Here is a 63,133-nt window from a genome sequence, read left to right as displayed (position 1 = left end):
TTTGTCTACCATGGTGAAGGGGGGGTGAGGGGGGGAGGGGGGCCGTCTCCCTGATGACGGGGGTGTGAGGGGGAGGGGGGGCCGTATCCATGGTGACGGGGGGTGAGGGGAGGGGGACAGGGGGGGGGCACCCGGGGGGGGGTCTTTTTTTTTTTTTTTTTTCCCCACCCCACCAAATGGTGACGGGGGGGGGTGGAGGGGGGAGGGGGGGGCCGTCTCAATGGTGCCGCGGGGGGTGAGGGGGAGGGGGGCGGGTCCGTCCATGGTGCCGGGGGGGGGCGGGGAGGGCGGGGGAGGGGGCCCCGTCTAAATGGCTGGACGGGGGGGGGGGTGAGGGGGAGGGGGGACGTCTCCCTGGTGACGGGGGGGTGAGGGGGGCGGGGAGGCGGGAAGTCGCACAATGGTGAAGGGGGGAGAGGTGAGGGAGGGAGGGGGCCGTCTCCATGGTGACGGGGGGGGAGGGGAGGGGGAGGGGGGCCCGTCTCCATGGTGGTGACGGGGGGGTGAGGGGGGGGGGGCCGTCTCCATGGTGAACGGGGGGGTGAGGGGGGGTTGGGGCCGTCTCATGGTGACGTGGGGGGGTGAGGGGAGAGGGGCCGTCTTCCATGGTGACGGGGGGGTGAGGGGGAAGGGGGCCGTCTCCATGGCGACGGGGGGGTGAGGGGGAGGGGGCCGTCTCCATGGCGACCGAGGGGGGGGTGAGGGGGATGGGCCGTCCCTCCATGGTGAAACGGGGGGGGTGAGGGGGATGGGGGCCGTCTCCATGGTTGACGGGGGGGTGAGGGGGGGGGGGCCGTCTCCATGGTTTAGGTTGAAGGTGGGTGAGGGGGAGGGGCCGTCTCTCCATGGTGACGGTGGGGTGGGGGGGGAGGGGGCCGTCTCCATGTTGGACGGAGGGGGTGATCTGGTGGGAGGGGGCGGACGTCTCCATGGTGACGGGGGGGGGGAGGGGGAGGGGGCCGTCTCCATGGTTGACGGAAGGGGGGGGAGGGGGGGGGCCGTCTCCATGGTGACGGGGGTGTGAGGGGGGGGGGGCGTTCTCCATGGTGACGGGGTCCATTACCCGGGGGGGGGGGGGCTACGACTCACCGTGTCCCTGTAGCCGCCGCTGGGCGCGGGGCATTGTGGGGCAGGGGACGGGCCCGGCGCATGCGCCCCCTCTCCCCTGAGGCTAAGGCCGGCCAATGGCCTGCACACAAATCATCTCTGCGCCAGGTGTAGGAAGGAACTGCAGGTTGGCTGGGTTAAACTGGTACAGGACACAAAGTGCGTGGAGATAACTCAGTGGGACAGGCAGCGGTCTGTGGAGAGAAGGGATAGGGGCGGTTCAGGTCGAGACCCTTCTTCAGACACAGTGTCTCAGACAGACAGACAATACACAACAGGTACAGGAGTAGAGGCCATTCGGCCCTTCGAGCCTGCACCACCATTCAATATGATCATGGCTGATCATCCAACTCAGTATCCCGTACCTGCCTTCTCTCCATATCCCCTGATCCCTTTAGTCACAAGGGCCACATCTAACTCCCTCTTAAATATAGCCAACGAACTGTGGCCTCAACTACCCTCTGTGGCAGAGAATTCCAGAGATTCACCACTCTCTGTGTGAAAAATGTTTTTCTCATCTCAGTCCTAAAAGATTTCCCCCTTATCCTTAAACTGTGATCCCTTGTTCTGGACTTCCCCAACATCAGGAACAATCTTCAGATTCAGATTCAGATTCAGATTCAATTTTAATTGTCATTGTCAGTTGTACAGTACAGAGACAACGAAATGCTGCATCTTCCTGCATCTAGCCTGTCCAACCCCTTAGAATGTTGTAAATTTCTATACGATCCCCCCTCAATCTTCTAAATTCTAGCGAGTACAAGCCGAGTCTATCCAGTCTTTCTTCATATGAAAGTCCTGACATCCCAGGACTTTCCTGTTGCGTGCTATCCAGTCAGCAGAAAGACTGTTCGTGATTCCAATCGAGCCCGTACACACGTGTTAAGAGACAGGAGGATAAAGTTGAATAACGTTTAGTGCAAGGGTAAAGTATGATTGAAGTGTGTAAGAAGGAACTGCAGATGCTGGTTTAAGTTGAAGATCGACACAAAAATACAGGCAACATCTCTGGAGAGAAGGAATGGGTGATGTTTCGGGATGAGACCCGTCTTCAGACAGGATGATTTGGGTTGAGACACTCTTCAGACTGGGTCTGAAGAAAGGTCTCGACCCGAAACATCACCCATTCCTTCTCTCCAGAGATACTGCCTGGCCCGCTGAGTTACTCCGGCTTTTTACTTCTGATTGAAGATATTCCAAGGGTCTCCGATGAGGTGGATAGGAGGTCAGGACCATACTGTGGTTGGTTGGTCCAGCGATGACAGTAATGGCCCAGGCTATCTGATTTGACATGGATCACTACCTCCTGGCAAGGAGAACTATTTTTATTTCAGACTTTGAGCATCGGCAAGCTGTTGATGGACAGCTGGGGTTGAAGGATCACCATCACCAAACACCTTTGACCACCACCACCACTCAAAGCCACTGAGAGATGGACAGTGGGAAATGCCCAAACCACCACCTCACATCACAAAATAAACAAGTCTGTATTTCATGATATATGATTGCCGTTTAATTTCTGTGACACAAACTATGTCCTGTACACCAAGTGTGGCAAGTATTATTCCAATGTGACTGATTGACTGGAATGTTACACAGTGCTGAGCTTTTAATAGCAAAGGTGACATTTTAATGTTTCAGTTTACTCCAAACTGAATATGTTGATGTAGTTTGCATTCTAATTACATAGTGGTGTAAATGTGGAATCAGTTTGATCAATGCGATCAGGCTGAACCTTGTAAGAATTTCTGTATTGTGTTGAGCAGTCTCGATTTATGTTCAATTCGTTTCCGGCGATACTCAATGTCTTGCTCTTGCATTTCAAGGACTTGCTTTCCCAACGTGAGGATGAACTTCACATCACGTTTACTGCAGGAGAAAGCTGGTGGCGGGATGAAAGATGGAAGTCAGAATCTTTACAGGCAACAATTAAAGACCAAATTTGCAACGTTAAACCATTATTGTACTAACACATTTGTTGCATTTTTTCCAAACTAGGTTTAAGTTTATTCATAATCACGTTTACTGTTGTTGGTTAGGTTGGCTTTTTTTCACCTACCATCATAGTGAGGAATGTGGAGGAGTCACTGTGGTGGATGTGTTTTGTGCGTTCTGTTGCGTTTTATTGGTATGACTGTACGGCAAATGAAATTCCTCGTATGTTGCAAAACATACTTGGCTAATAAAGTATTATTGTGATTGTGGACCAAGCGAGAATATTTGTTTTGCATTCGATCCAATCCGATCAGATAATACTAAACATCAAACCAAACAATGACTAGTGCTGGAGTAACTCAGCGGGTCAGGCAGCATCTGTGGAGAACATGGATGGGTGACGTTTCACAGAGTGCTGGAGTAACTCAGCGGGTCAGGCAGCATCTGTGGAGAACATGGATGGGTGACGTTTCACAGAGTGCTGGAGTAACTCAGCGGGTCAGGCAGCATCTATGGAGCTAAGGAAATAGGCAACGTTTCGGGCCGAAACCCTTCTGGGTTTCGGCCCGAAACGTTGCCTATTTCCAGAAGGGTTTCATGCCGAAACGTTGCCTCTTTCCTTAGCTCCATAGATGCTGCTGCACCATAACTCAGTGGGCCAGGCAGCATCTGTGGAGAACATGGATAGGTGACATTTCACAGAGTGCTGGAGTAACTCAGCGGGTCAGGCAGCATCTGTGGAGAACATGGATAGGTGACATTTCACAGAGTGCTGGAGTAACTCAGCGGGTCAGGCCGCATCTGTGGACAACATGGATAGGTGACGTTTCACAGTGATATTTCAGGGTCAATGCCCTTCTTCAGACTCAAACGGCCCATTCTGAAGAGGATGCTAACCTGATAAGTCACCTGTCCACGTTCTCCACAAATGCTGCCTGACCTACTGAGTTACTCCAGCACTCTGTGTGTGTTTGTGTGAATCAGTGTGGGAGACTCACCCCGCTCAAGCGGAGGGGACACGGTCGGTCCGCCCCCTGCCTCTGTGGTGTTTGTCGACAGTGTGGAGTTTAGCGCTGGCTTGGCATGGGGACCATGCTCACCTGGAACATTTTCCGGCAGTTGGGAACCTGCAGGAACAGTAGAGGTGGCATTGGGACAGATACTGGAACAGGCAGGGGTTGGAGGGATAGAAACATAGACAATAGGTGCAGGAGGAGGCCATTCAGCCCTTCGAGCCACCACCGCCATCCAATATGATTATGGCTGATCATCCACAATCAGTACCCCGTTCCTGCTTCCTCCCCATATCCCTTGATTCCGTTAGCCCTAAGAGCTAAATCTAACTCTCTCTTGAAAACATCCAGTGAATTGGCCTCCACTGCCTTCTGTGGCAGAGAATTCCACAGATTCACAACTCTCTGGGTGAAAACGTTTTTCCTCGTCTCAGTCCTAAATGGCCGACCCCTTATTCTTAAACAGTGACCCCTGGTTCTGGACTTCCCCAACATCGGGAACATTTTTCCTGCATCTAGCCTGTCCAATACTTTAAGAATTGTGTATATTTCTAAAAGATCCCCTCTCATCCTTCTAAATTCCAGTGAAAACAAGCCCAGTCAATCCATTCTTTCATCATATGTCAGCTCCGCCATCCCGGGAATTAACCTGGTGAACCTACGCTGCACTCCCTCAATAGCAAGACTGATTGATTGAAAGGATACAGCATGGAAACAGGCCCTTCGGCCCACCGAATCGATATAGTATCGTTCTGTGATTTAATTAAGTTTGGTTTAGTTTAGAGATACAGCACAGAAACAGGCCCTTCGGCCCATCGATGTCACGCCGACCAGTGATCGCCCATTCTATGTTATCCCACTTTCCCATCCGCTCCCGACAGATGCCTCAAAACGATGACAATTCAGTAACGAGCACATTAATATGATGCCCCGTGTTTCACAGCCTGTTATAACCATATAATGGTATATAATATAATATCTTAATGAATGCACGAGTCCACTTCAGACTGTGAGGATCATTAATAACTAACCTGTGTGTTGAATGCGATCAATAAACACACATACCTTTATACCGTTTCCAGAAGTACTCCTGCAAAAAAAAAAACCTTTTCATTTATGATACATGAAGAAGCAGTCTCGCTGGGTTATTCAGGAGACCTGCATGTTGCTGGAAGCTCGGCTAATATGAAACTGTGCGTCGGAGTGTTTAATCCCTCCTGTGAATTCCTTGGTTGGCAGCCTCCTACCGACTGCCCCAGAGCCAGTTTAGTTGAGTTGAATGATACAGCATGGAAACAGAAGGTAGACAAAAATGCTGGAGAAACTCAGCGGGTGAGGCAGCATCTATGGAGCAAAGGAATAGGTGACCGAGATGAGAAAAACATTTTTCACACAGAGAGTGGTGAATCTCTGGAATTCTCTGCCACAGAAAGTAGTTGAGGCCACAGGTCGTTGGCTATATTTAAGAGGGAGTTAGATGTGGCCCTTGTGGCTAAAGGGATCAGGGGGTATGGAGAGAAGGCAGGTACAGGATACTGAGTTGGATGCTCAGCCATGATCATATTGAATGGTGATGCAGGCTCGAAGGTCCGAATGGCCTACTCCTGCACCTAATTTCTATGTTTCTATGTTTCTAGATGCTGCCTCACCCTCTGAGTTTTTTTTTGTCTACCTTCGATTTTTCCATCATCTGCAGTTCTTCTTAAACGCAGCATAGAAACAAGGCCTTTGGCCCCACCGAGTCCATGCCAACCAGAGATAGATAGATTGGAGGAACACCACCTCATATTTCACTTGGGCAGCTTACACCCCAGAGGTATGAACATTGACTTCTCTAACTTCAAGTAGCCCTTGCTTTGCCTCTCTCTCCATTCCCTCCCCCTTCCCAGTTCTCCCACCAGTCTGACTGTCTCCGACTACATTCTATCTCTGTCCCACCCACTCTCCTGACTGAAGAAGGGTCTCGACCCAAAATGTCACCCATGCCTTCTTTCCAGAGATGCTGCCAGTCCTACTGAGTTACTCCAGCATTTTGTGTCTACTATAGATAGATTCTTGTTTAGTTCAAGTGGCAGAGATTATGGGGAGAAGACAAGAGAATGGGGTTAGGAGGGAGAGATAGATCAGCCATGATTGAATGGTGGTGGATTTGATGGGCCGAATGGCCTCATTCTACTATTCCTTATGGCCAAAGGATCACCCATACATCATGACACCACCTACACTAACTACCTACTGTCCTACACACACTAAGGAAACAATTTACAGAAGCCAATTAACCTACAACCCTTTGGAATATGGGAGAAAACCAGAGCACCAGAGGACATAGGTCCAAGGTGAAAGGGAAAAGATTTAATAGGAATCTGAGGGGTGACATTTTCACACAAAGGGTGGTGGGTGTATGGAACGAGCTGCCAGAGGAGGTAGTTGAGGCTGGGACTATCCCAACATTTAAGAAACAGTTAGACAGGTACATGGATAGGACATGGACAGAACCTATCGAGTCGTAGAGTCATAGAGTCATACAGTGGATAAATTGGAGGAACAGCACCTCGTATTCCGTTTGGGGAGTCTGCATCCCGGGGGCATGAACATCGAATTCTCCCAATTTTGTTAGTCGTTGCTGTCTCCTCCCCTTCCTCAGCCCCCCTGCTGTCTCCTCCCATCCCCCAGCCTTCGGGCTCCTCCTCCTTTTCCCTTTCTTGTCCCCGCCCACCCCCGCCCAGTCTGAAGAAGGGTTTCGGCCCGAAACGTTGCCTATTTCCAGAAGGGTTTCGGCCCGAAACGTTGCCTATTTCCTTCGCTCCATAGATGCTGCTGCACCCGCTGAGTTTCTCCAGCTTTTTTGTTTAACATGGATAGGACAGGTTTGTAGGGATATGGACCAAACATGGGCAGGTGGGGACTAGTGTAGCTGGGACATGTGGGCAGGTGTGGGCAGGTGGGGCTGAGGGGCCTGTTTCCACACTGTATCACTCAATGACTAGTGTAGCTGGGACATGTTGACCAGTGTGGGCAAGTTGGGCCGAAGGGCCTGTTTCCACACTGTATGACTCTATGACTCTACGACTCGATAGGTTCTTGAATAGTGCGGGTGTCAGAGATTAGGGGGCGCAGGCAGGAGAATTGGATTAGGAGGGAGAGATAGATCAAGCCATGATGAATAGCAGCGTAGACTTGATGGGCCGAATGGCCTAATTCTACACACTATATTCCTTGTGACCATAGCAACATTTCTTGAGAGCCGTGTACATGAGAGAGATGGGCGAAGGGCCTGTGTTTCCACGCTCATATGCCTCTGCTGCTGATGCCTCACCGTTTTTTTGATCATCTTCGAAATGCTCCAGGGCCTCTTCCTTGGAGCAGATCTCCTCGAAGCATTCCCTCTCCAGGTTGCTGCCTAGCAACTCCTCCAGACCAGCGTTAGCTCTGCGTACCCGCGACAGGAAGCTGTTGGCCACCGGGCTTCTGCACAAACACTGAGGGAGAAAAGGTCAGAAGGCCTTAGGATAGGAGCAGAATTCGGCCATTCGGCCCATCGAGTCTACTCCGCCATTCAATCACGGCTGATCTATCTCTCCCTCCCAACCCCATTCTCCTGCCTTCTCCCCCTAACCCCTGACACCCGTACTAATCAAGAATCTATCTATCTCTGCCTTCATATATACCCATTGACTTGTGGCCTCCACAGCCGTCTGTGGCAAAGAATTCCACAGATTCACCACCCTAAAGAAATTCCACCTTATCTCCTTCCTAAAGGAACGTCCTTCAATTCTGAGGCTGTGACCTCTGGTCCTAGACTCTCCCAATAGTGGAAACATCCTCTCCATATCCACTCTATCCAGGCCTTTCATTATACTATATGGGGTGGCAGATTGCAACCTTCACCTGGTCAGCCCTGTTTCGGCGAATGCAATCAACTCAGTGTGCACAATCAAATAAGATCAAATAGAACAAGTTGTCCGACAACTTTAGGCTGTGCACGCCATACACAAGAAGAAGACTGTTCTAAGGTACACAAAATTGCTGGAGAAACTCAGCGGGTGCAGCAGCATCTATGGAGCGAAGGAAATAGGCAACGTTTCGGGACGAAACCCTTCTGGAAATAGGTAATGTTTTCGGGCTGAAACCCAGAAGGGTTTCGGCCCGAAAACGTTGCCTATTTCCTTCGCTCCATAGATGCTGCTGCACCCGCTGAGTTTCTCCAGCAATTTTGTGTACCTTCGATTTTCCAGCATCTGCAGTTCCTTTTGGAACAAGAAGACTGTTCTATATGTTTCAATGAGGTCAAAGGCTGGAGGGCCGAAACGCCACCTATTCCTTCGCTCCAAGATGCTGCCTCATCCACTGAGTTTCTCCAGCATTTTTGTCTACCTTAAATGGTGTTTACAGTTACTTACAGCAGTTCACCTGTCCGCACAGGTAAAGCAGGACGATGACGTCTCTGCTTTTCACCCGTGCATTCATGTTCATTCCTCAATCTTTTCCTCGGGCTGTGAAAGACGACGGAGGATTCGCGAGGAATAGTTTTGAAACGGATGCTGATCAATATTTTGTCAGTGAGGCCACTGGTTTTATTTACCGCAAATATCTAGTTAATCAATAGCTCGATCAGGCTGCTACCCAAATGCCAAAACACCACTTCCAGTAAAAGCAATTTCAACATTGTACACTTCTGGGTGTAGGTCAAAATCTTAAACAGAGTCAGAGTGATACAGTGTGGAAACAGGCCCTTCGGCCCAACTTGCCCACACTGGCCAACAATACCCCAGCTACACTAGTCCCACCTGCCAGCGTGTGGTCCAAATCCCTCCAAACCTGTTGGGTTTCGGCCCGAAACGTTACCTATTTCCTTAGCTCCATAGATGCTGCTGCACCTGCTGAGTTACTCCAGCACTCTGATAAACGTCACCTATCCATGTTCTCCACTGATGCTGCCTGACCTGCTGAGTTACTCCAGCACTCTGTGAAACGTCACCTATCCATGTTCTCCACATTGAAGTAGTAAAGTAGTGATGCGCTCGCAGTAAATACGGCATATGATTAAATTCACAATAATATTATCACGGCTGTAGATTATGTTCACTGTTAAAGTAGACAAAGCAGTGACAGTATTCACATTGAACATTTACTGACTTTAAAAACGGCAACTGAAATTTCATGTACGTTTATTTGTAAGATGCAAATAAAATGAATATTTTATGAGATACTGGCTGGTGTCTATATAATCACCCAGAGAGTTGTAAATCTGTGGAATTCTCTGCCGCAGAAGGCGGTGGAGGTCGATTCACTGGATGTTTTCAAGAGAGAGTTAGATTCAGCTCTTAGGGCTAACGGAATCAAGGCATATGGGGTGAAGGCAGGAACGGGGTACTGATTGTGGATGATCAGCCATGATTACATTGAATGGCTGTGCTGGCTCGAAGGGCCGAACAGCCTACCCCTGCAACTATTTGCTATGTCTTTATAATCTTTCATAAATATTTATTTTGCGATGATAGACACAAAATGCTGGAGTAACTCAACGGGACAGGCGGGAAGGAGAGGAGGAATGGAGGATGTTTCGGTCAAGACCCTTCTTCAGATGGACTCTTGTGAAGGTGTGGTGTAGGAGTGGTTCTGGGCTGACAAGCCCATCTCAGTTTCATTCGCTTTCACTTGCTGTTGGTCAGTGGATGTTTTCCAAACTGCCCAAAATGTCAGGTGTGATTTGGATGAAGATAAATCACTCGGCTGCAAGAGAGGAGATGAAGAAAGAAAACTGGGAAGGCTCGTCCTTTAAGAGGCTTTTAGACAGGCACATGGAAGTGGAGGCAGAGGCGATTGGATTAACTTGGCATCATGTACGGCACAAACATTGTGGGCTGAAGGGCCTGTTCCTGTGCTATGTATCTTTGGTTTCTTGGAAGGCAGTTTTCACACAAGCAACCACAAATGTATTGCTTGCTAGGGCAGTGGGTGTAGTGACATCCTGGAATAGGTTACTGAGGGGTAACTTTCACACCAAGGGTGGTGGGTGTATGGAACCAGCTGCCACAGCAGATAGTTGATGTCGGGACTATCCCAACGTTTAAGAAACAAGTAGACAGGTACATGGATAGGACAGGTTTGGAGGGATAGGGACCAAGCGCAGGCAGGTGGGACTGGTGTAGCTGGGGCATGTTGGCCGGTGTGGGCAAGTTGGGCTGAAGGGCCTGTTTCCGTGGTGTATCACTCTATGATTCTATGACCACGTTTCAACAGCAACCTTAATATTTCTTTAGGTGTTATTTTTCTTCATTGTACTCTGCATGCAGTTAGAAACATAGACAATAGGTGCAGGAGTAGGCCATTCGCCCTTCGAGCCTGCACCGCCATTCAATATGATCATGGCTGATCATCCAACTCCGTATCCTGTACCTGCCTTCTCTCCATACCCCCTGATCCCTTTAGCCACAAGGGCCACATCTAACTCCCTCTTAAATACAGCCAATGAACTGGCCTCAACTTCCTTCTGCGGCAGAGAATTCCAGAGATTCACCACTCTCTGTGTGAAAAATGTTTTTCCTCATCTCGGTCCTGAAAGATTTCCCCCTTATCCTTAAACTGTGACCCCTTGTTCTGGACTTCCCCAACATCGGGAACAATCTTCCTGCATCTAGCCTGTCCAACCCCTTAAGAATTTTGTACGTTTCTATAAGATCCCCCATCAAACTAAATTCTAGCGAGTACAAGCCGAGTCTATCTTTATTAAGGGGGAATTTATGTTTTTAATTAAAGACGTGTTGTTGTACAGAATATTTACAGGGTAATCCCCGGCAGGCAGACTACCTCTGTGGCGATGCAGAGATCAGAGAAAGAGGACTGCTTGTTAAAATCTGATTGTAGATTCCTCCACCAAATCTCCAGCATGCTCTGTAAATCCAAATAAAGGTTTTCGGGGACACTGAATGAGTACATCTGATGCTTAAGGTTCTCAGTGATTCTGGGACAAATAGCAGAGACAGAGAAAGCCCGAAGTTGAGTCATGCCCAGACAGTTCTCAAAACTCTGGTTAAAATCAAACCAGTATGAAGCAGGGAAGCCAAGGAGAAACCCAAACACTGTACACAGATTCCACTCGGGTGAGAAAATCTCACTGGTGGTAACAACACCTGGTGTGCTCATCTCTGCATGAATTACCTGTGATTTCAGGTGCTTCCAAATAATGTCCACTTGGGCCTCGACCTGCTGTGTCACCCAGGACTCTGCCAGTTGTGGGGTCTTCCTGTGCAATGAAACATCAATGACTGGGACACCATCTCCCTGCAGTGTTCGTTCCAAGTGTCTGATGGTTCTGTTCAAGTTTGTTATTAAGATGTTGTCTTGTATGCTGAGGACGTGTAGATGTTCGGAGAGAAGCCCAGTTTTCCACAGCTCCTGGACATAGTTCTGGATCTGTTCTGCATTTGATGCACAATAATCAAACAAGAAGGAAGGCTTCAGCCCGGAGTCGACAGCTAGGATTTCAGCAGCAAGCTGCAAGCAGCGAGACTTAGAAAAACCTTTCTTTCGGTTCATCCTTAAATACTTCTGCGTCATAAAGACCAGTAGCTCCTTCCTGACCGCCTCCATTCTGGTGACAATCACTCTAAAATACAAAATATAGATATAAACAGCCAAGGAAAAATCATCTGGTCAATTGACAGGAAAATTTAAGGAGATATTTGATTATGTTTTCTCCAAAATATCTAATGTGACGATCACAGTGGCTAACTAAATGAAAATGGTCTCAATGGTAGAACTAACTCAGCGGGTGAGGCAGCATCTATGGAGCGAAGGAATAGGCGACGTTGGGTCGAGACCCTTCTTCAGACTGAAGAAGGGACTCGACCAGAAACGTCTCCAATCCCTTGCTCTAGAAATGCTGCCTAACCCGCTGAGTTTCGCCAGCATTTTTGTCTACCTTCGATTTTCCAGCATCTGCAGTTCTTTCTTAAACATCAATGGTAGAACTAATGAAGTCAGAATTTTATGCAGTTCCTCTGTATTCATAACTTTTTCGGAAAAGCAAACTGTTGTTTTATTAGCATTCTTGCACTAGTTATACGAGAGTGTATGAAGGAACTGTAAGATGCTGGTTTCCAACACAAAATGTCACCTATTCCTTATTTAGTTTTAGATTAGTATGGAGACACAGCTCGGAAACGGGCCATCCAGCTCACCGAGTCCGCACCGACCAGCGATCCCCACACATTAACACAATCCTCCACACACCAGGGATATAGAAACATAGGAAATAAGTGCAGGAGGAGGCCATTCGGCCCTTCGAGTCAGCACCGCCATTCATTGTGATCATGGCTGATTGTCCCCAATCAATAAACTGTGCCTGCCTTCTCCCCATATCCCTTGAATCCACTAGCCCCTATCTAACTCTCTTAAATCCATCCAGTGACTTGGCCTCCACTGCTCTCTGTGGCAGGGAATTCCGCAAATTCACAACTCTCTGGGTGTAAAAGTATTTTCTCACCTCAGTCTTAAATGGTCTCCCCTTTATTCTAAGACTGTGTGTGGCCCCTGGTTCTGGACTCGCCCAACATTGGGAACATTTTTCCTGCATCTAGCTTATCCAGTCCTTTTATAATTTTATATGTTTCTATAAGATTGCCCCTCATCCTTCTAAACTCCAGTGAATACAATTATACAGAATCAGCCTATAACCCTGAACACCTCCAGAGACGCTGCCTGACCCACTGAGTTACTCCAGCATTGTGTGCCCATCTTCTATTAATTGAATTCCTTTTACTGTTATATACTCTATGTGTGTATTGTATTTGCAGGCCTGTTGTGCTGCTGCAAGTAAGAGGCTAATTGCTCCGTTATGTGTACATATGACAATTAAAGACTTTTGACTCTAGAACTGACGAACAAGCACCTCCACCACCCTCTCCTCTCCCCGGCAACAGACACAAAATGCTAGAACAACACAGCCGGACAGGCAGCATCTCTGGAGCGATGAATAGGTGACGTTACAGGGGCCTCCCCCCTGGGAGGGGGGACAGGGAGAGGGTGGGGGAGGGGGGGCAGGGAGAGGGTGGGAGTGAGGGGGGGGACAGGGAGAGGGTGGGAGTGAGGGGGGGGGGCAGGGAGGGAGAGGGTGGGAGTGAGGGGGGGGCACAGGGAGAGGGTGGGAGTGAGGGGGGGCAGGGGAGGGTGGGGAGTGAGGGGGGGCGTGAGGGGGGGGGAAGGGGAGGGTGGGAGTGAGGGGGGGGCCGGGAGGAGAGGGTTGGGAGTGAGGGGAGGGGGCAGGAGAGAGGGTGGGAGTCGAGGGGGGGGGCAGGGACGAGGGTGGGAGTGACGGGGGGGGCCAGGGAGAGGGTGGGGTGAGGGGGGTAGGGGGCAGGGAGAGGGTGGGCGTGAGGGGGGGCAGGGAGAGGGTGGGATGCGGACGGGTGGGGGAGGGAGCGGGTGGGAGTGAGGGGGGGCAGGGAGAGGGTGGGAGTGGGGGGGGGCAGGATGAAGGGTGGGAGTGAGGGGGGGCAAGGGGAGAGGGTGGGAGTGAGGGGGGGCAGGGCAGAGGGTGGGGGTGAGGGGGAGGGGGGCAGGGAGAGGGTGGGGAGTGGCGGGGGGGGCAGGGAGAGGGTGGGGGTGAGGGGGGCAGGGGCCAGGGAGAGGGTGAGGAGTTGAGGGGGGGGCAGGGAGAGGGGTGGGAGTGAGGGGGGGGCAGGGAGAGGGGGGAGAGTGAGGGTGCCGCGAGGGGAGGGGGGGCAGGGAGGCCGGGTGAAGGGGGGGGGGAGGGAGAGGGTGGGGAGTGAGGGGGTGGGCAGGGAGAGGGGGGGTGAGGGGGGGCGCTCCATGGGAGAGGGGGGGAGTGAGGGGGGGCGGGGAGGGAGGGCAACATGGGAGGGGGGCGGGGGGGAGGGGGGGGAGTGAGGGGGGGGAAGGGAGAGGGTGGGAGTGAGGGGAGGGGGCAGGGAGGGGTGGGAGGAGGGGGGGGGCAGGGAGGAGGGGAGAGGGTGGGAGTGAGGGGGGGGGGGCGGTCTACAGGGAGAGGGGGGAGGTGGGGGGGGGCAGGGACGGGGGGGCCAGGGAGTGTATGGGGGAAGTGAGGGGGGGGGAGGGGGGGGCAGGGGAGAGGGGGGGATTTTTCTGAGGGTGGGCAGGAGGGGGGGGAGGGGGGGAAGGGAAGAGGGTGGGAGTGAGGGGGGGGGCAGGAGAGGGGGGGAGTGAGGGGGGGGCAGGGGGAGGGGGGAGGGATGAGGGGGGGGGGCAGGGAGAGGGGGGGAGTGAGGGGGCGAGGCTAGAGGGGGCGGGGGGGCGGGGGAGGTGAGGGCGGGGGGGGGGGCTACGTGGGGTGGGGGGAGGGGAAAGGATGGGGGTGGGAGGGGGGGTGAGGGGGAGGGGGCCGTCTCCATGGTGACGGGGGTGGTGAGGGGGAGGGGGGCGTCTCCTGGTGACGGGGGGGGTGAGGGGGTGGGGGGAGTCTCCATGGTGAGGGGGGTGAGGGGGAGGGGGGGGGCGTCTCCATGGAGAACGGGGGGGGGCAGGGGGAGGGGGGGGGCGTGGGAGCGTCTCCATGGCGACGGGGGGGGATGAGGGGGAAGGGGGGCGTCTCCATGGTGACGGGGGGGTGGGGGGAGGGGGGGCGGCTCCATGGTGACAGGGGGGGCTGGGGGGGGTGAGTGGGGGGGGGGCCGTCTCCATGGTGCAGGGTCCAATTACCCGGGGGGGGGGCAGTTCTCCATGGTGAAGGCGGGGGGTGAGGGGGTGGTGGGCGTCTACATGGCTGAAGGGGGGGGGGGAGGGGGTGGAGGGGCAGTCTCCATGGTGTAGGGGGGGGTGAGGGGGAAGGGGGGTCTCCATGGACGGTGGGGGTGAGGGGGGGGTCAGTCTACATGGTGACGGGGGGGGTGGGGGGGGCCGGGGCCGGCGCCAGGTGCAAGGGGGGTGGGGGGGGGAGGACGTTCTCCATGAGTGACGGGGGGGGTGGAGGGGGAGGGGGCCGTCCCTCCATCGAGGTGACGGGGGGGGAGGAGGGGGAATCACGACTCCATGGTGGGAACGGGGGGGTGGGGGGGCGCTGGAGGGGGCAGTCTAAATGGTGAAGGGGGGGGGTGAGGGGGGAGGGGAGCAGTCTCAGGAGGGAAGGGGGGTGAGGGGGGAGGGGAGGAGCCAGGGGGGGGGGGGTGAGGGGGAGGGGGCAGCCGTCTCAATGGGTGACGGGGCGGGCCGAGGGGTGGGGGGGGCTCCCATGGGACGGGTGGGGGGAGGGAGTGGGAGGGGAGGGGGGGGAGCCGCCTCAAGGGGAGAGGGGGTGGGGAGGGGGAGGGGGGCGTATAAATCGGTGGGAGGCGGCGCGCTACCGGGGGGGGGGGCGAGGGGGCCGTCTCCACCTGGTGAGGGGGGGAGTACAGGGGGTCCTCATGGTGAAGGGGGGGGGGGGGGGAGGGGGGGAGGTCTCCATGGTGAGGGGGGGGGGAGGGAGGGGGAGGGGAGTCTACATCCCGGGGCGGCGGGGGTGGGGGAGGGGGGGGGAGAGGCTACATGGGTGGGGGGGGGGGAGGGGGAGGGGGCCGTCTCCAGAAAGGTGGACGGGGGGGGTGGCGGGTGAGGGGGGGGGGACAGGCGTACCTGCTGGTGACGGGGGGGGGTGAGGGGGGGGACAATAGGGGGGGGAGGGACATGGGGAGGGCCCGTCTCGGGGTGAGGGGGGGGGGGGATAGAAGTCTACCATGGGGAAGGGGGGGTGAGGGGGAGGGGGGGCAGTCTCTATGGTGGGGTGGGTGAGGGGGAGGGGGAGGGAGACGTCCTAATGGGGGAAGGGGGGCGTTACCGGGGGGGGGGGGTATCCATGGTGACGGGGGGGTGAGGGGGGGGGAGGGGGCGAGGCTCCATGGTGACGGGGGTCGGTGGGGGAGGGGGGGCGGTGCGGGGGGGTGGGTGAGGGGTGGCGAGGGGGTCCCCTGGGTGACGGGGGGGGGAGGGCCGGGGGGGGGGCGCGTCTACCATGGTGAGGGGGGTGGGGGGTGTGAGCGGTGGGGGGGGGGCTCCATGGTGACGGGGGGGTGAGGGGGGGAGGGGGCGTATCCCAGGTGAAGGGGGGGTGAGGGGGGGGGGAGGGGGGGGGGTGAAGGGGGTTGGGGGGGGGGGGGAAAGTCTCCATGGTGACGGGGGGGGAGGGGGGGGAGGGAGAGGGGCAGAGCGGCGTCTACATGGTGACGGGGGGGTGTGAGGGGGGAGGGGGGGGGAGTCATCGCATGGTGACGTGGGGGGGTGAGGAGGGGGGGAGGGGGGCCGTCTCCATGGTGACGGGGGGGGTGAGGGGGTGAGGGGGGGCGAGGGGGCAGTCTCATGGTGACGCGGCCCCGGTGCGGGTGAGTGGGAGGGGGTCTCCATGGGGTGAGAGGGGGAGGGGGGGGGGGAGGGTGAGGGGGGGTGCGTGAGGGGAGCGAGAGGTGGTGGAAGTATCCATGGTGGACGTGGGTTGTGAGGGGAGGGGGGGCCGTCTGATGGGTGACGGGGGGGTGAGGTGGGGGGAGGGGGGTGTCTGTGTGTGTGTATGGTGAGGGGGGTGGGGGGGAGGGTGAGCGTCGTTTTACATGGTGTCTAGGGTGTGACGGGGGGTTGGTGGTGAGGGGGGGAGGGGGCGTCTCCTCTGACGGGGGGCCGGGGGGGGGGAGGGGCGGGATGAGAGTATGGTGGTGTGAACGGAGGGGGGGGGGAGGGGGTGAGGGGGGGGAGGGTCTCCATGTGACGTTCTCAATGGTGGGTGTGGGGGGGTGACACCATGGTTGAGGGGGGGGGGAGGTGTCCGTCCCATGGGGGGGGGTGGGTGAGGGGGGGAGGTGAGGAAGGGGAGGGGCCGTCTCCATGGGGACGGGAGGGGGTTTGTCTCCATCATCTTAGTGGGGGGGGGGGGTAGGGGGAGGGGGGGCCGCTCCATGGTGACGGGGGGGAGGGGGCGTAGCCATGGTGAACGGGGGGGTGAGGGGCGTCTCCATGGTGACGGGGGGGTGAGGGGGAGGGGGGCGGGGCCGTCTCCATGGTGACGGGGGGGTGGGGGGGGAGGGGGCCGTCTCCATGGTGACGGGGGGGGTGAGGGGGGGGGGGGCCGTCTCCATGGTGACGGGGGGGGGGGCAAGGGGCGTGAGGGGGGGGTGAGGGGGGGGCGTCTCCATGGGACGGGGGGGGTGAGGGGGGGGGGGCCGTCTCCATGGTGAGGGGGGGGGGGGGGAGGGGGCCGTCTCCATGGTGACGGGGGGGTCTCCATGAGGGGGGGGGGGGGGGGGGGGGCGTCCATGGTGACGGGGGGTCCATTACCCGGGGGGGGCGGGGCTACGACTCACCGTGTCCTGTAGCCGCCGCTGGGCGCGGGGCATTGTGGGCAGGGACGGGCCCGGCGCATGCGCCTCTCCCCCTGAGGCTCAGGCCGGCCAATGGCCGCACAAATCATCTCTGCGCCAGGTGTAGGAAGGAACTGCAGGTGCTGGGTTAAACTGGTACAGGCACAAAGTGCTGGAGTAACTCAGTGGGACAGGCAGCGTCTGTGGAGAGAAGGGATAGGGGCGGTTCAGGTCGAGACCCTTCTTCAGACACAGTGTCTCAGACAGACAGACAATACACAACAGGTACAGGAGTAGAGGCCATTCGGCCCTTCGAGCCTGCACCACCATTCAATATGATCATGGCTGATCATCCAACTCAGTATCCCGTACCTGCCTTCTCTCCATACCCCCTGATCCCTTTAGCCACAAGGGCCACATCTAACTCCCTCTTAAATATAGCCAATGATCTGTGGCCTCGACTACATTCTGTGGCAGAGAATTCCAGAGATTCACTACTCTCTGTGTGAAAAATGTTTTTCTCATCTCAGTCCTAAAAGATTTCCCCCTTATCCTTAAACTGTGACCCCTTGTTCTGGACTTCCCCAACATCAGGAACAATCTTCAGATTCAGATTCAGATTCAGATTCAATTTTAATTGTCATTGTCAGTGTACAGTACAGAGACAACGAAATGCTGCATCTTCCTGCATCTAGCCTGTCCAACCCCTTAGAATGTTGTAAATTTCTATACGATCCCCCCTCAATCTTCTAAATTCTAGCGAGTACAAGCCGAGTCTATCCAGTCTTTCTTCATATGAAAGTCCTGACATCCCAGGACTTTCCTGTTGCGTGCTATCCAGTCAGCAGAAAGACTGTTCGTGATTCCAATCGAGCCGTCCACAGTGTTCAGAGACAGGATAAAGTGAATAACGTTTAGTGCAAGGTAAAGTATGATTGAAGTGTGTAAGAAGGAACTGCAGATGCTGGTTTAAGTTGAAGATCGACACAAAAATACAGGCAACATCTCTGGAGAGAAGGAATGGGTGATGTTTCGGGATGAGACCCTTCTTCAGACAGAATGATTTGCGTTGAGACACTTCTTCAGACTGGGTCTGAAGAAGGGTCTCGACCCGAAACATCACCCATTCCTTCTCTCCAGAGATACTGCCTGGCCCGCTGAGTTACTCCGGCTTTTTACGTCTGATTGAAGATATTCCAAGGGTCTCCGATGAGGTGGATAGGAGGTCAGGACCATACTGTGGTTGGTTGGTCAGCGATGACAGTAATGGCCAGGCTATCTGATTTGACATGGATCACTACCTCCTGGCAAGGAGAACTATTTTTATTTCAGACTTTGAGCATCGCAAGCTGTTGATGGACAGCTGGGGTTGAAGGATCACCATCACCAAACACCTTTGACCACCACCACCACTCAAAGCCACTGAGAGATGGACAGTGGGAAATGCCCAAACCACCACCTCACATCACAAAATAAACAAGTCTGTATTTCATGATATATGATTGCCGTTTAATTTCTGTGACACAAACTATGTCCTGTACACCAAGTGTGACAAGTATTATTCCAATGTGACTGATTGACTGGAATGTTACACAGTGCTGAGCTTTTAATAGCAAAGGTGACATTTTAATGTTTCAGTTTACTCCAAACTGAATATGTTGATGTAGTTTGCATTCTAATTACATAGTGGTGTAAATATGGAATCAGTTTGATCAATACAAAATCTGAGGAAGGACATTATTGCCATAGAGGGAGTGCAGAGAAGGTTCACCAGACTGATTCCTGGGATGTCAGGACTGTCTTATGAAGAAAGACTGGATAGACTTGGTTTATACTCTCTAGAGATTTAGGAGATTGAGGGGGGATCTTATAGAAACTTACAAAATTCATAAGGGGTTGGACAGGCTAGATGCAGGAAGATTGTTTCGATGTTGGGGAAGTCCAGGACAAGGGGTCACAGCTTAAGGATAAGGGGGAAATCCTTTAAAAACCGAGATGAGGAGAACTTTTTTCACACAGAGAGTGGTGAATCTCTGGAACTCTCTGCCACAGAGGGTAGTTGAGGCCAGTTCATTGGCTATATTTAAGAGGGAGTTAGATGTGGCCCTTGTGGCTAAGGGGATCAGAGGGTATGGAGAAAAAGGCAGGTACGGGATACTGAGTTGGATGATCAGCCATGATCATATTGAATGGCGGTGCAGGCTCGAAGGGCCGAATGGCCTACTCCTGCACCTAATTTCTATGTTTCTAATGCGATCAGGCTGAATCGTGTAAGAATTTCTGTATTGTGTTGACCAGTCTCGATTTATGTTCAATTCGTTTCCGGCGATACTCAATGTCTTGCTCTTGCATTTCAAGGACTTGCTTTCCCAACGTGAGGATGAACTTCACATCACGTTTACTGCAGGAGAAAGCTGGTGGCGGGATGAAAGATGCAAGTCAGAATCTTTACAGGCAACAATTAAAGACCAAATTTGCAATGTTAAACCATTATTGTACTAACACAATTGTTGCATTTTTTCCAAACTAGGTTTAAGTTTATTCATAATCACGTTTACTGTTGTTGGTTAGGTTGTTTTTTTTTCACCTACCATCATAGTGAGGAATGTGGAGGAGTCACTGTGGTGGATGTGTTTTGTGCGTTCTGTTGCGTTTTATTGGTATGACTGTACGGCAAATGAAATTCCTCGTATGTTGCAAAACATACTTGGCTAATAAAGTATGATTGTGATTGTGGACCAAGGTTCAGCGAGAATATTTGTTTTGCATTCGATCCAATCCGATCAGATAATACTAAACATCAAACCAAACAATGACTAGTGCTGGAGTAACTCAGCGGGTCAGGCAGCATCTGTGGAGAACATGGATAGGTGACGTTTCACAGAGTGCTGGAGTAACTCAGCGGGTCAGGCAGCATCTGTGGAGAACATGGATGGGTGACGTTTCACAGAGTGCTGGAGTAACTCAGCGGGTCAGGCAGCATCTGTGGGGAACATGGATGGGTGACGTTACACAGAGTGCTGGAGTAACTCAGCGGGTCAGGCAGCATCTATGGAGCTAAGGAAATAGGCAACGTTTCGGGCCGAAACGTTGCCTATTTCCAGAAGGGTTTCGTGCCGAAACGTTGCCTCTTTCCTTAGCTCCATAGATGCTGCTGCACCATAACTCAGCGGGTCAGGCAGCATCTGTGGAGAACATGGATGGGTGATGTTTCACAGAGTGCTGGAGTAACTCAGCGGGTCAGGCAGCATCTGTGGAGAGCTTGGATAGGTGACGTTTCACAGAGTGCTGGAGTAACTCAGCGGGTCAGGCAGCATCTGTGGAGAGCATGGATAGGTGACGTTTCACAGTGATATTTCAGGGTCAGGACCCTTCTTCAGACTCAAACGGCCCATTCTGAAGAGGATGCTAACCTGATAAGTCACCTGTCCACGTTCTCCACAGATGCTGCCTGACCTACTGAGTTACTCCAGCACTCTGTGTGTGTTTGTGTGAATCAGTGTGGGAGACTCACCCCGCTCAGGCGGAGGGGACACGGTCGGTCCGCCCCCTTCCTCTGTGGTGTTTGTCGACAGTGTGGAGTTTAGCGCTGGCTTGGCATGGGCACCATGCTCATCTGGAACATTTTCCACCAGTGGGGAACCTGCAGGAACAGTAGAGGTGGCATTGGGACAGATACTGGAACAGGCAGGGGTTGGAGGGTTAGAAACATAGACAATAGGTGCAGGAGTAGGCCATTCAGCCCTTCGAGCCAGCACCACCATCCAATATGATTATGGCTGATCATCCAGAATCAGTACCCCGTTCCTGCTTACGCCCCATATCCCTTGATTCCGTTAGCCCTAAGAGCTAAATCTAACTCTCTCTTGAAAACATCCAGTGAATTGGCCTCCACTGCCTTCTGGGGCAGAGAATTCCACAGATTCACAACTCTCTGGGTGAAAACATTTTTCCTCGTCTCAGTCCTAAATGGCCGACCCCTTATTCTTAAACAGTGACCCCTGGTTCTGGACTCCCCCAACATCGGGAACATTTTTCCTGCATCTAGCCTGTCCAATACTTTAAGAATTGTGTATGTTTCTAAAAGATCGCCTCTCATCCTTCTAAATTCCAGTGAAAACAAGCCCAGTCAATCCATTCTTTCATCATATGTCAGCTCCGCCATCCCGGGAATTAACCTGGTGAACCTACGCTGCACTCCCTCAATAGCAAGACTGATTGATTGAAAGGGTACAGCATGGAAACAGGCCCTTCGGCCCACCGAATCGATATAGTATCGTTCTGTGATTTAATTAAGTTTGGTTTAGTTTAGAGATACAGCACAGAAACAGGCCCTTCGGCCCATCGATGTCACGCCGACCGGCGATCGCCCATTCTATGTTATCCCACCTTCCCATCCGCTCCCGACAGATGCCTCAAAACGATGACAATCAGTAACGAGCACATTAATATGATGCCCCGTGTTTCACAGCCTGTTATCTTAATGAATGCACGAGTCCACTTCAGACTGTGAGGATCATTAATAACTAACCTGTGTGTTGAATGCGACCAATAAACACACATACCTTTATACCATTTCCAGAAGTTCTCCTGCAAAAAAAAAAAAACCTTTTCATTTATGATACATGAAGAAGCAGTCTCGCTGGGTTATTCAGGAGACCTGCATGTTGCTGGAAGCTCGGGTAATATGAAACTGTGCGTCGGAGTGTTTAATCCCTCATGTGAATTCCTTGGTTGGCAGCCTCCTACCGACTGCCCCAGAGCCAGTTTAGTTGAGTTGAATGATACAGCATGGAAACAGAAGGTGGACAAAAATGCTGGAGAAACTCAGCGGGTGAGGCAGCATCTATGGAGTGAAGGAATAGGACCGAGATGAGAAAAACATTTTCACACAGAGAGTAGTGAATCTCTGAAATTCTCTGCCACAGAAAGTAGTTGAGGCCAGTTCATTGGCTACATTTAAGAGGGAGTTAGATGTGGCCCCTTGTGGCTAAAGGGGTCAGGGGGTATGGAGAGAAGGCAGGTACAGGATACTGAGTTGGATGTTCAGCCATGATCATATTGAATGGTGATGCAGGCTCGAAGGGCCGAATGGCCTACTCCTGCACCTATTTTCTATGTTTTGGGACGAGACCTTCCCTCCATAGATGCTGCCTCACCCGCTGAGTTTCTCCAGCATTTTTGTCTACCTTCGATTTTTCCATCATCTGCAGTTCTTCCTAAACGCAGCATAGAAACAAGGCCTTCGGCCCCACCGAGTCCGTGCCAACCAGAGATAGATAGATTGGAGGAACAGCACCTCATATTTCACTTGGGCAGCTTACACCCCAGAGGTATGAACATTGACTTCTCTAACTTCAAGTAGCCCTTGCTTTCCCTCTCTCTCCATTCCCTCCCCCTTCCCAGTTCTCCCACCAGTCTGACTGTCTCCGACTACATTCTATCTCTGTCCCACCCACTCCGCTGACTGAAGAAGGGTCTCGACCCTAAATGTCACCCATGCCTTCTTTCCAGAGATGCTGCCAGTCCTACTGAGTTACTCCAGCATTTTGTGTCTACTATAGATAGATTTTACTTCGGAGTCACGTGAGTGACTACGTGAAGAACCCACCCAGTGCGCAGGCGCGGCATTACGCCAGCAGTGCAACAGCGGCGGCAGCTGGAGCCAGGCTCTCCAGCTGCAGGTTAAAGACAAGACCTCAGGTAAGTGAGTCTTTTGTATTACAGAGTCGCTAGCATGGCTACCCGCAAGCGACAAAGCAAACGGACTGCCTGCCAAACTCCCCCCGAGGAAGGGTCAACATCTGGGCGGCAGCCACCGGCGGCAGAGGAGCATTTTCAGCGCTCCCGTACACCCGACCCCGAGCCGCTCCCTGTGCTGCCGACTTCAACACCTCGCACAGGGAGGAAATCCACCCGTAAAACGGACCGGCCGGTGGTCTCTGACTCGTCGGAGGAACGGGAACATTCTCCACCGGCTAAACGGGGAGACAGCCGCTTAAGCTGCATGAGGCAGCTCCTCGAACAAATGTTCGAGCAGGAGATGCAGGCAAGGCATCTCCAGGGAGGACGGGCTGAGGCCTCCTCCAAACCGTCACCTTACCCCTCTGCTCCCTCCTTATTTGAGGTCAGCAAGGGAGGCCAGGACTGGGCTGGCTTATCGCAGGGGCAGGCGGACGACTGCACAAGTATGCCAGGGGAGCAGGAGGAAGAAGAGCTGCTGGGTGTGGTCAACCGGTATGCGGCGCCCCCGAAGGCCGGGAGAATGCTGACCCCAAAAATGGCGGCCAGCATAAACCGGCTATCCAACAAGCCTCTCCAGGAAAAAGTAATCCAGGAGGCTCTCGAGACATACACGGCACCCGAGAACTGTGAGGCGCTGCGCGTTAAGACCGTCAATGGCCAGATATGGAGCCAGCTAGGCCAACATATTAGGAGCCAAGAGCTGAAAATGCAGCGCATCCTGAAGCTCCATACCGCTGCCATCACCGCCTTTGCTCGGTCCGCAGAGCACACGGACCTCACTACACCTCAACAGGATGTCCTAGCTCTGATGTGTAACACCCACTTTGAGATGAACAACTTAAGGCGGGAAAACATCAGGCCTGCCCTCAACCCCAAATATGCAGGGCTTTGCAAAGCTCCTGCGCAAGAGAAGGAGGCGCTGCTATTTGGGGCTGACCTGGGAAAAAGGCTCAAAGAACTTGAAGCGGCGGCCAAACCAGTAGGCCTCATGAGGGCAGGACCAGCGCCGAGCAGGGCGAAGACACCCAGTTGGCAGCACCCCTCGGCATCCACCAGCAGATACCGGACTGGTGAAAGCCTGGCTACCGCTCCTCACTACCCCCATAGCTCTTTTTTAGAGAGGGGCCCAGAGCGGAGCCGTGGGAAGATACGCCGCCCCGTGACAGCACCAACAAAAACGCCCGCGAGCCAAACCCACCAACGAAGACGCTCCCAAAAATGAACATGGAGGTAGGTGGGTCTGGTTCCTGTCAACATACAATAACCAAGGGTGTTTTACTAACAGGAGGGCGTTTACGATTATTTAAACATGTTTGGTGTACTATCACTAACAACCAATACATACTCAACAGTATTAGTGGATATAAAATTGAATTTAAAACAGGCATAATACCGCCGGTTCAGCATATACCCCAAAGGGTATTCCTTCCCACTCAACTAGAGAAGGAGAAAGGACAGGCTGAACTAGATAGGCTCATGTCTAAAGGAGTCATTGAAAGGACCAGACATGAGCCATTGGAATTTGTATCAAATATATTCATTAAAACCAAGAAAGATGGTGGATGTCGCATCATCATTGATCTAACATCACTAAATAAATCTGTTGAGTATCAACATTTCAAAATGGAGACATTTGTCACTGCCAGACAACTGATCTCCAAGGGATACTTCATGGCAAGCATAGACATTAAAGATGCTTACTATTTAGTACCCATTCACAAGGATCATTTCAGATACCTGAAATTTATCTGGATGGGGCAACTATGGCAATATAGAGCACTGCCCAATGGGTTAACAACAGCCCCCAGATTATTTACCAAAATTCTTAAAGTAGCCATGAAAATATTGAGAGAACAAAAATACCTAGTCATGGCTTATCTGGACGATATTCTCATAATGGGGAGAACCAAGGAACTAGCTGTCACAGCAGTTTCAGCTACTAAACAACTCCTTGAAACGTTGGGATTTGTTCTACATCCAGATAAATCGAAATTGAAGCCGTCAACTAATATGGACTATCTAGGCTTCACCATCGATTCTACCCACATGACTGTTACTCTGCCAAGGGATAAAAAGGTTGCATTAGCGCAAGCATGCAACAATTTAATCGCAAATACACAACCAAGGATCCGGCATGTTGCCAGAGTCATTGGGAGTATTGTAGCAGCATTTCCAGCTGCACAATATGGACCCTTGCATTACCAAAATTTACAAAGAGCAAGGACACATTCATTACACCAAAATAGGGGGCATTATGACCGAACAATGTATTTACCCACTGAGGCCATATCAGAACTTCAGTGGTGGTCAGAAAATATTTGGCACAGTTACAGTCCCATTGCCATCACTAATCCTAACATAGTCATCACGACTGATGCCAGTGCTTTAGGCTGGGGAGCTACTAACTCTATATCCAGCACAGGTGGCAGATGGACTAATCTCGAGACATCGCTACTACACTCACTAGGCATAAATTATTTGGAAATGCTGGCCGCCTTTTATGGGCTAAAAGCATATTCATCCAATATGCAGCACGTGCATGTTAGGTTAATGATTGACAACACAACGGTGGTGGCCTACATCAAGCACATGGGTGGCATAAAATCAGTATCATGCGACAAATTGGCTAATATAATCTGGCAATGGTGTGTCGAGAGACATATTTGGCTATCAGCTGCCTATCTACCAGGTAAGCTAAACACAGTGGCAGACACCAGGTCACGAAAATTCAATGATAACATCGAATGGATGTTACATCCAAAAATATTTGCAAAAATTACTAAGCAATATGGAACGCCAGATATAGATTTGTTCGCGTCTAGATTGAATCACCAGTTACCCATGTATGTGGCTTGGGAACCAGACCCAGAGGCAGCAGCGGTAGATGCCTTCACGCTGGATTGGGGAAATTTCTTCTTCTATGCTTTCCCTCCCTTCTGCCTCATCAGCCGGGTACTCCAGAAAATACAGTCAGACTCTGCTTCAGGTATTTTGGTCGTACCCGACTGGCCTACCCAACCATGGTTCCCAGTCTTTCACGACATGGTGGTAGAGTCACCTATGGTCTTTAACAGTCATCCACAGCTATTGACTCACCCAGTATCCGGCATAAGTCATCCATGCCATAAAAAAATTAAAACTCCTGGTTTGTAGGTTTTAACCAGGCCTTACCAGGAACTGGGTTTATCAGAAAGAACTATCACCACCATGTCGGCATCCCTGCGAGACTCAACCAAGAAGCAGTACCTGACATACATCAAGAAATGGGAGCAGTGCTGCTTGGATGCAGGGACGTCGTATAAGAAAGCCACAATCACGGACGTGTTGGAGTTCCTGGCCCATTTACACCATGACCAGAAGATGAGCTACAGTGCCGTCAATGCAGCACGAAGTGCCCTGTCTGCTTATCTTATGCCAACAGGACACCATAGCATCGGGTCCCACCCGCTAGTCATAAAACTCCTCAAGGGGATTTACAATATCAAACCCCCTACACCCAGGTATACCCATGTATGGGATATAAGTGTCGTGCTATCACACCTCAGAGGATGGCCACCGGTGGGATCCCTCAGTCTAGAGCAATCCACGCTCAAGACCATCATGCTAATGGCGCTCGTCTCTGCACAAAGGGTCCAGTCACTACATCAACTACGACTGGACAACATGGTAACTACCCCAGACTGCATCACATTTACTATGCCGGGGTTAGTTAAACAAACCAGGCCAGGTATGTCCAACTCGCCATTAATCTTCCGGGCCTACCCTCCAGAACCTAGGCTCTGTGTAGTGACCCATTTATACAACTATGTAGACACAACCCATACACTTAGAGGGAGTGAAAAAGCCTTATGGGTCAGCCACAAGAAGCCTTTTGGACGGGTAACCAGCCAAACTATATCCAGGTGGTTAAAAACAGGTCCTGAAAGCTGCAGGGATTAACACTGATGTTTTTAAATCCCATTCTATCAGGGCAGCATCTACATCAGCTGCGGAACGGATGGATGTTCCCATCGACCACATCCTAAGCACAGCAGGATGGTCAAGGGAATCAACGTTCCGGATATTTTATCATAAACCGCTGATGCAGAAAGACTTGTTTGCAGAGAAAATTTTAGAAACTGCAAACTTATAATTTTAAGCCCAAGGGAGCTATTTTTGTTATTGTTTAATAAACATTTTTGTTTTCAAAAAACAAACAGATTCGTTGGTCTTTAGATACCACTTCCTCCCTCGATAACTTCGGCAGCGAGTGATATAGCTGTTACACGGTTTGAAATCACAGATCTTTGAAGTCTTCACGTAGTCACTCACGTGACTCCGAAGTAAAATAGAGAGATTAAACGAGTACTTACCAGTACGAAGTTTGATCTGTATTTTATGAGGAGTTACGATGAGGGATTACGTGCCCTCCGCTCCCACCCTCAGTATATGGATCAAACTCGAGCTGATGTCTCTTTAATCTTTACTATCTTTACTTCATATATTGTGTCTACCTGTGATTCCACACCGCTGCTTGGAAGTATGCCGCGCCTGCGCACTGGGTGGGTTCTTCACGTAATCCCTCATCGTAACTCCTCATAAAATACAGATCAAACTTCGTACTGGTAAGTACTCGTTTAATCTCTCTATTCTTGTTTAGTTCAAGTGGCAGAGATTATGGGGAGAAGACAAGAGAATGGGGTTAGGAGAAGAGATAGATCAGCCATGATTGAATGGTGGTGGATTTGATGGGCCGAATGGCCTCATTCTACTATTCCTTATGGCCAAAGGATCACCCATACATCATGACACCACCTACACTAACTACCTACTGTCCTACACACACTAAGGAGACAATTTACAGAAGCCAATTAACCTACAACCCTTTGGAATGTGGGAGAAAACCAGAGCACCAGAGGACATAGGTCCAAGGTGAAAGGGAAAAGATTTAATAGGAATCTATTTTCCCACACAGAGGGTGGTGGGTGTGTTGAACGAGCTGCCAGAGGAGGTAGTTGAGGCAGGGACTATCCCAACATTTAAGAACAGTTAGACAGGTACATGGATAGGACAGGTTTGTAGGGATATGGACCAAACATGGGCAGGTGGGACTAGTGTAGCTGGGACATGTTGACCAGTGTGGGCAAGTTGGGCCGAAGGACCTGTTTCCACACTGCACCACTCAGTCTGCCTAGTGTAGCTGGGACATGTTGGACGGCATGGGCAAGGTGGGCCGAAGGGCCTGTTTCCACACTGTATCACTCTATGACTCTACGACTCGATAGGTTCTTGATTAGTGCGGGTGTCAGAGTTTATGGGGAGCAGGCAGGAGAATTGGATTAGGAGAGATAGATCAGCCATGATTGAATAGCAGAGTAGACTTGATGGGCCGAATGGCCTAATTCTACACCTATTCCTTGTGACCATAGCAACATTTCTGAGAGCCGTGTACATGAGAGAGATGGGCCGAAGGGCCTGTTTCCACGCTCTATGGCTCTGTGCCTCACCGTTTTTTGATCATCTTCGAAATGCTCCAGGGCCTCTTCCTTGGAGCAGATCTCCTCGAAGCATTCCCTCTCCAGGTTGCTGCCTAGCAACTCCTCCAGACCAGCGTTAGCTCTGCGTACCCGCGACAGGAAGCTGTTGGCCACCGGCTTCTGCACGAACACTGAGGGAGGAAAGGTCAGAAGGGATAGGAGCAGAATTAGGCCATTCGGCCCATCGAGTCTACTCCGCCATTCAATCACGGCTGATCTATCTCTCCCTCCCAACCCCATTCTCCTGCCTTCTCCCCCTAACCCCTGACACCCGCACTAATCGAGAATCTATCTATTTCTGCCTTAAAAATATCCACTGACTTGTGGCCTCCACAGCCGTCTGTGGCAAAGAATTCCACAGATTCACCACCCTAAAGAAATTCCACCTTATCTCCTTCCTAAAGGAACGTCCTTCAATTCTGAGGCTGTGACCTCTAGTCCTAGACTCTCCCAATAGTGGAAACATCCTCTCCATATCCACTCTATCCAGGCCTTTCATTATAGACTGGATAGACTTGGTTTATACTCTCTAGAATTTAGGAGATTGAGAGGGGATCTTATAGAAACTTACAAAATTCTTAAGGGGTTGGACAGGCTAGATGCAGGAAGATTGCTCCCGATGTTGGGGAAGTCCAGGACAAGGGGTCACAGCTTAAGGATAAGGGGAAAATCCTTTAAAACCGAGATGAGAAGAACTTTTTTCACACAGAGAGTGGTGAATCTCTGGAACTCTCTGCCACAGAGGGCAGTTGAGGCCAGTTCATTGGCTATATTTAAGAGGGAGTTAGATGTGGCTAAGGGGATCAAGGGGTATGGAGAGAAGGCAGGTACGGGATACTGAGTTGGATGATCAGCCATGATCATATTGAATGGCGGTGCAGGCTCGAAGGGCTGAATGGCCTACTCCTGCACCTAATTTCTATGTTTCTATACTATATGGGGTGGGAGATTGCAATCTTCACCTGGTCCGCCCTGTTTCGGCGAATGCAATCAACTCAGTGTGCACAATCAAATAAGATCAAATAGAACAAGTTGTCCGACAACTTTAGGCTGTGCACGCCATACCCAAGAAGACTGTTCTAAGGTACACAAAATTGCTGGAGAAACTCAGCGGGTGCAGCAGCATCTATGGAGCGAAGGAAATAGGCAACGTTTCGGGACGAAACCCTTCTGGAAATAGGTAACGTTTCGGGCCGAAACCCGGAAGGGTTTCGGCCCGAAACGTTGCCTATTTCCTTCGCTCCATAGATGCTGCTGCACCCGCTGAGTTTCTCCAGCAATTTTGTGTACCTTCGATTTTCCAGCATCTGCAGTTCCTTCTTGAACAAGAAGACTGTTCTATATGTTTCAATGAGGTCAAAGGCTGGAGGGCCGAAACGCCACCTATTCCTTCGCTCCACAGATGCTGCCTCATCCAATTGAGTTTCTCCAGCATTTTTGTCTACCTTAAATGGTGTTTACAGTTACTTACAGCAGTTCACCTGTCCGCACAGGTAAAGCAGGACGATGACTTCTCTGCTTTTCACCCTTGCATTCATGTTCATTCCTCAATCTTTTCCTCGGGCTGTGAAAGACGACGGAGGATTCGCGAGGAATGGTTTTGAAACGGATGCTGATCAATATTTTGTCAGTGAGGCCACTGGTTTTATTTACCGCAAATATCTAGTTAATCAATAGCTCGATCAGGCTGCTACCCAAATGCCAAAACACCACTTCCAGTAAAAGCAATTTCAACATTGTACACTTCTGGGTGTAGGTCAAAATCTTAAACAGAGTCATAGAGTGATGCAGTGTGGAAACAGGCCCTTCGGCGCAACTTGCCCATACTGGCCAATAATGTCCCAGCTACACCAGTCATAGATACAGCACGGAAACAGGCCCTTCAGCCCAACTTGCCCACACTGGCCAACAATGTCCCAGCTACACTAGTCCCACCTGCCAGCGTGTGGTGCAAATCCCTCCAAACCTGTCCTATCGATGTACCTGTCTAACTGTTTGTTAAACGTTGGGATAGTCCTAGCCTCAACTACCTCCTCTGGCAGTAGACAAAAAATGCTGGAGAAACTCAGCGGGTGAGGCAGCATCTATGGAGAAAAGGAGTATGTGACGTTTTGGGTCGAGACCCTTCTTCAGACTGATGTTGGCGGGGCAGTAACAAGAAAGGAAGTGGCGGCAACAGTAGGCTGTGTGGGAGAGCCGGGAAGGGGGAGGGGAAGAAGGGAGAAAGCAAGGACTACCTGAAATTAGAGAAGGCCTCCTCTGGCAGCTGGACAGGAAGCAAAGAGTAGGAGTGAACGGGTCCTTTTCAGAATGGCAGGCAGTGGCGAGTGGAGTGCCGCAAGGCTCGGTGTTGGGGCCGCAACTATTTACCGTATATATTAATGATTTGGAAGAGGGAATTAGGAGCAACACTAGCAAGTTTACGGATGACACAAAGCTGGGTGGCAGTGTGAACTGTGAAGAGGATGTTAAGAGGTTGCAGGGTGACCTGGACAGGTTGAGTGAGTGGGCAGATGCGTGGCAGGTGCAGTATAATGTAGATAAATGTGAGGTTATCCACTTTGGTGGCAAAAACAAGGGGGCAGATTATTATCTCAATGGGGTTAGGTTAGGGGGTGGTGCAGCGAGACCTCGGCGTCCTTGTACACCGGTCACTGAAAGTTGGCGTGCAGGTACAGCAGGCAGTGAAGAAAGCTAATGGAATGTTGGCCTTCATGACAAGAGGATTTCAGTATAGGAGTAAGGTGGTTCTTCTGCAGTTGTATAGGGCTCTGGTGAGACCACATCTGGAGTATTGCGTACAGTTTTGGTCTCCTAATTTGAAGACGTACATCCTTGAGATTGAGGCAGTGCAGCGTAGGTTCACCAGATTGATCCCTGGGATGGCGGGACTGTCATATGAGGAAAGATTGAAAAACTAGGCTTGTATTCACTGGAGTTTAGAAGGATGATGGGGAACTTTATAGAAACATATAAAATTATAAAAGGACTGGACAAGCTAGATACAGGAAAAATGTTCCCATTGTTGGGCGAGTCCAGAACCAGGGGCCACAGTCTTAGAATAAAGGGGAGGCCATTTAAGACTGAGGTGAGAAAAATCTTTTCCACCCAGAGAGTTGTGAATTTGTGGAATTCCCTGCCACAGAGGGCAGTGGAGGCCAAATCACGGATGGATTTAAGAGAGTTAGATAGAGCTCTAGGGGCTAGTGGATTCAAGGGATATGGGGAGAAGGCAGGCACAGGTTATTTATAGGGGACAATCAGCCATGATCACAATGAATGGCGGTGCTGGCTTGAAGGGCCGAATGGCCTCCTCCTGCACCTATTTTCTATGTTTCTATGTACCATACACCCACCACCCTCTGTGTGAACGCTAACTCTCTCTTAAATCCATCCAGAAGGGTTTTGGCCCGAAACGTTGCCTATTTCCTTAGCTCCATAGATGCTGCTGCACCATAACTCAGCGGGTCAGGCAGCATCTGTGGAGAACATGGATAGGTGACGTTTCACAGAGTGCTGGAGTAACTCAGTGGGTCAGGCAGCATCTGTGGAGAACATGGATAGGTGACGTTTCACAGAGTGCTAGAGTAACTCAGTGGGTCAGGCAGCATCTGTGGAGAACATGGATAGGTGACGTTTCACAGAGTGCTGGAGTAACTCAGCGGGTCAGGCAGCATCTGTGGAGAAAAGGAATGGGTGACGTTTCGGGTGGAGACCTCTCTTCAGACTGAGAGTCGGGGGAAAGGGAGACGAGAGATACAGACAGTGATGTAGAGAGATAAAGAACAAATTAATGAAAGATATGCAAACAAGGAACGTAGATTCAAACAAGGGGACATGACTTGAGAATTAAGGGACTGAAGTTTAGGGGTAACATGAGGGGGAACTTCTTTACTCAGAGAGTGGTAGCTGTGTGGAATGAGCTTCCAGTGAAGGTGGCGGAGGCAGGTTCGATTTTATCATTTAAAAATTAAATTGGATAGTTATATGGACGGGAAAGGAATGGAGGGTTATGGTCTGAGCGCAGGTAGATGGGACTAGGGGAGAATAAGTGTTCGGCACGGACTAGAAGGGCCAAGATGGCCTGTTTCCGTGCTGTAATTGTAATATGGTTATATGGAATGATGATACTGGCCGCTGTTAGCTGTGGGAAAACAAGACAGTCCACACACTGAGCATTCTGAACCCACTGAAACCTTACAGTAAATAATCACAGTACAATAAAAAGATTTTTTAAAGTTACAATTTAATACGACAGTACTTTCAGATAGACAGCAAGTACTGGAATCCATAAAAATCACTTTTTTAAAACGTGCTTATTAAAGTTAAATCCCAGTGTTACACACAGTAGTTTTATATAGTTATATAATTTGCTAAAATAAAATCTGCAACTTAAAAGATAATTGTTTAGTATTCTTGCTTCGAGTGTTGTCTCTGCAGGTTACAATGTAATCCTGAAACATTCCTAACTGTAAAATCTTCTCAGAACATAACGGGCTCATCCAGACGCTATCTTAGTGTTTGTAGTCGATAGTTAAACATGACCTGGAATTCGGTAAACAGCGGCTGTAACACACTAAGGGTCTGTCCCACTTACGCAAGTTTTTTCGGCGACTTGCCGGCACCCGACATAGTCGCAGCAGGTCTCTGGAAATTCGCCACGTCGAGGGGTGACGCCTGTACGGTGGTGAGTAGTCGCCCCAAAGAGTCGCACCTTGTTCTGGTCGCCGCTGGATATTCAGCGACCTGCTGCGACTGTGACTGGTGCAGGAAAAGGTCGCGTAAGTGGGACAGGCCCTAATGATACAAGAGTGGAGGCAACTGTTTCTAGTCTTCTGGCCACACACTAGATTATACAACATGCGAACATACACATGTAGGAAGTGAACTGCAGATGCTGGTTTTAACCAGAGATCGACACAAAATGCTGGAGTAACTCAGCGGGACAAGCAGCATCTCTGGAGAGAAGGAATGGGTGACGTTTCAGACTGAAGAAGGGTCTCAACCCATTCCTTCTCTTCAGAGATGCTGCCTGTCCCGCTGAGTTACTCCAGCATTTTGTGCCTATCTTCGATGCAAACATACACTCCAAGCACAAAATAAATCCTTGTGTATAGAAGAACCGTGGTCAGTACCACAGGTGTAAAACTCGTGTCTATAGATTGATTGAAAGATACAGCATGGAAACAGGCCCTTCGGCCCACCGAGTCCATGCTGGCCGTTGATAGAATTGCTAATAGCATTTTCGCATCCACTCCCTACACACTATCGGGCAATTTACAGAGGGGCCGATGAACCTACAAACCCGCACGTCTTTGGGATGTGGGAGGAAACCGGAGCTCCTGGAGGAAACCCACACGGTCATGGGGAGAACGTGCAAACTCCACACAGACAGCATCCGAGGCCGGGATTGAACCCGGGTGTCTGGCGCTGCGGGGCAGTGGTCCTACCCGCTGCAACACTGCTTTATACCGAGCGACTCACAATGTAGTTAATAACAATTAAAGTCCCTCCACCAAAATCTTGTAAATCATCCAAACTTAAAAGGGGTCAACTTTCAGTTACATAATTAAAAAAACAAAAACGACAGCAGCATCCGAATTGTACAACCAAGATCGTTGTATCTTCTGGAAGGTAGACAGAAATGCTGGAGAAACTCAGCGGGAGCGGCAGCGTCTATGGAGCGAAGGAAATAGGCAACGTTTCGGGACGAAATCCTTCTGGAAATAGGCAACGTTTCGGGACGAAACCCTTCTGGATATAGGCAACGTTTCGGGACGAAATCCTTCTGGAAATAGGCAACGTTTCGAGACGAAAACCCTTCTGGAAATAGGCAACGTTTCGGGACGAAACCCTTACGGGTTTCGGCCCGAAACGTTGCCTATTTCCTTCCTTCGCTCCATAGATGCTGCTGCACCCGCTGAGTTACTCCAGCACTTTTGTCTACCTTCGATTTGCCAGCATCTGCAGTTCCTTCTTGATCGTTTTACCTTCTCATTCTTTCATTATTTTGGTATTATGGTAAAAAAACTAAGATAGAAAATATTCGAGGCACAACAGGCTGGAACTGGTAAAAGAAGAAAAAAAAAAGAAAAAAAAAGGATTCCATTAACAGGATTCTATTCTGGAGCACGTCAATAAACGACACTCAATGAGTGCGTTCACGTTAGTTAAACACGAATGTTAATAGTTCTCAACGTTAAATGCTCTCTCCTGCTCTCTAGTTGGGCTGGGGTTTTTTTTTGATAAGAACAAAGTCCAATCTCGTTAGCTTGGACTGTCGGAATGGGAATTAGTTTGTTGCAGGGCTGGGCAGTCACGCATGGACTTGCCCACCAAGGTTGGAGGTGCATAGAGAACAGGTACACAAAACGTGGAACTAAGCGTTCTCTGGGAGCTGGGCCGAATGGAATGTTGGAATCATTTTGGCACAGTCTGGGATACGGCACTGGTACGGCAAACCTGTCAACCACGGTGGATGAAATGCAGAAAGTTCACTTGCTGGAACTTGCGACTTGTTGCAAGGCAGCTGCATTGCTGCAAAGCAGGTGCATCGCTGCAAGGCAAGTGCATCACTGCAAGGCAGGTGCATCGCTGCAAAACATGCAATGCTGCAAAAACGTTCGATGCATCAAAAACGTGCGATGCAGCAAAAACGTGCAATGCTGCAAAAACAGATGCAATGCTGCTGTGTGGAGGAGCAGTGCAGCTTACTGCACTGGCAGTGGGGCTGCCATATGCATGACTGGGGGCTGCACGGGCCAGGGTTCGTGCCCCTGAGGGGTCTGCAGCAGGTGGTACAGCTGTTTCAGGTGGGTCACGATGTTGTCCTTGATGTCCGGCGTGGAGATCTGCAGCCGGATGCTGCCGCTGTCAAACGAGCGAGTAATCTCCCCGGTAAACATCTCGTAGATCATCCGTGCGACTATCGGTACAACCTGCAGAAGATGCACAAGTCAGACTGGGAAGACCAGTACGGAAACAGGCCCTTCGGCCCACCGGGTCAATGCTGACCATCTAGTTACAGTTCAGTTTATTGTCACGTGTACCAAGGTGCAATGAACTCAGCGGGACGGGCAGCATCCCTGGAGAGAAGGAATGGGCGGCATTTTTCGGGTCGAGACCCTTCTGCAGTCTGATACGCTGCCTGTCCCGCTGAGTTACTCCGGCATTTTGTGTCTCACTTCGAGTTAAACCAGCATCTGCAGTTCTTTTCCGACAAATACATTGAAAAGCTTTTGTTGCGTGCTAACCAGTCAGCGGAAAGACAACACATGATTACAATCGAGCCGTTCACAGTGTACAGATACATGATGAGGGACAAAGGAACTAGTCCTATGTTTTCCCACTTTCTCATCCACTCTCTTCACACAAGGACAATTTACAGAGGGCCGATTAAACATAGACAATAGGAGCAGGAGTAGGCCATTCGGCCCTTCAAGCCAGCACCGCCATTCAATACGATCATGGCTGATCATCCACAATCGGTACCCCGTTCCTGCTTTCTCCCCATATCCCATGATTCCGTTAGCCCCAAGAGCTCTCTCTTGAAAACATCCAGTGAATTGGCCTCCACTGCCCTCTGTGGCAGAGAATTCCACAGATTCACAACTCTCTCTACAAATGCGCACACCTTTCGGATGTTGGTGGAAGCTGGAGCACTAGTTCACAGGGAGAACATGCAAACTCCACACAGACAGCACCCGAGGTCGGGGTGGAACCCGGGTCTCTGGCGCTGCCAGTGGGATATTTCAGTTCTGTGTTACAGTTTTACGACCAGGATACACCAGACACTTTCGTTGATCGTAGCACCGAGCATTTATAATGGTTTGGTCAATGGTTAAATCAGCTTTGTAAGTGGAATGTGTAGGAAAGCCCTGCAGATAGATACAAAGTGCTGGAGTAACTCAGCGGGACGGGCAGCATCCCTGCGTAGAAGGAATAGGTCTTCATCAAACTGTCTGAAGAAGAGTCTCGACCCGAAATGTCACCCATTTCCTCTATCTGGAGATGCTGCCTGTTCTGCTGGGTTACTTACTCCAGCATTTTGTGTCTATCTTTGTAAGTGGAATGATGGAATACACCAACTGAGACTGTTTACAAGGTATAACATCCATTATCCTGTATCTGTACACTGTGGACGGCTCGATTGTAATCACGTGTTGTCTTTCCGCTGACTGGTTAGCGCGCAACAAAAGCTTTTCACTGCACCTCGCTACACGGGACAATTAACTCAACTAAACCTAGCATTGGGGATTTACACCCTTATACATGTTGCCTCAGTGAAACTTACCCAATAGTGAAAGGCCTGGATAGAGTGGATGTGGAGAGGATGTTTCCACTGGTGGGAGAGTCTAGGAATAGAGGTCACAGCCTCAGGATTAAAGGACGTTCTTTTAGAAAGGAGGTGGGTGGTGAATCTGTGGAATTCATTGCCACAGACGGCTGTGGAGGCCAAGTCAGTGGATATTTTTAAGGCAGAGATAGACAGATTCTTGATTAGAACGGGTGTCAGGAAAATGGGATTAGGAAGCAGAGATCAGCCATGATTGAATGGCGGAGTGGATGGGCCGAATGGCCTGATTCTACTATAACGTGTGAAGTCGCATAGCGTTATTGAACATCCCAGTGTTCGACCTAGCTCGGCCTTCAACACCATGCCTGCAGTTTAGTTTAGTTTAGAGATACAGCGCGGAAACAGGCCCTTCGGCCCACCGGGACCATGCCGACCAGCGATCCCCGCACACTAACACTGTCCTACACACACACTGGGGACAATTTATATTTACACCAAGACAATTAACCTACAAATTGGTGGTGAATCTCTGGAACTCTCTGCCACAGAGGGTAGTTGAGGCCACAGTTCATTGGCTATATTTAAGAGGGAGTTAGATGTGGCCCTTGTGGCTTAAGGGATCAGGGGGTATGGAGAGAAGGCAGGTACGGGATACTGAGTTGGATGATCAGCCATGATCATATTGAATGGCGGTGCAGGCTCGAAGGGCCGACTGGCCTACTCCTGCACCTAATTTCTACGTTTCTATGTTTCTAAACCTGTACGTCTTTGGAGTGTGGGAGGAAACCGAAGATCTCGGAGAAAACCCACGCAGGCCACGGGGAGAACATGCAAACTCCATACAGACAGCACCCGTAGTCGGGATGGAACCCGGGTCTCTGGCGCTGTGAGGCAGCAGCTCTACCCGCTGCGCCACCGTGACCTTGACCACATGAATTAGTTGCAAAATCAATTGGGTCAGCAGCTGTTTCTTTGTTACCTGCACCATTATCAACTTCCTGTCCTTGGGTCTGCCATCCGGCCACTCCTCACCGAAGCACAGGTAGATCTCAAACGAGGGCACCTTGTTGCTCTGGCCCTTCTGGAGGTCGATGAGATCTGCAATCGGACAATCGCAATCACACACCGGGGGTTTTATACAGAGCGGCTTTTTAATCACAGAGTGGCTTGTAACCGAATCACAGATACTGGAGATACTCAACGTGTCAACAAAACAGAGAGAGTACAGAGGAGATTTACTAGAATGTTGCCTGGGTTTCAGCAACTAAGTTACAGAGAAAGGTTGAACGAGTTAGGGCTTTATTCTTTGGAGCGCAGAAGGTTAAGGGGGGACTTGATAGGTTTTTAAAATGATGAGAGGGATAGACAGAGTTGACGTGGAAAAGCTTTTCCCACTGAGAGTAGGGAAGATTCAAACAAGGGGACATGACTTGAGAATTAAGGGACTGAAGTTTAGGGGTAACATGAGGGGGAACTTCTTTACTCAGAGAGTGGTAGCTGTGTGGAATGAGCTTCCAGTGAAGGTGGTGGAGGCAGGTTCGTTTTTATCATTTAAAAATAAATTGGATAGTTATATGGACGGGAAGGGAATGGAGGGTTATGGTCTGAGCGCAGGTAGATGGGACTAGGGGAGAATACGTGTTCGGCACGGACTAGAAGGGTCGAGATGGCCTGTTTCCGTGCTGTAATTGTTATATGGTTATATAGTGTCAAACCCCTGCCCCACGGTTCGAGTTCATTCCAAGAGCTCGTCGGAGCTCGGGGACGTCTCTTAGCGCTAACGGCAGGTAAGCACGGGAGGACTCGTGAAGATTCTTCAACATGATGAAAAATGTCCATGAGAGTCCCGAGTACTGTCGAGTGGCCATTACTGTAAATCCCCGGGTTCCAATCAGAGCAAACTCAGGGAGAGGGAGAGACAGGTGGCCACAGGAGTGGAAGGCAACCTCATCTCCATTACACAGCTACATCTAATCACCAGATAAACGCTGTCCCGGGTGTGACCTCCCCAGATGAGCATGGGTGGGTGAAGCTCAACAGACTTGGTCCTGGAGTTGGGCGTTTCAGTGCCCGCGTGTGGAGATGGGGACTCCCTCCACCAGAGCCCAGCCTGTGAATGTGGAGCAGAACAACACACAGCCAACCGTGTCATCTCTGGGTGCCCGCTCTACCCACCCACCACATGGAGCTGTGTCAGGGCCCGGCAGACATTGACTCCAACAGAGACTACAACTAGCTCTAAGGGCTAACGGAATCAATAGACAATTGGTGCAGGAGTAGAGGCCATTTGGCCCTTCGAGCCAGCACCGCCATTCAATGTGATCATGGCTGATCATCCCCAATCAGTACCCCGTTCCTGCCTTCTCCCTATATCCCCTGACTCCGCTATCTTTAAGAGCCCTATCTAGCTCTCTCTTGAAAGCACCCAGAGAACCGGCCTCCACCGCCCTCTGAGGCAGAGAATTCCACAGACTCACAACTCTCTGTGAGAAAAAGTGTTTCCTCGTCTCCGTTCTAAATGGCCGACCCCTTATTCTTCAACTGTGGCCCCTGGTTGTGGACTCCCCCAACATGTTTCCAGCCTCCAGCGTGTCCAAGCCCTTAACAATCTTATATGAATCAAGGGATATGGGGAGAAGGCAGGAACGGGGTACTGATTGTGGATGATCAGCCATGATCACATTGGATGGCGGTGCTGGCTCGAAGGGCTGAATGGCCTCTACTCCTGCACCTATTGTCTATTGACTACTGAATGCTTCTATGTTTAATTCTGTTCCTATCCCTCATGGACTAGACTGGGGTGGGAGATTGCAACCTCCACGTGGTTTCGACGGATGCAATCAACCTAGCGTTGTATACCAAGTTGTGCCGCATCTTTAGACTGTGCGCGCTGTTCACAAGAAGATGATGATAGATTAAACTGACCGCTCAGGAATGTCTCCAGGCAGAAGAGCTTGACCTTCTTCTGTCGCTCGATAACGTGCGGGATGGCGCTGCCCCCAGCGCAGGGACCTGACCAGTACACCTTACACTGGCACAGACGGATGGCGTAGATGGCGTGCCCGCTGACCTCCAGAATCAGGCCGCGGTCCATCACGTCCAGCAGGCGGTTGGTGAAGAGGCGCTGCTTCTCGTTGACGATGTGGTCCGTGGCTGGGAAGCGGATCTGCTCCAGCGAGACGGGGCCGAACAGCTCCTCCTGGTTGAGCATGGGCCCCAGGTCACCGTAAAACAGGCGGCAGCCCTGAGGGTTACTGACGGTGAGGGGGGGTCCCAGCTCCTTGCCTCGGTATTGGAACTGGATCTCCAGGTCCGTCACTGGCGGCAACAACAACGAGAGGACAATCAGATCACAGCTTCCACCCCGGGCTCAAGTGTGTAGGCAGCAGGTAGAGCTGCTGCCCCACAGCGCCAGAGACCCGGGTTCCATCCCGACTACCAGCGCTGTCTGTACGGAGTTTGCACGTTCTCCCCGTGACCTGCGTGGGTTTTCTCCGGGTGCTCCGGTTTCCTCCCACACTCCAAAGACGTGCAAGTTTGTAGGTTAATTAATTGGCTTCGGTAAAATTGTAAATTGTCCCCAGTGTGTGTAGGATAGTGTTAGTGTGCGGGGATCGCTGGTCGGCACGGACTCACTAGAGGCAGGAAACATGTTCCCGATGTTGGGGGGGTCCAGAACCAGGGGCCACACACAGTTTAAGAATAAGGGATAGTCCATTTAGGACTGAGTTGAGGAAAAACTTCTTCACCCAGAGAGTTGTGAATCTGCGGAATTCTCTGTCACAGAAGGCAGTGGAGGCCAATTCACTGGATGTTTTCAAGAGAGAGTTAGATTTAGCTCTTAGGGCTAACGGAATTAAGGGATATGGGGAGAAGGCAGGAACGGGGTACTGATTGTGGATGATCAGCCATGATCGTATTCAACGGCGGTGCTGGCTCGAAGGGCCGAATGGCCTACTCTTGCACCTATTGTCTATGTTTCTATGTGGGAGGAAACCAGAGCACCTGGAGAAAACCCACGAGGTCCTGGGTAGAACGTACAAACTCCGTACAGACGGTGGGGTGGGAGGGGGGGGAGGGTGGGGAGGATGGGGGGTGGCTGTGTGCGGGGTGGGGGGGTAGATGCAGGATGGGGATGGGGCTGGGTGCGGGGTAATGTGGAGGGGGTTGGACTGGGGCAGTGAGGGGGGGGGGTAGTGTGGAGGGGGGGGTGGCCTGGGGTAGTGAGGGGGGGGTAGTGTAGAGGGGGGGTGGGCTGGGGGCAATGAGGGGGGGGGGGTAGTGTGGAGGGGGGGGGGGGTGGGCTGGGGCAGTGAGGGGGGGGTAGTGTGGAGGGGGGGTGGGCTGGGGCAGTGAGGGGGGGGGGTAGTGTGGAGGGGGGGTGGGCTGGGGCAGTGAGGGGGGGGGCTAGTGTGGAGGGGGGGGTTGGCCTGGGGCAATGAGGGGGGGGGGGGATGTGGAGGGGGGGTGGGATGGTGGCAGTGAGGGGGGGGGGCAGTGTAGTGTGGAGGGGGGTTGGGCTGGGGGCAGTGAGGGGGGTCTAGTGTGGAGGGGGGGGGTTGGCCTGGGGCAATGAGGGGGGGGTAGTGTGTAGTGTGGAGGGGGGGTGGGGATGGGGGTGAGGGGGGGGGGGGGGTAGGCGTGAGGGGAGGGGGGGGGGGTGGGGGGGGGGGGAGGGGGGGGGGGGGGGGGGGGAGGGGGGGGGGGGGGGGGGGGGGGGGGGGGGGGGGAGGGGGAGAGGGGGGGGGGGGGGGAGGGGGGGGGGGGGGGAGGGGGGGGGGGGGGGGGAGGGGGGGGGGGGGGTGGGCCTGGGGGGGGGGGGGCTGGGGCAGGGGGGGGGGGGGTAGTGTGGGGGGGGGGGGGGCAGGGGGTGGAGGGGGGGGTGTGGGCTGGGGGCAGTGAGGGGGGGGGGGTAGGGGTGGGGGGGGGGGTGGGATGGGGGGCAGTGAGGGGGGGGCAGTGGCAGGGGGGGGGGTAGTGTGAGGGGGGGGGAGATGGGGCTGGGACAATGGGGGGGGGGCAGGTAGAGGGGGGGGGTGTGGGAGGGGGGGGGGGGGGGCAGTGGGGGGGTGAGGGCAGTGGGGGGGGGGTTGGGGGGGGGCAGGAGGGGGGGGGGGGGGGTGAGGGGGGGGGGGTGGGCTGGGGGGGCAGTGAGGGGGGGGGGTAGTGTGGAGGGGGGTTGGGCTGGGGGGCAGTGTGAGGGGGGGGTACACTTACGGTAGTGTGGAGGGGGGGTGGGCTGGGGCAAGTGAGGGGGGGGTAGTGTGGAGGGGGGGGGTGGGCTGGGGCAGGTGAGGGGGGTAGTGTGGGGGTGGTGGGCTGGCAGTGGGGGGGGGTAGGTGGAGGGGGGGGGCTGGGTGGGGGGCAGTGAGGGGGGGGTAGTGTGGAGGGGGGGGGGTGGGCTGGGGCAGTGAGGGGGGGGGTAGTGTGGAGGGGGGTGGGCTGGGTGGGGGGGCAGTGAGGGGGGGGTAGTGTGGAGGGGGGGTGGGCTGGGGCAGGTGAGGCAGGAGGGGGGGGTAGTGTGGAGGGGGGGTGGGCTGGGGCAGTGAGGGGGGTAGTGTGTGTGGGGGGGGGGTGGGTGGGGCAGTGAGGGGGGTGGGCGGGGGGGGGGTAGTGTGGAGGGGGGGTGGACCTGGGGCAGTGAGGGGGGGGGGTAGTAGTGTGGAGGGGGGTTGGGCTGGGGCAAGGAGGGGGGGGGTGGGTAGTGTGGAGGGGGGGGGTGGGCTGGGGCAATGAGGGAGGGGGGGGTAGGTAGTGTGGAGGGGGGGGGGCAATGGGCAGTGAGGGGGGGGGGGTAGTGTGGAGGAGGGGGTGGCCTGGGGCAGTGAGGGGGGGGTAGTGTGGAGGGGGGGTGGCTGGGGCAGTGAGGGGGGGTGGTAGTGTGAGAGGGGGTGGGCTGGGGTGGGGGGGCAGTGAGGGGGGGTGGTAGTAGGAGTGGGGGGGGGTGGGCTGGGGCAGTGAGGGGGGGGGGTAGTGTGGTGGAGGGGGGGGGGTAGTGTAGAGGGGGGGGGGTGGTAGTGTAGAGGGGGGGGTGGGCTGGGGCAGTGAGGGGGGGGTAGTGTGGAGGGGAGGTGGGGGGGGGCAGTGTGGAGGGGGGGGTGGGCTGGGGCGGAGGGGGGGGGGGGGGGAGTGTGGGGGGGGGGGTAGTGTGGAGGGGGGGGGGCTGGGTGGGGGGCAGTGAGGGGGGGGTAGTGTGGAGGGGGGGGGTGTGGGAGGGGGGTGGGCTGGGTGGGGGGCAGTGAGGGGGGGGGTAGTGTGGAGGGGGGGGGGGGGTGTGGAGGGGGGGTGGGCTGGGGGGAGTGAGGGGGGGTGGGCTGGGGCAGTGAGGGGGGGGGGGTGGGCTGGGGCAGTGAGGGGGGGGGGGTAGTGTGGAGGGGGAGGTAGTGGAGGGGGAGGGGGGGGGCTGGTTGGGCTGGTGCAGTGAGGGGGGGGTAGTGTGGAGGGGGGGGTAGTGTGGAGGGGGGTGGCCTGGGGCAGTGCCGGGGGGGGGGTAGTGAGGGGGGGGGTGGGGGGGTAGTGGGTGGGGGGGGGGTGGGGCGGGGTAGTGTGGGGAGGGGGGGGGGGCAGTGTGGAGGGGGGGGGGGTATGTGGGGGGGGGGGGGTGTCCTGGGGGCAGTGAGGGGGGGGGGGGGGGTCCATTGCGGGGGTACTTACTGGGGCAGCGAGCTGATCATGTCTCTGGGGTGCTGAACATCTCAGTGAGCAGGGGTGGGTCCTGGTGGAGGATGAGGTCAGGGTCGGCCTTGATCCACTCACTGGGGGAACAGCTGGACTCACTCGCTGGGGGCATCGGGGAGTCTGGACACAGGAACGTGACAACAAGTCACCAACACCGCTCAACATGAACCTTCACTGACCCCTGCACCCACCGTGGCTCTGGCAGCCGACCCCGACACATCACAACACCGCCTAGTTTACCTCCCATTCCCCCATCTGTAGACACACCAGGAAGTAAACTCAGCGGGACAGGCAGCATCACTGGAGAGAAGGAATGGCTGACGTTCCTGATGTCTGTAGAAGGGTCTCGACCCGAAACGTCACCCATTCCTTCTCCCCAGAGATGCTGCCTGTCCCGCTGAGTTACTCCAGCATTTTGTGTCTACCCTTCCCATAACGGGGCGAGCTGACGTTACAAGAGTTTCATCGTCATGTCTGCCCATCGCTCCCCACAGACACGTCGCACCCTCTTCATAAGTGATATAGCAGCAGAATTAGGCCATTCGGCCCATCGAGTCTACTCCACCATTCAATCATGGCTGATCTATCTCTCCCTCCTAACCCCATTCTCCTGCCTTCTCCCCGTAACCTCTGACACCCGCACTAATCAAGAATCTATCTATCTCTGCCTTAAAAATATCCACTGACTTGTGGCCTCCACAGCCGTCTGTGGCAAAGAATTCCACAGATTCACCACCCTCTGACTAAAGAAATTCCTCCTCATCTCCTTCCTAAAGGAACGCCCTTTAATTCTGAGGCTACGGCCTCTAGTCCTAGAACTGCCCACTCTCGCTGCCTGCCATTGGCCAGTGTAAGCCACAGTTGTTTTCCGTGGATAAATCGTTGATACAACTTGCGAGAAGCTGAAGCCAAAAGCTAACTGCTCCCCCCCCCACTGTCCCCCCCCACCCCACCCACCTCCCCCACAACAACCACCCCACCCCACACCCCCCCCCTCCACCGACTCCATCCAAGGGACCCCGACTGACTGACTTTCCAGGTGAGGCAGAGGGTTCACCTGCACCTCCTCCAACCTCAATTCTACTGTATCGCTGTTCCAGGTGTGGACTCCTGTATATCGGCGAGACTCGGCGATCGTTTCGCTGAACACCTCCGCTCAGTCCGCCTTAACCAACCTGATCTCCCCGTGGCTCAGCACTTCAACTCCCCCTCCCATTCCCACACTGACCTCTCTGTCCTGGGCCTCCTCCATTGTCAGAGTGAGGCCCAGCGCAAATTGGAGGAACAGCGCCTCATATTACACTTGGGCAGCTTACACCCCAGCGGTATGAACATTGACTTCTCTAACTTCAAGTAGCCCTTGCTTTCCCCCTCTCTCCATCCCTCCCCCATCCTTGTTCTCCCACCAGCCTGACTGTCTCCGACTACATTCTATCTCTGTTTATCCAGCACTCTGTGAAACGTCACCTATCCATGTTCTCCACAGATGCGGCCTGACCCAGCTGAGTTACTCCAGCACTCTGTGACACGTCACCTATCCATGTTCTCCACAGATGCTGCCTCAGACCCTGACTGAGTTACTCCAGCACTCTGTGAAACGTTCACCTATCCCATGTTCTCCACAGATGCTGCTCTGACCCGCTGAGGTTTAAATCCAGCACTCTGTGAAACGTCACCTATCCATGTTCTACACAGATGCTGCCTGACCCCGCTTGAGTTACTCCAGCACTCTGTGAAACGTCACCTATCCATGTTCTCCACAGATGCTGCCTGACCCGCTGAGTTATGCCTGCAGCAGCCTCTATGGAGCTAAAAAATTATACAATGTTACGGGCCGAAACCCTTACGGGTTGCGGCCCGAGACGTTGCCTATTCCCAGAAGGGTTTCGGCCCGAAACGTTAACTATTTCCTTAGCTCCATAGATGCTGCTGCACCCGCTGAGTTACTCCAGCACTCTGTGAAAACGTCACCTATCCATGTTCTCCACAGATGCTGCCTGAACCCGCGGACAGTTCCATTCTAACCTCAGTCAAACAGCAAACACAACACTATCTGCAGGTGAGAGATCTCAGGCGGGACAAGCAATCTGGGGAGGGGGGGAATGACAATGTTTGGAGCTGAGACCGCTGCATATTAGTTTTCAAGGGTCAGAGGGCACGGCCACAGGATTAGAGTCACGGCAATAACGCAGAAAACTTACCATTTAAGTTGAGAAAAAGGGGAAACTCTCTTGCATGCTGTGTAAAAGAAAGGGCAGATCCAGCGACAGGGACACACACACAGACACACACAACACATATACAGGGAACCCCCTTCGGCCCCATCTTGACGGTGCTAACCTAGGTTGCAGAAAATGGGGCAGGATATTGGGCCATACGGGCTGGGCGGAAGCTCTGCGAAACGGTTCCCGGCGCTCACCTCCAATGGGGGCGGCGAGGTGATCCAAGTGTCACCTCGTCCCACGAGTCATTGTCCTCCAGGGAACCGACCCTGTGGGGACCACGGCAACAGGTCAGTGACGTGTGAGGGGGGGGCAGGGGGAGAGGGAGATTCTAACCTCAAAAGGTCAAGTGTAGGGGGAAACAAGGGGAGGGGGGGCACGGTAGTGGTGGGGAGGGGAGGGGGAGAGGGGTGAGGAAGCGGAAGGGACAAGCAGGAGAGGGAGGGGCGAGAGGGGAGGGGGAGTGAGGAGGGGGGGAGGAGAGGGGGGAGAGGGGGAGGGAGAGAGAGCGGAGAGAGAGGATAGGAGAGGGAGGAGAGGGGGGAAGAGAGGGGAGAGAGAGAGAGGGGAGGAGAAGGCGGAGAGGAGGGAGGAAGGAGAGGAGAGAGGAGAGAGAGGAGAGGAGAGGGAGAGATGAGAGAGAAAGAAGGAGAGAGAGAGGAGAGGGGAGATTGAGAGAGGGAGCCCACTCTCTAAGCCCACACTAGATTTTGTTTGTACAGCTAATTCTATGAGGGAGAGAGGGAGAGGGAGAGAGGGGGGGGGAGGGAGAGAGAAGAGGGAGAGAGGGGGGGGGAGGGAGAGAGAGAGACAGAGAGAGAGAGGGAAAGGGAGAGAGGGAGAGAGGAGAGGATGAGAGAAGAGAAGAGGGAGGAGAGAGGGGAGAGAGGAGAGGAGAGGAGAGAGGAGGAGATGAGGAGAGGAGTGAAGAGGGGAGGAGAGGGGAGGGGAGGAGAGAGAGAGGGGAGGGGAGGGGAGAGGGAGGGAGGGAGAGGAGGAGAGGAGAGGAAGAGAGGAGAGAAGGGGGAGGGGGAGGGGAGGGGGAGGGAGGGGAGAGGGAGAACAAGAGGAGAGGAGAAAGGGGGAGAGAGGGGGGACGTGCGGAGAAAGGGGAGGGGGAGGGAGGGGAGGAAAGAGGAGGGGCAGAGAGAGGGGGAAGGAAGAGGGGGAGGAGAAGGGGAGGGAGGAGGAGAGGAGGGGGGGGAGAGGAGAGGGGAGAGGAGGGAGGAAAGAGGAAGAGGGAGAGGGGAGGGGGAGGGGGAGAGAGGGAGGAGGGGAGAAAAGAGCAAGGAGGGAGAGGAGGGGAACGAAAGAAAGGGGGGAAGAAAGGGGGAAAAGGGGGGCGAAAAAAAAAGGAGAGGAGGAAGAAGGGGGAAGGGGGGGAGGAAAAAGAAGGGGAAAAGATCAAGATGGGGGGGAGGGAAGAGGAGGGGGAGGGGGAGAAGAGAGGGGGAAGGAAGAAGAGGGGGGAAAGGGAGAAGGGGGATGAGGGGAAGGGGAGAGGGGGGGAAAGGGGGAGGGGAGGAAGGAAGGGGGAGCACCGTGAGGGAGGGCGAGGGAAAAAGAATGAAAATACGGAGGAGAAGGGCAAGAGGACGGAAGGGGTCGGGGAGGGGGGAAGGGAAAGGGTGAGTGGGGGGGGGAAGAAGGGAAGCGAAAGAGGGGGGCAAAGGAGCGCAAAGGGGGGACTGTGAGGGGAGAGGCAGAGATGAACAAGGAGAGGAATAGAAAAGAAAGCAAAAAGGGGGTGGGGGAAAAACCAAGGAAAGAACGAGGGCACACAAAGAGGCAAGGAGGAAGGGGAGGAGCGGGAGAGGGGCGAGGAGGACTAGGGGAACACAGGGGGGATTGAGGAAAAGTGAGGCGGGTGCGCCGGTGTAGAGTACACAAGGGAGACGGAGGAGAAAAGGGAATGAGAGGGGAGAAAGGAGCAATGGAACTTGTGTGATTAGAAGAGGTGAGCGAGTGGCTACGGAGTGGTAGGGTACGCCCAGCTGGGGCTGGGGGGATCACACACCTGGTAGATCTTCAGTGGGCAGTCATGGGCACCTCCTTGGTGAAATCGTAGACCAGGTTAACCTCGCGGCTTCTTGTGTTCATATGGCCAAGAGGGAGTGAGGGCCTTCCACTTGGCCGGGTCATACGCGGCTACGTACAATGCCCTGCCTGGTAACTTCCCTGTGATCCAACAGCCAGGTCTGCAGGGTCCCACAACGAAAACGTTAACCACAAGGCGACCCAGAGTCACCCCCCTCTCCCCCACCCCCACCCCCCCCCCCCCCTGCCCCCCAAATACCCAACCTTCCCCCCCGCCCACCCACGTCCAGACCAGCCCCCAGAACCAGCTCAGCCAAGACAGCCCCTTCAGACCAGTCCACCAAACACAGTGGCAAGAACCAAGATAGACCACAGAGGTGCTTGGAGTAAGGACGAGGGGAGGGGGCAGTCGGAGTCATGGATGGCAAGAGAAACACCACAGTAGTGGTGGCAGTCAACTAGGCAGTTCGAGGTTCAGGAGACCAAAGGGATAAGAAGAAACAGGATGCACCAGTGTAAGCCTGGAACAAAGCCATCAGGGGCGTCAGGCAAAAAGATATTTGCAGGGAGGCGGAAACGGGGGAAAACGGGGATAGGTGGACGTTTCCAGAGTGCGGGGGAGTAAAGCTACCAGCGGGTTGCGAGCAGCATCTAGGAGCTAAGGAAATAGGCAACGTTTCGGGCCGAAAACCTTTCAGGGTAGTTCGGCCCGGAAACCGTTGCCTATTTCCAAGAAGGGTTTCGGCCCGAAACGAGTGCCTATTCGCCTTAGCTCCATAGATGCTGCTCTGCGAACCATAACTCAGTGGGTCGAGGCAGCATGACTGTGGAGAACATAGATAGGTGAGAGTTTGGGTGGGCTAAACAACCTTCCAATAGAAGTAGGGAGACAGTCTCGATTCCAAACGTTTTTCACCTATCCATGTTCTCACAGATGCTGCAAGGCACCCGCTGAGTTTCACTCCGACATGGGCTGGATGCTAGCCAATAAACAGCAGTGACAGTACTTTTTCACCCAGAGAGTTGTGAATCTGTGGAATTCTCTGCCACAGAAGGCAGTGGAGGCCAATTCACTGGATGTTTTCAAGAGAGAGTTAGATTTAGGTCTTGGGGCTAATGGAAACTAAGGGATATGGGGAGAAAGCAGGAACGGGGTACTGATATTGATGCTGTCTCAAAGGGCCGAATGGCCGCCTCCTGCATCTATTTTCTATGCTGTGTGTGGGAAGGAACTGCAGATGCTGGTTTAAACTGAAGATGGACCCAAAAAAAGCTGGAGTAACTCAGAACCAGGGACCACAGTTTAAGAATAAGGGGGGTCGGCCATTTAGAACGGAGACGAGGAAACACTTTTTCTCACAGAGAGTGGTGAGTCTGTGGAATTCTCTGCCTCAGAGGGCGGTGGAGGCCGGTTCTTTGGATACTTTCAAGAGAGAGCTAGATAGGGCTCTTAAAGATAGTGGAGTCAGGGGATATGGGGAGAAGGCAGGAACGGAGTAAGCCATTTAGAACGGAGATGAGGAAACACTTTTCCTCACAGAGAGAAACATAGAAAATAGGTGCAGGAGTTCAGCCCTTCGAGCCTGCACCGGCATTCAATATGATCATGGCTGATCATCGGGGGATATGGGGAGAAGGCAGGAACGGGGTACTGATTGGGGATGATCAGCCATGATCACATTGAATGGCGGTGCTGGCTCAAAGGGCCAAATGGCCTCTACTCCTGCAACTATTGGAACGGTGGGTGAGCAGCAGGTCGCGGGCGGGCCCCATCAGCGTGAGCTGGTCCCGTGGAACTTCACCTTGAAGATGGTGTTCTCCTCGTCCTGTGGTGGGCTGTGGCGGGTGGCGTGTTTCCACGGAATCTGAAAGCGTTTGTTTTCTCGATGGAGCCAAACCAGGCCCGGGAATAGCCCACCGTCAACCTGGGCCATGAGCCACGGCTTCAGGCGTACCCTGCGTGGGTGTACCGGCATCATCTCCCCCACGCACACACACACACACGCACAACGCCAACCTGCGGGGAGATACGGAGACACAGAGTCACGGGGAGAGACACACACATAGAGACATAGAAAAATAGGTGCAGGAGTAGAGGCCATTCGCCCTTCGAGCCTGCACCGCCATTCAATATGATCATCCAACTCAGTATCCCATCCCTGCTTTCTCTCCATACCCCCTGATCCCTTTAGCCACAAGGGCCACATCTAACTCTCTCTTAAATATAGCCAATGAACTGACCTTCTGTTGCATAGAATTCCACAGATTCACCACTCTCTGTGTGAAAAATGTTTTTCTCATCTCGGTCCTAAAAGATTTCCCCCTTTATCCTTAAACTGTGTGACCCCTTGTTCTGGGCTTCCCCAACTTGGACACACGGAGACACGGGGAGAGACACACACAGAGAGTAAAGGGCCTGCCCCACTGTACGAGCTAATTCAAGAGTTCGCCCGAGTTTCCCCTGATTCGAACTCGGGGAATTACGGTAATGAACGCTTGTGGGTACTCGGGGCTCTCGTGGACATTTCTCAACATGTCGAAAAAACTTCACGTGTTTCCCGAGTACCTGCCGTTAGCGTTACGAGCCGCTAAGAGACGTCCTGAGCTCCGACGTACATTCTAAGTCCTTACCACGAGTTTGATATATATTTTTTTAACTCGGGAGAGCTCAAGAGTCAAGAGTCAAGAGTCAATTTAATTGTCTCTGGGTGAACTCGTTCAGTGAGACAGGCCCTTTACGGGGTCACAGAGGAACACCGAGGGTCACATAGGGACACAGCACGGAAACAACTGGCCCACACCGGCCGACATGTCCCATCTACACGAGTCAAACTACCAGCATTTGGCCCATATCCCCCCAAACCTGTTCTATCCATGTAGGGTCTCAACCCCATTCTCCTGCCTTCTCTCCAGAGATGCTGCCTGTCCCGCTGAGTTACTCCAGCATTTTGTGTCTTGTCTATCTTCCTACACTCGTCTAACTGCTAACAGTTGGGATAGAATCATAGAGTGATACAGTGTGGAAACAGGCCCTTCGGCCCAACTTGCCCACACCGGCCAACATGCCCCAGCTACACTAGTCCCATCTGCCTGTACTTGGTCCATATCCCTCCAAACCTGTCCTATCCATGTACCTGTCCAACTGTTTCTTAAACAATGGGATAGTCCCCGCCTCAACTACCTCCTCTGGCAGCTCGTTCCATACACTGTGTGAAAAAGTTACCCCTCAGATTCCTATTAAATCTTTTCCCCTTCACATTGAACCTATGTCCTCTGGTCCTCGATTCCCCTACTCTGGGCAAGAGACTCTGTGCATCTACCCGATCTATTCCTCTCATGATTTTGTACACCTCTATAAGTTTAGAATTGTTTAATCTTGTCACGTGTAATGAGGTACAGTGAAAAGCTTTTGTTTGCAAGCGATCCAGTCAAAGACTAGACTATCAATGATTACAATCGAGCCGTCCACAGTGTACAGATACAGGATCAAGGGGCCAGCATTTAGTGCAAGGTAAATGTATTTACACTTAAGATCCATCTACACCTCACGCTGCCTCGACAAGGCCAGCAGCATCATCAAGGACCAGTCTCACCCCGGTCACTCCCTCTTCTCCCCTCTCCCACCGAAAAGACTAGGCTTGTATTCACTGGAGTTTAGAAGGATGAGGGGGCATTTTATAGAAACATATACAATTATAAAAGGACTGGACAAGCTAGATGCAGGAAAAATGTTCCCAATGTTGGGCGAGTCCAGAACCAGAGGCCACACAGTCTTAGAATAAAGGGGAGGCCATTTAGGACTGAGGTGAGAAAAAAACGTTTTCACCCAGAGAGTTGTGAATTTGTGGAATTCCCTGCCACAGAGGGCAGTGGAGGCCAAATCACTGGATGGATTTAAGAGAGAGTTAGATAGAGCTCTAGGGGCTAGTGGAGTCAAGGGATATGGGGAGAAGGCAGGCACGGGTTATTGATTGGGGACGATCAGCCATGATCACAATGAATGGCGGTGCTGGCTCGAAGGGCCGAATGGCCTCTTCCTGCACCTATTTTCTATGTTTCTCCCATCGGGCAAGAGGTACAGAAGTGTGAAAACGATCGCACACACCTCCAGATTCAGGGACAGTTTCTTCCTGGCTGTTATCAGGCAACTGAACCGTCCTCTCACCAACTAGAGAGCGGTCCTGAACTACTATCTAGCTCATTGGAGACCCTCAGACTATCCTTGATCGGACTTTACCTTGCACTAAACGTTATTCCCTTTATCCTGTATCTGTACACTGTGGACGGCTCGATTGTAATCATGTATTGTCTTTCCGCTGACTGGTTTAGCGCGCATCAAAAGCTTTTCACTGTACCTCGGTACACGGGACAACAAACTAAACTGAAACACAGATTAAAAATGTGTCTTTAGCCAGAGGGTGGTGAATCTGTGGAATTCATTGCCACAGGCGGCTGTGGAGGCCACAAGTCAGTGGATATTTTTAAGGCAGAGATAGATAGATTCTTGATTAGTACGGGGTGTCAGAGGTTACGGGGAGAAGGCAGGAGAATGGGGTTAGGAGGGAGAGATAGATCAGCCATGATTGAATGGAGGAGTAGACTTGATGGGCCGAATGGCCTAATTCTGCTCCTGTCACATGATCTGATGGATAGTTCAAAGGTCTGCGATGAGGTAGATGGGAGGTCAGGGCCGGAGGGAATTTCCTGAAGGGAATCTGGAGCGAATGCCTCTGGCAGTAAGTGTCATCTCTGCACCGCCAGGCAGATAGCAGAGACACAACCAACTGCAGGTGCGGAAACTTGAGCAAAGCACAAAGTGCTGGAGGAACTCAGCGGGGCAGGCAGCAGCTGGGGAGGGACTGGACAGGCGGGGACGTCTCAGGTCCCTTCTCTCCACAGACGCTGCCCGACCCACTGGCATCAAGCATGTGCTTCAGCCAGGACACACACAGAGAGACAGAGAGACAGAGAGCAGTGAGCAGTGAGCAGTGAGTGGCAGGCGCTGTACACACCAAGTCTACACGTCCTGGCTCCACCCAGAGACTAACTCCCACAAACTTACATCACCACCGACTCCTCACACAGAGAGTGCCTGAATACACAGAAACCAACCCGTCACCACACAATGAAGTGTATCTGTGTGTGTGTGTGTCTGTGTGTGTGTGTGTGTGTGTGTGTGTGTGTGTGTGTGTGTGTGTGTATCTGTGTGTGTGTGTGTGTCTCTGTGTGAGTGTGTGTGTGTGTGTGTCTGTGAGTGTGTCCTGTGTGTATCTGTGTGTTTTCCTGTGTGTGTGTGTGTGTGTTCCTGTGTGTGTGTGTGTGTTGTGTCCTGTGTGTGTGTGTGTGTTCCTGTATGTGTGTGTGTGTGTGTGTGTGTGTGTGTGTGTGTTGTGTGTGTGTGTGTGTGTGTGTGTGTTGTGTGTGTGTGTGTATTCCTGTATATTTGTGTGTGTGTATGCGTGTGTGTGTGTGTGTCTATATATCTATCTGTGTGTCTGTGTGTGTGTATGTATGTGTGTGTGTGTGTGTATGTGTGTGTGTGTGTGTGTGTATAGTGTGTGTGTGTGTATATGTGTATGTGTGTGTGTGTGTGTGTGTGTGTGTGTGTGTGTATCTGTGTGTGTGTGTTCTGTGTGTGTGTGTGTGTGTGTGTGTGTGTGTGTGTGTGTGTGTGTGTGTGTGTGTGTGTGTGTGTGTGTGTGTGTGTGTGTGTGTGTGTGTGTGTGTGTGTCTTTCTCTTTCTGTCTGTCTGTCTCCCTGTCCCCCCACCCCCACCCACAGCAGCAGGGGAATCTGTAATTGTAATGTAAACAAGATTAGCATCAGCCAGGATACACATTCACCCGCCCCCCCCTCCCCACACACACACGGGGACAAGAACTGGGGGAACAGAGAAAGGGGGGGGGAGAGGCGAGTCGGTGGGAAGAGAGGGGTGAGGGTGAGAGAAACTGCACCCATTGGGCCTTGGAGAAGGTGTTCTGTCCGACAGACACAGAGGCAGAGACAGGGGCAGGGACAGACCCAGACCCGGCCTCTTCACTCACTCCCCGTTTTTCGCTCCACAGACGCTGCCGACCAAAGCCGACTCTCACCTGGAGCCCCTCGTGTCCCGGCCCCTCACTCTCACACACTCACCTTCGCTCTCTCTACCTGTCCTTCTTCTCTCTGCTTCCTGTGTCTCCCTCTCCCTCTCTCTCCACTTCCCTGTCCCGGGCCGCTTGTGCGTTGTCCAGGTGTATCTGACGCACGGTCACGGGGCCAGGTGCGTTTACCTGTCGGTTTCGCCGGGGAGCGGCGGCGCTGAGTCAGGTATCGGTCCTCCCCCCCCTCCCTCCCTCTCAGCGCCCTCAGCCCCGCCCCCCCCTAACCCTCCCCCCTCCACCCCCACCCCTCTTTCCTCTCTCTCCACCCCCCCCTCCCCCCCCCCCCACCCCCACTCTCACTCTCTCCTCCTCCCCCCCCCCTCTCTCTCTCTCTCCCCCTCTCTCTCTCTCTCTCCCTCCCCCAACCCCCTCTCCCCCCCCCCCCCCCTTCCCACTTCCCTTGGGATTAGTTGAAGGAACTGCAGATGCTGTCTTAAACCAAAGATAGACACAAAATGCTGGAGTAACTAGCGGGACATAGAAACATAGGTGCAGGAGTATAGGCCATTCGGCCCTTCGAGCCAGCACCGCCATTCAATGTGACCATGGCTGATCATCCCCAATCAGTACCCCGTTCCTGCCTTCTCCCCATATCCCCCGACTCCACTATCTTTAAGAGCCCTATCTAGCTCTCTCTTGAAAGCATCCAGTGAATTGGCCTCCACCGCCCTCTGAGGCAGAGAATCCCACACTCACAACTCTGGGTGAAAAAGTGTTTCCTCGTCTCAGTCCCTTATTCTTCCCAGCTGTTTTCACCAACTAGAAGTTGGAGTGACTCAGCGGGACAGGCAGCATCTCTGGAGAGAAGGAATGGGTGATGTTTCGGCAGGAGACCCTTCTTTAGACTGGGATTAGGTTAGATGGGTATCTTGGTCAGCATGGCCAAGTTGGGCCGAAGGGCCTGTTCCCCATCCTCTAAGGAGAGTTTCTGTCTCGGGGAGTTGTGGTTGGTTGCAACTCCCTTACTCAGTGAAACCAAGAATCCTTCCATGTTTACATAGAAGGATGAGGGGGGGGGTCTTATAGAAACATATACATTATAAAAGGACTGGACAAGCTAGATGCAGGAAAAATGTTCCCAATGTTGGGCGAGTCCAGAACCAGGGGCCACACACAGTCTTAGAATAAAGGGGAGGTCATTTAAGACGGAGGTGAGAAAAAACTTTTTCACCCAGAGAGTTGTGAATTTGTGGAATTCCCTGCCACAGAGGGCAGTGGAGGCCAAGTCACTGGATGGATTTAAGAGAGAGAGATAGATAGAGCTCTAGGGGCTAGTGGAGTCAAGGGATATGGGGAGAAGGCAGGCACGGGTTATTGATAGGGGACTATTTTCTATGTTTCAATGTTTACACAACAAATGCTTGAAGATCAAGGGAAAATCCCCAGTAACTAGAAAGTTCTAGTTGGTGTAGGAAGGAACTACAGATACTGTTTCACACTGAAGATAGACACAAAATGCTGGAGTAACTCAGCGGGTCAGGCAGCATCTCTGGAGTAAAAAGGATGGGTAATATCTTGGGTTGGGATCCTTCTATGCTTCGCCTTGATTAAATGTCTGAAGAAGGGTCTCGACCCGAAACGTCACCCATTCCTTCTCTCCAGAGATGCTGCCTGTCCCGCTGAGTTACTCCAGTTATTTGTGTCTATCTTCGGTTTAAACCAGCATCTGCAGTTTATTTCCGACACACTTAAACTAAATCCCTTCTGACACTGATAGCCCTCTGATCCAAACCCCTAATCTCCTTATAACTGATTATGACTAATTATTGGTGAAGATCAGAAGACTTAATGTAGACAAAAGTGCTGGAGAAACTCAGTGGGTGCAGCAGCATCTATGGAGCGAAGGAAATAGGCAACGTTTCGGGCCGAAACCCTTCCGGGTTTCGGCCCGAAACGTTGCCTATTTCCAGAAGGGTTTCAGGCCGAAACGTTGCCTATTTCCTTCATTCCATAGATGCTGCTGCACCCGCTAAGTTCCTCCAGCACTTTTGTGTACCTTCGATTTTCCAGCACCTGCAGTTCCTTCTTAAACAAATCAGAAGACTAATGTTCCAACGTGCAGCCTTCAAGAACACACTGGGGAATGTATATGGACATGGTTCCAAATCTGAGGAAGGACATTCCAAATCTGAGGAAGGACATTCTTGCCATAGAGGGAATGCAGAGAAGGTTCACCAGACTGATTCCTGGGATGTCAGGACTGTCTTATGAAGAAAGACTGGATAGACTTGGTTTATACTCTCTAGAATTTAGGAGACTGAGAGGGGATCTTATAGAAACTTACAAAATTCTTAAGGGGTTGGACAGGCTAGATGCATGAAGATTGTTCCCGATGTTGGGGAAGTCCAGGACAAGGGGTCACAGCTTAAGGATAAGGGGGAAATCCTTTAAAACTGAGATGAGAAGAACTTTTTTCACACAGAGAGTGGTGAATCTCTGGAACTCTCTGCCACAGAGGGTAGTCGAGGCCACAGTTCATTGGCTATATTTAAGAGGGAGTTAGATGTGGCCCTTGTGGCTAAGGGGATCAGAGGGTATGGAGAGAAGGCAGGTACGGGATACTGAGTTGGATGATCAGCCAAAAACTCAGAGGGTGCAGCAGCATCTATGGAGCGAAGGAAATAGGCAACGTTTCGTCCCGAAACCCTTCGGGTTTCGACCCGAAACGTTGCCTATTTCCTTTGGGTTTCGGCCCTATTTGAAGCCAGTTGAGGCCACAGTTCATTGGCTATATTTAAGAGGGAGTTAGATGTGGCCCTTGTGGCTAAAGGGATCAGGGGGTATGGAGAGAAGGCAGGTACAGGATGCTGAGTTGGATGATCAGCCATGATCATATTGAATGGCGGTGCTGGCTCGAAGGGCCGAATGGCCTACTCCTGCACCTATTGTCTATGTTTCTATGGTACAGCCAGTGGCGGACTGGCCAGGGTGTCAGCTTTGCCCGATGGCAAGTTGGCCCGCTTTGTCCCCTGGCAACCAATATATTTAGACCCTTTCCGCCACTGGGTGCAGCACTTCACGGCTATTCCCCGCTATTGTTCACTGGTTCATGGATTCCAGGGGCAGAATTAGGCCTTTCGGCCCATCAACTCTTAGAATAAAGGGGAGGTCTAACGCTAAACTGCATTTCGTTGTACCCATACTTGTATCTGTGCGATGACATTAAAATGGAATTTAATTGAATTGAAGGTCGTCTAAGACTGAGGTGAGAAAAAAACTTTTTCACCCAGAGAGTTGTGAATTTGTGGAATTCCCTGTCACAGAGGGCAGTGGAGGCCAAGTCACTGGATGGATTTAAGAGAGAGTTAGATAGAGCTCTAGGGGCTAGTGGAGTCAAGGGATATGGGGAGAAGGCAGGCACGGGTTATTGATTGGGGATGATCAGCCATGTTCACAATGAATGGCGGTGCTGGCTTGAAGGGCCGAATGGCCTCCTCCTGCACCTAATTTCTATGTTTCTAAGTCTACTCCGCCATGGTGGTCGTGTGTTCAACCCCTGACTGTGACCGGCACCGGAACCTTTTAGACGTCGATTCTGGGAAGTATCAATGTGCTTATTAATAGATCAGAATGTCAATGTCTCCCATTCCCACACTGACCTCTCTGTCCTGGGCCTCCTCCATTGTCAGAGTGAGGCCCAGCGCAAACTGGAGGCACAGCACCTCATATTACACTTGGGGGCAACTTACACCCCAGCGGTATGATCAGTGAATTCTTCAATTTTATATAAAACTAACTCCCCCCCCCCCCCCCAACCCCCCCCCCCCCCCCACCCCCCCCCCCCCCCCCCCCCCCCCCCCCCCCCCCCTACCATGTGCCCCACCTGCCTGTACACCCATCCCCCCATCCCCTTCCCGTTATGACGTCGGATGGAAGCTGCCAACCAAATCTCGTTGCTCCTATGTGCAATGACTATAAAATATATTATTATTATTATTACAGGGAGAACGTGCAAACTCCACACAGGCAGCAACCAAGGTCAGGATTGAACCCGGGTCTCTGGAGCTGTGAGGCATGGGCTCTACCACTGACAGGAGCCTCCCGCCCTCCACCTGAAGGTCAGCAGGTGCCCAGGGAAGGTCGTGGCAAAGCTCCTGCTAAACTTAGCCGCGTTAAGGTTAAGCAGGTATTGGCCTGTTTGAGACGACGTTACATCTCGCATTGATAATCGCCGGGCGCTCCAGTCCCAGAACCAGCGCCGTGTGCTGGAGGACAAGCCACAGCTGGAGGACAAGCCACAGCAGGACAAGAGGGGAGGGAGGGAGGGCTTCCTACAACACCAACCTGACCCCCGCCCACACTGGGGGAGAGAGAGGACAGACTCCTCATGAAGATCTGGGCGCAGGGGTCAGGGGGGTTGTAGGATAGAGGCAGGAGGGGAGGAGGAGAGGGAGAGCGGGTAGCCGGGAGAGAGGAGGGGGGAGGAGAGGAGAGGAGGGGAGAGGAGAGGAGAGGAGAGGGAGAGGAGAGGAGAGGAGAGTCCAGTCCAGTCCAGTCCAGTCCAGTCCCTGGGCAAGCCGGGGCCATGGGTCAGGCAGGGAGTGTAGACGCTGTAAGCGGGGAGCAGGGAGAGATCGGGGTGGCTGAGCTACAGGACTGGTACAAGAAGTTTGTCACCGAGTGCCCCAGCGGAACTCTCTTCTTCCACGAGTTCAGGCGCTTCTGCGGGGTGTTGGACAACGAGGAGGCTGCAGAATACATCGAGAACTTGTTCCGCGCCTTCGACAAGAACGGGGTGAGTGAGCGCTCGGGGGCGAGGTGGGACATAGTGGTGGGGGTGGGCCATGTACACAGAGTGCTGGAGTAACTCAGCGGGTCAGGCAGCATCTGTGGAGAACATGGATAGGTGACGATTCGGATCGAGAAACGTCACCTATTCAGCGGTGCAGCGGGTAGAGCTGCTGCCTCACAGCGCCAGAGACCCGGGTTCCATCCCGACTACGGGTGCTGTCTGTACGGAGTTTGCATGTTCTCCCCGTGACCTGCGTGGGTTTTCTCCGGGTGCTCCGGTTTCCTCCCACACTCCAAAGACATACAGGTTTGTAGGTTAATTGGCTTGGCGTAAATGTAAATTGTCCCCAGTGTGTGTGTAGGATAGTGTTAGTGTGCGGGGATAGTTGGGCAGCACGGACTCGGTGGGCCGAAGGGCCTGTTTCCGCGCTGTATCTCTAAACTAAAACTAGAATATCAATTGCCTGACCCACTGAGTTACTCCAGCACTCTGTGAAATGTCACCTATCCATGTTCTCCACAGATGCTGCCTGACCCGCTGAGTTACTCCAGCACTCTGTGAAACGTCACCTATCCATGTTCTCCACAGATGCTGCCTGACCCGCTGAGTTACTCCAGCACTCTGTGAAACGTCACCTATCCATGTTCTCCACAGATGCTGCCTGACCCGCTGAGTTACTCCAGCACTCTGTGAAACGTCACCTATCCATGTTCTCCACAGATGCTGCCTGACCCGCTGAGTTATGGTGCAGCAGCATCTATGGAGCGAAGGAAATAGGCAAAGTTTCGGGCCGAAACCCGGAAGGGTTTCGGCCCGAAACGTTGCCTATTTCCTTAGCTCCATAGATGCTGCTGCTGCACCCGCTGAGTTACTCCAGCACTCTGTGTCTGGCTTGCTATTGATGGTGGGGACTCTGGTCTGGGTGATGGAGGCTACGATGTGAAATGCCGATGTTATATATCATCCCCATCTGTTTCAGGACAACACCATAGATTTCCTGGAATATGTGGCAGCCCTCAACCTGGTTCTGAGGGGCAACCTGGAGCACAAGCTGAAGTGGACATTCAAAGTTTACGACAAGGACGGCAATGGATGCATCGACAAGGCCGAGCTACTGGCCATAGTGGAGGTTAGTGACCACACGGTCCAGCGCCTCTCTTCTGGACAATGGTTATAGACAATAGACAGGTGCAGGAGTAGCGACCATTCGACCCTTCGAGCCAGCACCGCCATTCAATATGATCATGGCTGATCATCCCCAATCAGTACCCCGTTCCTGCCTTCTCCCCATATCCCCTGACTCCGCTATCTTTAAGAGCCCTATCTAGCTCTCTCTCGAAAGCATCCAGAGAACCGGCCTCCACCGCCCTCTGAGGCAGTGAATACCACAGACTCACCACTCTCTGTGAGAAAAAGTGTTTCCTCATCTCCGTTCTAAATGGCCGACCCCTTATTCTTAAACTGTGTGGCCCCTGGTTCTGGACTCCCCCAACATCGGGAACATGTTTCCTGCCTCTAGCGTGTCCAGGTTTTCTTGCTGTTCTTCACTAATGTTCCCACCAGTGGGAGTGTCTACAGCAAGGGTTCCCAACCTGGGGTAAATTTCACCCACCCAGGGGGTACATTTGTTGATTGTGGATGTGTACATATTTGTTCTCATTGGCCGACTGTCTTTGGGTCTGGTAAACCGGTCTCTGTTCATCATCATCTAAATGGTGTCAAGTTGGGAAAAGGGGAAGTACAACGGGATCTGGGGGTTCTTGTACATCAGTCTATGAAAGTAAGCATGCAGGTACAGCAGGCAGTGAAGAAAGCGAATGGCATGTTGGCCTTCATAACAAGAGGCATTGAGTATCAGAGCAAAGAGGTCCTTCTGCAGTTGTACGGAGCCCTAGTGAGACCACACCTGGAGTATTGTGTGCAGTTTTGGTCCCCTAATTTGAGGAAGGACATTCTTGCTATTGATTGAGTGCAGTGTAGGTTTACAAGGTTAATTCCCGGGATGGAGGGACTGTCATATGCTGAGAGAATAGGCTTATATACTCTGGAATTTAGAAGGATGAGAGGATATCTTATTGAAACATATGATTATTAAGGGATTGGACACGCTAGAGGCAGGAAACATGTTCCCGATGTTGGGGGAGCCAGAACCAGGGGTCACAGTTTAAGAATAAGGGGCAAGCCATTTAAAACGGAGACGAGGAAACACTTTTTCACACAGAGAGTGGTGAGTCTGTGGAATTCTCTGCCTCAGAGGGCGGTGGAGGCAGGTTCTCTGGATGCTTTCAAGAGAGAGCTAGATAGGGCTCTTAAAGATAGCGGAGTCAGGGGATATGGGGAGAAGGCAGGAACGGGGTACTGATTGGGGATGATCAGCCATGATCACATTGAATGGCGGTGCTGGCTCGAAGGGCCGAATGGCCTCTACTCCTGCACATATTGTCTATTAGTTGTTTATAAATAAGTGAAGTAACATTGTCATGTGCTATTAAAGTTGCCGGGGGTAAACGGGACAAAAAGGTTGGGAACCCCTGGTCTAGATGTAGAGGTCTCAGCCTCAGAATTAAAGGATGAGCGGGTACCACATTGAAACGTGCAGAATGGTGAAAGACTTGGATAGAGTGGATGTGGAGAGGATGTTTCTACTAATGAGAGAGTCTAGGACCAGAGGGCACAGCCTCAGAATTAAAGGACGTTTTTATATGAAGGAGATGAGGAGGAATTTCTTTAGCCAGAGGGTGGTGAATCTGTGGGAATTCTTTGCCACAGACGGCTGTAGAGGCCACAAGTCAGTGGATATATTTAAGGCAGCGATAGATAGATTCTAGATCAGTGCGGGTGTCAGGGGTTATGGGGAGAAGGCAGGAGAATGGGGTTAGGAGGGAGAGAGAGATCAGCCGTGATTGAATGGCGGAGTAGGCTTGATGGGCCGAATGGCCTAATTCTGCCCCACTCCCTCATGACCTTATGGCAAGGGTTATGTTGTTGTTGTTTCTGTTCCTGACGCCTGGATTGTGAGCCAGTCCCTTGTCCAGTCTATTTACAGGTTGAAGACAGCATGTCGCCGAGGACCGGACGATGGGGCCCCTCACCTCTCCCCCGAGGAGGTCGTAGACCGAATATTCCAGTTAGTGGATGAGAACGGTGATGGTAGGTACCAAGCTGGCAACATCCTGGACCCAGCTCCATGATGAAAGCAAACTCAATGCTAGCGTTTATTTCACGGGGTCTTGTGTACAAAAACAGGGGTGTAATGTTGGAGCTCTACAAGGTGCTGGTCAGGCTGCATTGGGAATATTGTGAGCAATTGTGGGCCCCATATCTGAGGAAGGATGTGCCGGCTCTGGAGAGGGTCCAGAGGAGATTTACAAGAATAAGTCAGGTCAAGTCAAGAGAGTTTATTGTCATGTGTCCCAGATAGGACAATGACATTCTTGCTTGCTGCAACACAACAGAATATTGTTGGCATAAATACAGAACAGATCAGTGTGTCTATATACCATAGACCATATATACACACACACACACACACACACACACACACACACACACACACACACACACACACACCACACACACACACACACACACACACACACACACACACACACACACACACACACACACACACACACACACAAATAAATAAATAAATAAGCAGCCAAGTACAATAAGCTGTTATAGTTCAGAGTCTTTTAAGAAGGAACTGCAGATGCTGGAAAATCGAAGGTAGACAAAAATGCTGGAGAAACTCAGCGGGTGCAGCAGCATCTATGGAGCGAAGGAAATAGGCGACGTTTTGGGCCGAAACCCTTCTTCAGACTGATGGGGGGTGACCTTATAGTTCAGAGTTTGTTTGATGGTGAGTTTAATAGCCTGATGGCTGTGGGGAAGGAGCTGTTCCTGAACCTGGATGTTGCAGATTTCAGGCTCCTGATGGTAGCGGAGAGATGAGTGTGTGTGGCCTGGATGGTGTGGGTCCTTGATGATGCTGCCAGCCTTTTTGAGGCAGCGACTGCGATAGATCCCTCGATGGTGGGGAGGTCAGAGCCGATGATGGACTGGGCAGTGGTCACAACATTTTTTTCCACTCCTGGACGCTCAAGTTGCCGAACCAGGTCACGGTGCAACCGGTCAGCGTGCCAGGAATGAGCGGGCAAACCTACCATGAGCGTTTGTCGGCACTGGGCCTGTACTCGCTGGAGTTTAGAAGGATGAGAGGGGACCTCATTGAAATGTACAGAATACTGAAAGCCCAGGATAGAGTGGATGTGGAGAGGATGTTTCCACTAATGGGAGAGTCTAGGACTAGAGGGCACAGCCTCAGAATTAAAGGAAGGAGATGAGGAGAAATTTCTTTAGTCAGAGGGTGGTGAATCTGTGGAATTCTTTGCCACAGACGGCTGTG

At 52.7% G+C, this 63,133-nt stretch overlaps 4 protein-coding genes across 7 annotated transcripts in view; 1 reads left to right on the top strand and 3 right to left on the bottom strand.

Moving 5' to 3' along the window:
- Positions 1 to 2,385: 2,385 nt before the first annotated feature.
- LOC129708962 (UPF0739 protein C1orf74 homolog) lies at positions 2,386 to 12,053 on the bottom strand. 4 transcript variants are annotated; one of them, XM_055655061.1, is made up of 4 exons: positions 11,217 to 11,699; positions 5,121 to 5,145; positions 4,041 to 4,169; positions 2,386 to 2,989 (listed from the first exon to the last, which is right to left on the bottom strand). In XM_055655061.1, the coding sequence occupies exons 1-4, from the start codon at positions 11,646 to 11,648 to the stop codon at positions 2,832 to 2,834; spliced, it is 744 nt and encodes a 247-aa protein (XP_055511036.1). In that variant the 5' UTR covers positions 11,649 to 11,699; the 3' UTR covers positions 2,386 to 2,831. The 4 variants fall into 4 exon arrangements, 3 of the variants coding, with proteins under 3 accessions (XP_055511036.1, XP_055511038.1, XP_055511037.1); XM_055655063.1 differs by lacking the exon at positions 4,041 to 4,169 and adding an exon at positions 7,372 to 7,534 and having other exon boundaries at positions 2,853 to 2,989; positions 11,217 to 12,053; XM_055655062.1 differs by lacking the exon at positions 2,386 to 2,989 and adding an exon at positions 7,372 to 7,534 and having other exon boundaries at positions 11,217 to 12,053.
- A 7,274-nt stretch (positions 12,054 to 19,327) lies between these two features.
- LOC129708968 (coagulation factor X-like) lies at positions 19,328 to 30,240 on the bottom strand. Its single transcript, XM_055655072.1, has 5 exons — positions 30,089 to 30,240; positions 28,588 to 28,748; positions 21,922 to 21,946; positions 20,871 to 20,999; positions 19,328 to 19,770 (listed from the first exon to the last, which is right to left on the bottom strand). Exons 1-5 carry the CDS (start codon positions 30,159 to 30,161, stop codon positions 19,613 to 19,615), a joined length of 546 nt encoding a protein of 181 aa, XP_055511047.1. The 5' UTR covers positions 30,162 to 30,240; the 3' UTR covers positions 19,328 to 19,612.
- A 4,543-nt stretch (positions 30,241 to 34,783) lies between these two features.
- Positions 34,784 to 54,156, bottom strand: LOC129709003 (interferon regulatory factor 6-like). The gene is made up of 7 exons (XM_055655132.1): positions 53,986 to 54,156; positions 49,653 to 49,867; positions 47,980 to 48,011; positions 46,011 to 46,082; positions 39,839 to 40,269; positions 37,893 to 38,011; positions 34,784 to 35,555 (listed from the first exon to the last, which is right to left on the bottom strand). Exons 2-7 carry the CDS (start codon positions 49,827 to 49,829, stop codon positions 35,328 to 35,330), a joined length of 1,059 nt encoding a protein of 352 aa, XP_055511107.1. The 5' UTR covers positions 49,830 to 49,867; positions 53,986 to 54,156; the 3' UTR covers positions 34,784 to 35,327.
- Positions 54,157 to 58,516: 4,360 nt separating this feature from the next.
- guca1b (guanylate cyclase activator 1B) overlaps positions 58,517 to 63,133 on the top strand; it is a 7,332-nt gene continuing 2,715 nt past the window's right edge. The window contains exons 1-3 of the mRNA XM_055655069.1: positions 58,517 to 58,728; positions 59,705 to 59,854; positions 61,761 to 61,875. Of these exons, the coding sequence (XP_055511044.1) occupies positions 58,519 to 58,728; positions 59,705 to 59,854; positions 61,761 to 61,875 (475 nt within the window). The 5' untranslated portion in view covers positions 58,517 to 58,518. The remainder of the gene's footprint in view (positions 58,729 to 59,704; positions 59,855 to 61,760; positions 61,876 to 63,133) is intronic.

Source organism: Leucoraja erinacea, chromosome 24, assembly GCF_028641065.1.
Source record: "Leucoraja erinacea ecotype New England chromosome 24, Leri_hhj_1, whole genome shotgun sequence".
In the NCBI taxonomy this organism is placed as follows: domain Eukaryota; kingdom Metazoa; phylum Chordata; class Chondrichthyes; order Rajiformes; family Rajidae; genus Leucoraja; species Leucoraja erinaceus.
Note: the sequence above shows the minus strand (reverse complement) of the source record. Positions and strands in the feature narration are given on the sequence as shown.

Excerpts from the sequence above, each read along its gene's own strand:
- LOC129708962 (XM_055655061.1), bottom strand. The coding sequence starts at position 11,648 with ATGGAGGCGGTCAGGAAGGAGCTACTGGTCTTTATGACGCAGAAGTAT. Across the intron at positions 5,146-11,216 it reads GGAAGCACCTGAAATCACAG|GAGTACTTCTGGAAACGGTA; the intron begins GTAATTCATGCA and ends TTTTTTTTGCAG. Across the intron at positions 2,990-4,040 it reads GTCCCCTCCGCTTGAGCGGG|CTTTCTCCTGCAGTAAACGT; the intron begins GTGAGTCTCCCA and ends TCCCGCCACCAG.
- LOC129708968 (XM_055655072.1), bottom strand. The coding sequence starts at position 30,161 with ATGAACATGAATGCAAGGGTGAAAAGCAGAGAAGTCATCGTCCTGCTT. Across the intron at positions 21,947-28,587 it reads TCGAAGATGATCAAAAAACG|GAGAACTTCTGGAAATGGTA; the intron begins GTGAGGCACAGA and ends TTTTTTTTGCAG. Across the intron at positions 19,771-20,870 it reads GTCCCCTCCGCCTGAGCGGG|CTTTCTCCTGCAGTAAACGT; the intron begins GTGAGTCTCCCA and ends TCCCGCCACCAG.
- LOC129709003 (XM_055655132.1), bottom strand. The coding sequence starts at position 49,829 with ATGATGCCGGTACACCCACGCAGGGTACGCCTGAAGCCGTGGCTCATG. Across the intron at positions 48,012-49,652 it reads AGGAGAACACCATCTTCAAG|ACCTGGCTGTTGGATCACAG; the intron begins GTGAAGTTCCAC and ends GGGACCCTGCAG. Across the intron at positions 38,012-39,838 it reads CCTGGAGACATTCCTGAGCG|ATCTCATCGACCTCCAGAAG; the intron begins GTCAGTTTAATC and ends GTCCGATTGCAG.